The sequence below is a fragment of the Sciurus carolinensis genome, chromosome 1 (genome assembly GCF_902686445.1).
Source record: "Sciurus carolinensis chromosome 1, mSciCar1.2, whole genome shotgun sequence".
Taxonomy (NCBI): Eukaryota; Metazoa; Chordata; class Mammalia; order Rodentia; family Sciuridae; genus Sciurus; species Sciurus carolinensis.
Genome location: NC_062213.1, coordinates 91,370,160 through 91,442,248, shown reverse-complemented (window position 1 = coordinate 91,442,248; position 72,089 = coordinate 91,370,160). Strand labels below are relative to the sequence as shown.

The window sequence follows — 72,089 nt, the reverse complement described above, 5'->3', positions numbered from 1 at the left end:
ATCTTAGGAGGCGTTCCTGTATTTTAGAATCTAAGGTCTCTGGATACAGAATATCATAGAAATTAAGAAACTAAATCCTATACTACAGACATGTGTGGTAATTAAGAAGCTCCAGAAATGGACTTTACACTCAACACCTTGACCAACTTTAATAAAAAGTGGCTCAGATCAGAGTCCAATACTAGTGTGTAGAGAATTTCCTGCAGAATTCTGACTTTTATGAGATTTTAAATTTTCTATTGATTTTATGTATCCTAACTTGCTATTATCCTTTTGGTATATGGATCTCCTGAGTCTCTTTTTATCAGTAGAAATATGGAAGAGTCAAATTATCTTTAAAAATAAATTATAATAGTAATTAGGAGGATAATACTCCTACAGGAAAATAGGTAGCAATGATTGACGGGCCCCATCAGCCACCATCAAACTTCAAATATCAATTTGACAAAAGATAGTATAAAATATACTTGAGTTTGCCACGCTGGACATCACACCCTTTCCTGGGGGTCACCATGGAGGATCCTCATGGAGACTGTTCCTGTGCTGTACCAGGAACTAGAGTTTGTCATTTGAAAGGGACATCATCTTCTGTTGTTCAATGTATAACCTAGTCTACATTGGAATTCTCTTTTCCTCTTACCAATTTCATGAAGTACATGTTATTTCCTGATTTCTATTTTGAAAAACGCTGTAGTAATTTAGCCTCACTTAGGCTTCTTCCTGAGCTCTGACTATTCAGGTGATTAGATGCATATGTCCTCTCCTCTACCAGACTATTAGCATTGTGAGAAGTATTTTATCCTGATCATATGTTGCCTAATTCCATCGTCATCTATGTCCCTGACAGAGATTAGTATACAGTCAATGACTACTAAGTCTCTTCAACTGATGAGTGACTCTTCCACCCACTAAGTGGAACACATGAAAGTAAAACAATATTTATGTCCTCCAGAACTCAGTGGTCTGAGACTGTAATAATCACTTATTTTTGGTCATAAATTTGGGGAAAATTTATAAGGATGACTTAACTCTGGCCCATATAATGTCAACTGAACTGCTTGACTAGTTAAAGGACCTGTTTCTAAGATGTCTCACTAATGTGGCTGGCAATATGTACCACTTACGGCCAGGAGATTGGCTAAGGTTGTAGGCTGAGAGTTTCAATTCCTCTCCATGTAATACTTTTTATGGTGTTCCTTGGATTTTCTCACAGCATAGTGACTGGGCTCAAAGATTAAATGTTCCAAGATATAAGAAATGGAAGCTTCTAGTATCTTAAGGCATATCACCACTGTTATGGTTCGGCTGTGAGGTATCCCCAAAAGTTCATGTGTGAGACAATGCAAAAAGATTTAGAGGAGAAATGATTGGGTTACAAGATCCTTAACCCAATCCATGAATTAATCCTGAGGGATTAACTGAGTGGTAACAGAAGGTGGATAGGGTATGGCTGGGGTAGGTGGGTCTCTGGAGGCATGTCTTTGGAGTTTATATTTTATATCTGGTTAGTGGAATCTCTCTCTGCTTTCTGATCATCATGTGAGCTGCTTCCTTATGCCACACTTCCACCATGATGTTCTGCCTCATCTTAAGCACTGAGCTGGCTCTCTATGGACTGAAACCTCTGAAACTTGTGACTTATCAAATAAATTTTTTCCTCTTTCAAAATTGTTCTTGTCAGGTCTTTTAGTCACAGCACTGAAAAAAAGCTCACAAGTACTGAATTTCCTGTTCCTGGTTCCAAAATACAATTGATAAAAGCATAGGGTAAGTGCAATACACATTCCTTTTTTAAAAAGAAGGAAGGAGGCACATGGCAGTCACATCCACATTTCTCTTTTTTTTCAATTATTGGTAAACTGTGAGGCTGTGATATAGCTATTCTCTTAAATTTTTTAAAAAGACATATTAATTAACCTAAGAGTACCCTTAGGCCCTTAAGATACTTAGAAATCTTACTAGTCATACTCCTTTTCTTGTGGGGGGAGTACCAGGGAGGGGCACTCAGCCACTGAGCCACATTCCCAGCCCTATTTTGTATTTTATTTAGAAATAGGGTCTCACTGAGTTGCTTAGTGTCTTGCTTTTGCTGAGGCTGGTGTTGAATTTGCACTCCTCCTGCCTCAGTCTCCTGAGCAGCTGGGATTGCAGGCATGAGTCACCACGACCGGCACTAGTTATACTCTTAAAATTCTAACAAAGTTATCTTATAGCCATATTTTGAGATCATTATTCTAAGGCAAGAGTTTCCTGATAGTATTGAGAATTTGCTCTTTTCTTTGAAACCATTTCTCACCTGGAGAGTCTTTATTGAGGGAGATTTTATATGAGAAACATGTCCATTTCTAAAGTCAGTAGGTTTTGGATTATTTATGTTTCCTTTCAATTCTTATCAAAAACTAAGCACCTTCTTTAATTCATCCCTTTCTACTCAGATTTCATCATTGGGGTCATTTTCTATTGTCTCACTAGAAATTTCCCTAAGGAAATCTGTGAGTTAATGAAAAGTTCTATTTTCCAGGCTACAGCTTGGGAGAACACTGCCTTCTTTCCCAATAATGTATAATAAGCATTTCCTTTTTAACAAACTCTAATAACATTTTAGTCTTTCATTTTTAACTTTTACCAACTGTTTCCTCAGGGGTCTTCCATCTTTCAAATACAAACTCCTTTAAAACCTTGCAGATTTCCCATAGCATTAGTTCCAAACCCAATATAACCATGCTCTAAGTTTTGACTATAATCACACCTTGTGTTGGATGCCAAATTCTGATCTCATCATTTATTACTGCTTAACAAACTATATGCCACCTTAGTTGCTTAAATTAACAATATTTACTTATTTTTCACACAAATCTGCAATTTTGGCAGGAACTCAGTGGAGTATCTGTTTGTATCTACTCTACATAGGGTCAGCATTGATAGTTAAACTGAGCTAAAAGTTCTAAGATAACTTCTAAGATTACTCATTATGTGGCGTATTGGTTCATGTTGTTATTATTTGTATGTTCATCAGGGGATGTTGGCCAAAGCCTTGGTTTCACACCAGAGATTTGTCAAGGATTGTTAGGGCTTTCTCAGGATATAGCAACTAGGGAGCAAAAGTGGATACTTCAAGAAACAGGAAGTAGATGCTAATAAAATCTATGCAGCAAGGTTTATAAACTGATAAACCATCACTTTGGTCAATGTAGTTACCCAGCTGGCCTAGTTTCAAGGGAACAGGGCATAAATACCATTTCTCTAGGTCAAAAATGTGAAAAAGGTGTATCTTCTGCATACCTAGAAGTGATAGCCCAGGGATGAATCTTCTCAGTAAAGTATTCTCAAAGATATAGCCATTCTCTTAATTTCTGTTTGAACTAAAGAAAAAAAAGAGCCACAAAACGTTCCTTCATTAATAACATGGGCTTTCTTCTAATTTTCCATACAGGCAACATCCCTGACAGCATATGTGAGCCCCTGAGAAAGATATCAATGAGTGTCTAGCATTTGCTCCATATCCAGCTCAAATGTCTGGACATGCTGTCATAAAGAATTAATGTGCAACCTAAAGTATGCAGAGAGCTGCTAAAATCTATACCAGGGTGCTATCACATTTTTCTCTGTGAACTCAAGCTTCTTTTCTCATTTATTGAACAAATATTTACCAAACTCATGTTATATTCCAGACACAAATGAACTTGTTTCCTAAGTGTTGAAAGATTTATATTACCTCTCCGGTTCTAATATTCTGTCCTCTGTTTTGTTTCGTTTTTTGGTTTTATTTTTGTATCTTTTTCCTCCCTCTTCCAGCTTTCAGAAATGGAAACGTGAAATGAAATAAAGATATTTTCCTCTAACATGAGAATGAAAATCTACAGGCACTGGGTAGGGAAAAAAAATCAAAGGAGACAGTTACTTTGAGGTCTGTTTTAACAAATGGAGCCTGGGAAACTTCCACTCTCTAGAATTCTCCCAGAGAATTTCTAAAAGGGAGTCAGTAAATCTCCACCATGTATTAGAAAAGTCCTTCTCTTTGGCCAGCTAATTTTGCACAGTGTATTACTATGGTTCTACTTGCTGATTGGAGAAATTTAGGACAAATATTGAGCACAGTGTGTTAGTTTGTGGAGGAGGAGATCTCACCAATGAAGGTATTGAGGTCATGGCTAATGTGAAAAAGAAAGACCACTGGTAATATTCATTGAGACTAAACTGCCCAAGGAGAAAAGGCCCAGGTGATACTTTTCTGTGGAGTTAGTAGTTTTCTTTTGCAAGTCTGGAGATTTCATGGAAAATGAAGCACGGCTTAGGTGCATCATAACATGGAAGGCAATTTTGGCAAATTTCATCTAGAAACTTGCACAGAAATTTCTTGGAAGTTCCCAAGAATGAAGAAACCTTCTCACCAGAGAACATTAAAACTCTGACTTGAAGGAATGCGATGTTTTAATATTTATTTAGGGACTTTGAATTTCTTAATTGAAAAGAGTAGTGACTGTTGAGTAATTTATATGTGTGTCAAATTTTAAAAGTATTGCTTTCCAATAAGCTAGTTCTCTTTTTCCCTTAGTTAGTGATAATGGAAAGGAGATCAAGAAAGTGGAAACGTAGAGGTGATTTTTCAGGAAGAACAGTTAAATGCATGGTGTGCATGCCTATTTATTTAAAAGTTTAGAATAAGGCAATTGAAACCATGGTTCTAGTCAAATTTCAAAATTTTGTAAAAACTTTGCTAAGAAAAAGAGAAAATAATGGCAGTTTATTTTCAAAGGTCTTCAAACTTGAAAGTAAAATATTTTAAAATTCAAGTAAAACAACTTAGTGAGATACTGGAGAGAACCCCTTGGTAATCAAAAATGATAATGAGATAGCTGAAGGTTTTAATGGATCTTTTGCTTCTGCATTTATAAAATGATGTCAGACAGATTTTTCATCTAAAAATATTAAAACATAAGATTAATATTGCATGCTAGATTAATATTAAGATAATAATTTGGGAAGTTCCTGAAGTCAAATGCCATGTATCTGGGAGTTCTGAAATTATTATGAGAAATTGGTCATCTAATTTTTTAACAACTTTCCAAAAACATGTTATTCACTGGGCACTATTGTATAGTTGAAGATGCAGCTTTGGGTATCTGGCAAATATAATCTACAGAGTCAAAGACAAACTTAAAATACCAGTGGTAAAGCAAATAAGATTCTGATGATTATTAAGGAAACCCAGAGGCAGGGGTAATATATGGTTATCGAGTCACAGGAAAGATTCCATGAGTACAGTCTTTAACTGAAAATTGAAGGAAGGCTACAAAATTTAATGAAAACAACAACAAAAATAAAGCATTGAATATTTCTACATGGTAGAAGTAATATGAAAATTGACATGGTTGTTAAAATTTCTTAAAGTGCTTGTGAAGGAATACATACTGGCAGTAATGAGTAGAAAGGTAGATGATTTGGAAAGAGTATGAAAGACCTAGAATATCTTATAGAATATTGAGGGTCATTTAGTTTTGTTAATATGATACAATTTGTCCTATAGATGGACAATTCTTCCACTATTGTAGAAGATGGTTCAAAATGACAAGAGAGACTCTAGTGAATCCATTTATAATGTTCTTGTAATAGTTCAAGCAAGAGCTAATTTCTTTTTGAAAAAAATTAATGGATTTTAGAAGAATTTTTTAAATAGATTGGACGTGAAGGATGAGAAAATGGTGAGTTTAAACATTTCTTAGAAATTTACAGCTTGAATGACTAAGAGTATTTTGAAGCATTGTATTGAGATATGGGATCTAGGTAAAGAAACACATTTGAGCAGGAGGTTGAAAGAGAAAAAGTATTTTTATTAAAATACATAAAAGCTAATGCCAGCAATGATAACTGTGTCAGAGGCATCAGGGGAGCATCCTATACACTCTATTCAGAAATTCAGAGACAGGTCCTGGGACTGGCAGTCAGTTGGCCCTCCATCTCAGATATATCAAAGGTAAGCCATATAACTAAATGGGCAACAAAGGAATGCTGATGAAACACTAAATTATTCTAGCTCTGTGTTTTTATAAGGAGAAATCAGGCCTAGTAACTGATAAGAGTTTATAGAGCAATCGTAAAGCCAGTTCTAAGACACTAGCAGTGGTTCAAAACCAAATTAATTTTAGGGGATGACTGCATAGAAATAGGGTAGATAATTATTTGTGAACATAAACTGTGCTCTTTTAAAAGTAAGCAATACAAAGATAGATCCATGGCCTATTTCCCTAGATGGGGGATATAGTAAAAGGAGGTGTGTGTGTGTGTGTGTGTGTGTGTGTGTGTGTGTGTGTTGGGATGTGAATGAATCCTGAGATGTCAGTACTATTGCTTATTACCATAAGTACCAGTAATCAGGATAAAGATTTGACTATCTAAAATAATAATATATTTGAAAACTTTTTTATGAGGACTAATTCACTAAAAAAATTGAGTGGAAATTCCATATGTTTCCAAGGAAAGGACCTGACTTCATTTGAACCAATGACTACACATTTTATGTAAACAAATGTCCCAGATGTACGGCTAAAATCATTGGCATAAAAATAACAGCTCAGGTTCATATATTTATATACATACACATATGTATATATGATATATATTTATAGATTATATATAATTTATATATATAAACACACATTATACTATTATCACTCCACTACCTACTATTCAATCCCATGGTATACAGTCTCCAGAACAAAGGTGTATAGCTAGCCATTGGAAAGTGATTGGAAAAGCTGGGTTTTCTCTTAAGAGACAATGTATGTATTTAGAATAATTTCTGGTTTACAATTTCTTCTGCCTCTCCCACATTGTTTCTCGTTCAAATAATACTGCCATAACTACTTTTTGAGGGTAAATTTCTCTCATTCCTCAATTTGAAAGGTTTCTGGACCTCATCATATTGGTTTTATTCCATGAGAGCAACTCTTCATGGCTAACTCCTCCTCTGTCACAGAGTTCCTACTTCTGGGTTTCTCCAGCCTTGGGGAATTGCAGCTTGTCCTCTTTGCAGTCTTCCTCTGTCTCTACCTGATCATTTTGAGTGGAAACATCACCATCATTTCAGTCATCTTCTTGGATCGCAGCCTCCACACACCCATGTATTTCTTTTTAGGCATCCTTTCTACTTCTGAGATCTTCTATACAATTGTTATCCTGCCCAAGATGCTTATCAACCTACTCTCTGTACTTAGGACACTGTCCTTCATGAGTTGTGCCACCCAGATGTTCTTCTTCCTTGGTTTTGCTGTCACCAATTGCCTGCTTCTGGGAGTGATGGGTTATGATCGCTATGCAGCCATCTGCCAGCCCTTGCACTACCCCATTCTCATGAGCTGGAGAGTTTGTGGACAACTGGCCACAACTTGCATTGTTAGTGGATTCCTAATATCTCTGGTGGGAACTTCTTTGGTCTTCATCCTCCCTTTCTGTGGTTCCAACAAGGTCAACCACTACTTTTGTGATATTTCACCAGTTATCAGTCTTGCCTGTACTGAAACCTACATCAATGAACTGGTCATCTTCATCTGTGGAGTCTTGGTGCTGGTTGTACCCTTGATCTTCATCTGCATCTCTTATGGTTTCATTGTTCGCACCATCCTGAAGATTCCATCAACTGAAGGCAAGAGAAAAGCCTTTTCCACCTGTGCTTCCCATCTCATTGTGGTCATTGTCCACTATGGATGTGCCTCCTTTGTCTATTTGAGGCCCTCAGCAAAATATACATCTGGCAAAGACAGGCTGGTGACAGTGACTTACACTATTATCACCCCGCTGTTGAACCCCATGGTATACAGCCTCCGGAACAAAGATGTACAGCTAGCCATTCGGAAAGTGATTAGAAAGACTGGATTTTCTCTTAAGACGCTATGGTAGGAATACTTTTCAACGGTACACACAAATTTGGATCAAATGTGTTACTAATTTTTTAAGTCATGATAGATACTATCATGAATAGCATTGAATGAGTTGTTTGACATCTTGGGCCTTCATGTTTTCCTATGTAAATTAGGAAATTTTTCTTCTCAGCATTATGGTAAAGATCAAAGGAGATACTTTTTCATATGTAACAATAAAGACTGTCATTCTCCATCTCTTTGATTTATAGCTCTCAAAAAGATGTTAATAATCATTATCTTTTTCCCTATAATTGTTGTGTTTATCTAAAAATCTCCAATTGTAGTCTTTGTTTAAGGTTATGTCTAGTTTAAAATGAGATTCCCAGATCTGGAGGTGACTTTGGTCTAATAGTATGGTGTGAAAGGGAGCAACATTACCCTACAGTAATTAAATGAGTTAAGAATCAGCTCATTTAGGTTAGGTCATGATTTAATCTATGATTCTTCTGAATCTGAATTTTAGTACTGGAAAATACAAGAATGTAATTTTTCTTTTCTGTTTCACAAGAGTTTTGTTGGCATCTAATAGGTAATGTGAAAGCATATATAAAACAGAAAACTGCATGGAATGTCAGGCTCATATTAAAGACTTTGCTCATTTCCGTTAGGATTCTATTTCAATCAGATTCTTTAAAAAGTCACTTCAGGCTGCCTTCTCTGACTAGACCTTTGAGCTACTCTGTAACATACAAATGAATGGATAAGAATGATCAACCACCCTGTCCCATCTCAGGCTAAAAATGTCTACATGGCCCACCACACTGAATTTATTAAGAAAAGGGAACTACCCAGTCTCAAATTTATCATCAGACCATGTAACATTAGAAAAAGAAAGATTTTTGTGGTTTTCTGGTCCTACCTCTCTCCTGTATAGAAATTCCTTCATGAGTCTCTCTTTGGGAAACAAACCAGTCTATGCTGACTGAAGATCAGTGACTCCACAAAATGCATATTCCTGTTGTACTCAGCTCCTTTACCCTTCATTTGAGCTGATATTTGCCTCTGTGGTTTTCATAGATTCTGTGTTAAATCACAGAGTGAGTATGATCCAGGTGTGCAGATGTTTGAGATAGTTATGACAATCTGGGCCGTTTATTTTACCCAAGACCTGAATTTCAGACAAGTGACTATCTCGAGTCTAGTCGTCTGGAGATGCTGCAGTTTACCAATATTCTTTTTAAAACACAATGAATGCAACCGAAACACATATTTCACGTGTGACTTCTTTTTCAAGGTTTAATAAAACTGTATCCTCCCCATTAATTGTATTTAGGTTTTCAAATTAAAGTGTATAAAATCACAAGTCGTATTTCTTATGTTTTAAAAATTACTACCACTATTCCTATATTTGTCTCCTTTTCTTCAATTGTTAGGTAAAGTCGTTTTATTTGTTTTCATTCTTTAGTAGTTAAATTAGGTATCCCGGCACTACATGTCTCTATAAGTACAGTGTTGGTCACATCCATTACTTTTTCCCCCCTGTAGGCGTCTTGATTAACCAAATACTTTCTAGGAGTGGAATGTTTATTTATCATGAATATTTTTCTTACTGGTAGTTAAGTAACTTCTGCTATTTATTTCTAGCTTTGTTAGGTGTTAATGATACAATGTGATTGACACAGTTCTATTTTTATAACTTAACAAATTCTATTATTGGTTGTTTTTGAATTATGCCTAGTGAAGAAACTTCACTTAGATTAAAACTTTTGGATGTGTACTAGGGATGTTATTATATTATGGATTAATTTTATTAATTAAATTTAATCAAATTCTTTTAGTTATACTACATCATTATTTATTTTGCATGTATGTAAATGCATGGATTCATAGTGCTGAATTAAACTACTTTCCTTCATTTGTGTTTATTGGTTTTTTCATTATATTTCTAGCACCACTGACTTGTGGATATGTTATGACATTTTATTTTTAAAATGTTAACTAAAACTTTGGTGATCTAACATATATGTTCTACCTTATAAACACACTAGCGTGATAGTAAGGGCACAAAAAACACATCAAGAAGGTCAAGAGGGGAGGACAGTACATGGGAGATAAAAAAATAAATAAATAAAAATTGTAAGAGAAAAAAAATGACGATTGGCAGGGTTCTTAGCAGAAGAGACAGCTGAAAATACATGTGCAAAAAGGGAATACCAAACAAAAGTAGACCAATTTACCACACACAACCTCCGAACAGAACAGTTTCTTCACAGTCGAGTTGCCCAGATGACACTGGGAAGAGTAATATTGGTGTAATACGTGAATAAAGCAGCATGGCTTCCTGATCATGCATCTCACATCGACTTCAGCGAAGGACCAGTTTCCTTTTTCCACATCCTAAAAAGTCAATGTTTCAGTAAAATATAACAAAATAAACAAACAAATTGCTAAAAGCCAAGAGAGCGGATATTAAATGGTCCTGCCACAAAATGATAACTAAGTGATGTAACATGTACACTGGATTTAATCACTCCCCATCCTATATGTACTTGAAAATATTCTGATGTACATGATATATACAGTGTTATCTGTTGATTTTAAAATAAGTGAAAATGAAAACAAATTACCAGTAAAATGAAAAATTTGAACTATTGTGTCCTCTATTCCAAAAGATTTGTCCCCTGATTATATTCCCGTGTATCTCTGTAATATTAAATTCTAAAAAGGTTGCTTCCCATTTGCATTCAACTTCTATACCAATCTCATCTCAGGCCAATAACAGAAAGCTCATCAACTGAGAACAGCAGTTCCACTGGAGTGGCATTATTCTATATCTCATTCATACCCAGTTCAAACTAGAGGTTTAGTTTTATGACATTTAAACCAGAGTAGTCTGGGGCTAGAGACACACAGCAGAACAAAGGCATGAGTGAGAGGCTACACTCAAAGTCAAAGAAAAAGTGTGAGTGCTTTCAGAGCATGGAGCATCGCTAGGCTCTTTCCCCCACACAGGTGGACGATTGGAATGAACACCTCAGTCAGAAAGCTGAAGGACCTGTTTTGGAACAAGCAATGTAGGTTAGGGGTTTACCTATGGGAGATAAGTAGCATTGTTTTGCCCGACTCTTCTACACTGGAGCCTTCCAATCCACAAGCATTTCTCATGTACAAAGAACTTCAAACAAGCTTTTTAAGTGCCAGGGTCTCGAATATATTTGAACATTCACGAGTTACTGGACATTTGAAAAGCCTTGAACATGAAACCCAAAAGCATAAACATGAAAGAAAACAATTCTCAGGAGAAATACAGAAAATTCAGAGTAGAAAACAAGATGATTAATATCCTCATATAATACATATTGAGTCTATAAAAGAAAAGAATTCACATAGACCTTTTTAAAATCCAAACACAAACACACAGAAAGGCATACTGATCATGATTGACACATCAACAGATTATCACAAAGTGAACAATAAATAGGCCAAAAAACAGAACATTACAGACACTTCCTTTATTCACTCTCTTCTCCAACAGAACAACTTTCATGGCATCTGATATCATGCCCTGGTATTTTTATGATGCAAACTGTCACCATACAACTATACAGAATATATTATCTCGTATTAGTTGTAGTTTTTTGTTTTTTTTTTTCACTTTATATCCTGCTTTTTTTTTCTGATTTGGTCTTATCTAGTCTATTTATTCAGTATTCTGCTCCTCCAGGTTTGGACTTTATTTATGAAATTATTCTCTTTTCATTTCTACTTCCTGATCTAGCACCTACTTTCAAAACATTTCTTCCTCCAATCACTCATAACTAAGTTCTTTTAAATTCTGACCTTTGCTATTATTACTTAGTTTATATCACTTTAGTTTGTTTTAGCTCATTTTGAAATGTTTGCTTTAAGTTTTCATCTTTTATTTTATTCACACATCTTCCAGGCACTTGCAGGTTGTATTCCGTGGGAAGCACACTTTAAGGCAGCTTGGCAAGTAGGATGTTAATAAATGCACAGGATTAACACCTGTGGAATGGAGGAGGGCATATTGAGCAGAGAGAGAAGTCAAATTCATTGCACCCTAGGGACTGCCTTGGCTCAGTCAACAGAGAACTGTGTAGCTAGAATGACCAGAGGAGTCCCAAGCTATGCTTTCATAGCTGAAGCTTTATTGATCTCATCGGTCTGTGTTTCAGTGTAGTCCGTTCCAGGAAAAGGGCTCCCTTTGGATAAGGTGTCTTTGGTTTTGATAAAATGTGAAAGTCTTCCTACTGATAACACTACCATCAACGGGGTAACAAGTCCCTTGCCTGAAGGAGAGTCTGGGTTGTACATGAAAGTTTCCACTACACAGGCATGGTTATTTTCTAGAAATACTCTACTGTGATTATGTTATAATAACTTCATAAGGATATGTATGTGACTTTTTTCAGAATTCATGTTTTTATGAGATTGGTTTTCTTCTACTATTAGAAGGGAAGGATGGTCTGTGAAAACAGATCTAGATTTGTAGCTGTGGAGCTCCCTCTTGTGTTGTTATGGGAATGTTGAACTGGAAGTGGAGCCTCTCTACTTGACTCATTTTGAATGTTTTCATATCTGCCAACTGATTGTTCTTTTTAGATATGCATGACAGTAGACTGTATATGGCTGTATTACATATACATAAAATATAACTTATTCTAATTAGGATCCCATTCTTGTCATTGTATGATGTAGAGTTCTGCAAACTAATTTTTAAGTTATCACCCTTGACCATTGATTTTGTTGTTCTTGCTGTGCCCATCATGTTAGGACCATCAAAAGCTGGTCTTTTCTTCCACTTTCCATTTCACAACTTTAATACTATATTTTAAGTTCCTTGAGTATGTTTTCTTGATTTTTTTTTTTTAATATGGTCATGGGGGATTTACAATTTACCTTTTACATACATTTCTCTCCTTATTTTTAAGTTAAGGAATATATAACCAAAATTCAATTATTTTAAATATAATGTTATTTGAAGTTTTACAAATAATTACACCCTCTTAGGCAAGAAATGCAATATTTCTATCATCCCCCAAAATTATTTCATGCTACTTTCCAGTTGACTTCTTATTTAGAAAAACACAAAATAAAATCTTTATCAATGTAGTTGAATTTGCATTCATTTAATTAAATACATATGCCATAATATAGTATGTATTCTGGTGTGTCTAACTTCCTTCACAAATTGTAATTCTTATACAAGTCATCCATCTTACATTGTGTAGATTGTTCTTCCCTTTGCTGCATAGTGCTGCCATGAATGAATATACAAAAATATGTTTATTCATTTACCTGTCAAGGGGCATTTTGTTTGTTGCTACCTATTAGCTAGTATGAACAAACTTGCTACAAACATATTTTTATAACAGAAAGCTCAGTCCTTGTCCCCGAAGCCAATTCAATAACCAGGACACTGTTTTGAGAAAAAAAGGAAAAAGAATATTAATTGTTTTGTAAGCAAAGAAGAAGCACAGGAGACTCCAGTCCCAGAGATTGAGATTCTGCCTATCAGGAGGAACTGGGAGGTTTTAAAGGAGCTCTTCAAAGGTCAGGTTCCAGGTGTGCTCTGACAGGAGCTCCCAGGGAGCCCGGATGTTGTGTTAACATTCACTTGTTAATTTCTGAGATACCCACTTCCTAGATACCCTAGCAGATATCTCCTTCCTGTGGAGCAGATAGTGCAGGGTAATCTTGTTCCTTGCCCCCAGGTTAGGGAGGGGGAAAGGGAGAGTAGGTAAAGGAAAACTTGTCCCTTTTAAAACTAAGCCTCAGAGCTATATTCAAAAGGGCAAGTGGAGCACTGTTACTTTTGTGTGTGTGTGTTAAAATAATTTAATTCTCCCTGTACATCTCTTTCCATGTGAGAAATCAAGGTACAAACTTTACAATATTTACCTGTTTTAAGACATTCAAGTCAATTCAGCTGGCAAAAGTAGAATTCAATCACTAGTGAAATGTTTAAAAAATATATATTAAACAAAAAAAGTGTCTTTACAAGATAAAAATAATCTTCCACAATGCAATAAATTGCAGATCACTGAAATTTTAACTCTTTTTTTGTTTTGTTTTTTTTTGTTTTGTTTTTATTGTAAACAAATGGGATACATGTAATTTTAACTCTTTAGATGATTTCAGTTCAGTCTTTGGTTTCAAAATCTAGAGACAGTTAAAAAACAAAAAGCGTGTTGGCCAAGTTTCCATCTGTTTTTATGTTTCTCTTTCTTGCTTTGACTACTCATTACACTGGTTAAAGATGAAGATGGAGGTGCTCTTGCATGACCTGTTACATTTTTAACAAATCTTTTGTAAACATTTGTTTTCATTCTTATCAGAAGTAGCATTGTGGATCATAAGGTAGCTACGCACTACGTAAACTGTATAATATGCTGCCCAAATGTTTCCCAGTATGGGTGCACCTCATGCACTCCTACAAGTTGCTTTACAGACTCTTCAACTTTCAATACTGGTAGTTTTGTTGTGTATTTTTAGCATGTTAGTCATTATAGAGGGAAATAGCAGCAGTATATCATTTAGTTTTATTTATATTACACTGATATCTAATTACATTGAACAAAAAAAATTTTTTTTTCATTTGCCTGTTAGTTCTTCATATGTTTTCTTAGGAAATTGTCCTGGTTCTGCCCATTTTAATAAATTATTTTTAAATTATTGAACTCAACAATTTATATTTACCAAGTTGAATGCTTGTAAAATATATGTGTTACAAACATTCTCTCCAACTATGTGTCTTTGCAATTCTATTTTCTCAATAGTGTCTTCTTTCTGGTTTTTTTTTTTTTTTAAGGGTTTCTCTGTTTCCCAGGTTTCTCATTAACTTACCATCTTGCCTTAGACTCCTGAGTACCTGGGATCAATATGCCTTGTAATATAAATGCATTTTTAAATATTGATTAAATTTAATTTGTAGTTTTGTTTTACTTAGAATATTTGTAGATATATGTGTATATCTCTATATATGCACATCTATCGAAATCTACGTATATATCTGTATGTATATCTACATATATATATGTATATAACTCAAGTATCTATCTTCCCTAAGAAACATTTTCCTAAACCAAGATTAAAGAAATATTCCTTTATAGTTGCTTCTAGAAGCTTCATAGCATTAGCTCTTATGTATGGTATGTTTATGATTGTTTGTTTCATCTTTTAAGCAAATGTATTGAGACATGATTCATATGTAATAAAAGGCATTCATTTTAAGTATATGGTTTGACATGTTTTGACAAGTATATGCATACATGTAACTATCACTATGATCAAGATACAGAATATTTCTGTCACTCAAATACATACGTCCTCATGCCCCATCCCAATTAGTCTCCAATACCACACTCAGTACCAAGAGACCAGCGATTTGCTTTTAGTCACCAAAACTTAGTTTAACAAAATCACATAGCATATATTTTTTTGTTTTCCAGCTTTCTGGTTGATTTATTTTTTTTTCTTTTACTTTTAGCACTTTGAAAATATACTATCTTACTCCCTCCCAGCAACATGGTTTCTACAGAGAAATCTACTGACATTATTATAATTTATGATTTTTGTAGAGATAAAATTCCTTTATTAAAAGTTCAGAATCCAGAAAAAAAACATAACTGAGTGAGAACTGCAATAATGTGTAAGAAGAGTAATTTCATTTTGCCCATATCAGCCCTTTACTTTAGCTGGTGCAGCTAGCAAGCATATTGTTCTCTGTATAACTGTGAGGTAGGAATTTGGGGATACATGATAAAGTAAGACAGACTGAGTATCCAGAGACGCACCCAGTAACCACTGAAGTGCAGAAAATATCTATGAACCCTTCTAACTCTTGAGCAACCCAGCCCACGCCCTAGGCCCATACCCTTGACCCATGCTGTTGACTGCAAAAACTAACATAATCACAGGGAAAATTCATGCCAAATTGTGTAATTCTTCCCTGCTCCACCTCTAGTCCAGCACCTGGCCATTGTCCCTCTGTAAATATCAACACTTGACACCCAAGGGTTGCTACTCTCCCTCTGGAGATCGCCCACATTCTCCCTTCAGAGTGCATTCCTTGCTTAACCCCCAGGGAATTTCACTCATGAGATAGCACACGTTCCTAGTTACATATGCCTTTGCTTTCCTAAATAAACCTTTGTCTGTGTTTCTGACCAGCACATGCCTACAAACCAAGAACCTCACTCTTTCTTAGTAGAGGCACCCTCTGTGGGATCTCCTTGGACCTCTGATGACGAGTACACATAGTTATCACTGCTGTTTTAAAATCATGGTCTACTATTGTTCATACTGAGTTATATTACATTAATTTAGAATAGGCCATATTTTTCTGGTTACTCATATGTGAAATAATTTGGGACTTTGCCAAGTCCTGTTGAATATTATGTAAAGATTCTGTTATATTAACTTGGCAATTATTAGTCTTTTTTTAGTTTTAGTAGCCAAGGAACTTGGTTGGACTCAAATTGAGATCTAGTTTTCTTGAATGGTATTTATTTCTATTTAACTTTCATACTTCTGGGTTTCTTTGCATATATTCTACACATATATGGTTCACAGTTCAGCCAGATATTTGGCCTAACTGATAAATAGATGTTGAAACTTTCTCTCTCTCTGTCTCTCTCTCTCTCTCTCTGTCTCTCTCTCTCTCTCTCTCTCTCTCTCTCTCTCTCTCTCTCTCTCTCTTTTATCTCCCTCTTCTTCCTTTTTTTCCCTTTCTCTCTGACTCTTTCATTTCCATGATTTTCTCCTCATGGTTCAGCAGCTCTGGATTTCTATGCACTCTGTCCCCTGGTTTTTTATAATAGAAAGTTTGCTGGTTTTCTGCGTTTTAACCTTTTCAAAGAGAGTACGCACTATGACTTTCATTCAAATTAAAACTGTTATCAAATGGATTACCATTCTGCATACTGTACTTAATTGTCTTTCAAATGTTGGTTACATTCCAGAATCTGCCTGCTTTTGTACTAATTCAAGGGCCTGTACAATGTGTTTTTTTTTTTTTTTTTCTTGTGTGTAGTCCTTATCTTCAAAACTTCCACTCAGGAGCTACTAAGCTTTATTCCTGTTCACCTTTAATTCCTGATTTCTTTATTGATGGCTTAACTCCATAATATTAATAAAATATTATTTCATTTAATTTTTCTTAATCCTTCTTAATCATTGATTCAGTTGGAAGTTATTGCAGAAAATATAAATTTTATAAGTATTTTAAAAAGAAAATTAAATTCAAGATATTACATGCCTCCAAATTATTGGAAAGTTTGAAAGACTTGGTGGAGTTATTGATTTCAGGAATGAGCAACAACCAACTGCAATTTATAGGTCAAGGAGACATTGGAACTGTCTTGATGTCACCAGATACCATTGTGTAACTCCTACAATTTAGTGTCAGCAATCAGGTTTCTATTATTTTGCTTCTCTGTAGAGGCAAGATAAAGGAAAAATGACCTTGATTTTGTCCCCCATTATATGCATCAGATAATATCCTAGGACATGGGGCTAAAACATTTAGCAAAATATGGGAGAAAAAATTATCTGTGGAGACAGAAATAGAGATCACTTCAGGAAAATAAGACTAGTGATTGTGTTAAGAAGAAAAATTTGCAAATAGTAAATGAGGATGTTTCTCTGAGGTTGAGCTATGAACCAAGATTGAGCACAGTGATACAAGTCTCTGAGTGGAGACATATCCAGTGCTATCTGTCTTGAATTTACAAACTTTCCAAGAAAATACATTTGCTTTTCCTATGCTAGTGCTAGGTTATATCATACTTTCATGTTTAAAACCAAAGTTACAAATCATATATATATATATATATATATATATCATGTATGATATATATAAAATATATATACACACGAATATGTATATGTATACATGTATACACATGTGTGTGCGTGTGTGTTTTTATATATATATATATATATGTTCACACACACATACCTATATACTAGAGAGGAGAGAGAGATTACAAAGAATTGGCCCACGTAATTATGGGAATTGAGATGTTCCATCTGCAGTCAGTAAGCGTAAGAGCCTGGAAAGCCAATAGTGTGAGTTAAAGTCTCATTTCAAAAACTAGGAGCCCATAATCATAGCCCAAAGACAGGCAGTTGGGGGAATCCTAACAGGGACTTTTTGTTCTATTAAAACTTTCAATAGATTGGATGAGACTCACTTACAATGGGAGGGCAGTCTGTTTTGCTCAGGATGTAGATTCAAATGTTAATTGTTACTACTCACAAACACAGAGTAGTTTAAACAAGTGACTGTGCTCTCTGTAGTTCAGGCAAGTTGGCACATAAAATTAATCATCACAGCAATATTGATGCCTAAGTATCAGTTACTTTTACTATATCAAATCATTTATTTTTAGTGAAAGAATATCTTTCAATATTACTTTTAGAGATAGCTTTTTCTTAATTAACATTTTATGTTTTAAAAGTATTTTAACTCCATCTTTGAAATACACCATCTTTATATTCACCTATTAGATTTTTCTTTTGTCTTTAATACAACGCAATATTTCTGAATTTTTTTTTTCTTCTTCATGCTTTAAGGTAGATAAAGAGAAGCAATGGAATGAAGATTCTTGAGAGCACTTATCTCCTAGAATCCTAAAGAAGGAAACTTATGAAATTAGAATTTATATCCTGTAACAATTGCTAGAAAATACAACTGAAACTTATACTTTTCATATGGCATATTTGGGAGTGGTTCCTGATTACATGGACAAAACAAAACAAAAAACAAAAACAAAAAAAACTGTTTTTACAGTAGTACGAACCTGGTGGCTCAGGGTATGAAGTCAGTGGGGATAATGGATGAACCATATTGGAATTCTTGAGATGGAATATTTTATACCAAATTTATTAGAAACTCAAGTTTATACTCCAGTGTGTGTGTGGGGGGGGGAATGATTGATTTAACTTCCTGGAAAAGTGTCCTCACTTTTGTGTGGGTGTGATAAGAGGTAGTTCCTGGTTTGGAGTCCCACATGTGTCTGTGAATGCAATTAATACATATATATATGTATGTATTTTTTCTTCCAGATTTATCTCTGTTCAAAACCTTAGCATTCTCTGGACAGGTTTCTTTAAAGAGTTATGCAGTACCAGGCTGGAGACTTGGCCAGCATCCTGTGATGACATGTTTGTTAGGAAGATTCCCTGAGTAGACCAGATGTCCAAGAAACCCACAAACTCAGCTATTTTTAGAAAAGACTGTTGAAAGCATTTGAAAATTACAGGAGGCAGCAGTTGCTGTTGTGGGATCTCTGTTGGTGGCTTATGTCAGTGGTTGATATAATTGGAAGTAAAAAGACTCTGAGTTAGGAATCATCTCATTTGGGCAATTTCTGCTGATCTGAGGGCAGCCACTGGGAGTCACTGACATCTGCAGCAAATAGAATCAAGTGGGGAAGAGCTGTGGCTGTGGACCTTCGATTCTCTCTGCCATCCTCTTGTGACTCACTCATGAGATCTTTAGGGAGAGTAGTGAAGGTGAATTTTTTCGTATTCTTTGGCAGAGGAAGAAGATTAACAATTTCTAGAAATTTGAAGATCTAAAAACTGTTTCATGACTCCAGCAATAGCTTAACTTAATTTCAAATTCAGGGCAGGGAAATAGAAGCACAGAACTATAAATAGGCACTTAATTGTTCTTTCTCCAACTTCACAGCCCCTCTCATCTATCTTCAGTCAGACTACCAGAGACCCGCAGAAAAGAATAGGAATAATGGGAAAAAAAATAGTCAAGCTATCTAGGATATTTTATCCACAATTCTTTACTCCTTTCCCTACTCTTGAGATAGACCCTTGAAAGGTAATCTTTCCATTTCAAGAAGGTCAGGAGAAAGCAAAGTGATTTGTATCCAAATATTCCACAACTTCCATAAGCAAACCTAGGCTGTACTGTCCTTCTTCAATATTCCCATTTTGGCAGTAAAAGTCCTCTTTCTCCTATGCCTCATCCTGTGATCCTATTCTCCTCTCAGTGCAGCAGCTGAATTTGCAGGTTTCTAATAAACCTAGAGTATATGGGAGAAATCTGTTTCTTCTCTGGCAATGATAACCAATGGCTTTATTTGTCCTGGTGAAGTCAAAGGAAAAAAAAAGTTTCACCTTTACAAGAAAGACCTGGGGAATGTAAGAAAGGAAGGGGGAATGAAAATAGGAATGATAGAATGAATAGGACAATACTATCCTATGTGTATTTCTGAAGTACAGGACCAACGTAATTCCACATCATGTACAACCAGAAGAATGGGAAGTTATACTCTATATATGTATAATATGTCAAAATACATTCTACTGTCATGTATAACTAATAAGAACAACTTAAAAAAAGAATAACCATGTTTAGCCTGATGCTTTAATTATCTGAATATGAATTTTATACAAACAAAAACCTGAACACTGAATACCTGATATGTACCCAGGGTTCAAAAAATGAGATGTATTTTTAAATATTTTTAAAATAGATTTATTTGTAACACATATGTAATAAATATGTGAAAATAAAGTATATTTAAAAAAAAACTCAGAAAAGACAGCCCTGCATTACTTCCTTTGTAATGCAGCATTTTCAATATTCACTTTCCTTTCTTAATATGAATTAGTCTTCAGTTTCTAATGAGGTAGCAGGAAGTTTGGGAAAGACAACCAACTAATGGCCAATGCCAATTTTTTTTTCTTGTTCCTTTTTCCCCTATTGGACCTGTGAGATTTGGATCCATGATGTTTTCTGCATCTTTTTCACTTATTGTGAGAAAGATGGAACTGTTCCAAAAGTAGTGTTACAATAATGGCTCCCTGGAGTTTTAAAAAGTATAAATACCAACCAGCATATTGAGACCATAGCTAATAAGAGACAAAAGAAGAAAAGTTTTTCAATGATGCTTCAGGGGGTGATTCTCAGAATTCTCAGCAGAGGAGGTAGGAATACAGGTTGAGGCATGCAGATGTCAGCACAGGAAAGAGAGGAATGCAGTCTCTCAGGAACAGAAATGTTTGTCATACTACTGAATTTCATTGGATTTTGCCAGTTAGGAAACATAGAAAACACGCGATGTGGGACTGAGGAGGGATATAAAGTAGAGCTTCATCAATGGAGCTGGATAAGCTCAGGGAGGGATTCAACCAAATGCCACAAAATAAGCTCTCCAGAGCCCATGGTGCTGACTCCCTGTACATCACACATTTCTGAATTCATTAGGAAGTCTTCCCTGGATAATTGAAGAAGAAAAGACCCATAGCTCTCCGTTAACAATGGACTCTCAACATTTAGTACATTGATCTTCCATTCTTAAATGTCACATGAAAATATTATCTTTTGATAAAGGAGTATTATAAAAATCTATTAGCAATGAAGGAGTAAAAGAACTGAGTGTCTAACAGAGCTGCTTTTCTTTACAGACGTCTTGGTTTCCTTGAACCTCAATATTCTAGAATTCTGTGGACAAATAATCTACTGCATAAATCTCAGAAATGGGAGCTGAGGAGGTAAATAAATTACATTCCTCAAGGAAGATCCCAGTGGTGTTGGTTTTGTTATACATTGTTTGATGTATGAAGTATTGTGAACAAAAGGAATTGGGGAGAGAGCAATGGTAGAGGGATTCATGAGCAGAGGATCTGGCTCATGTTTACAACTCATTGGTTGTGTGACAGATTATGATGTGGTGGTACAATCATAACTATGCAAAGTGATCTAATAGGCTGCAGACCCAATCTCAGGTCTCGTATATCTCCTTCCAAGATTAAAAATAAACACCATTTCTTTTGAGAGGTTGAATAATATCATTTAAAGATGCTGTTTTTAAAATAATTAATATTTAATTAAATATTAATCAAATATTTAATAATCAGTTGATTAGACAAATAGCTTTTATGTGGCAATTTGTTTTTCCATTGTTCTGGGGAATATAAACTTACCCCCAAATCATTTACATTCTAGTACATAAGAGAGTAAAGGCAACTATACTTCATAATATATTTCAGAATATAATAGCAAGTTGTTAAATAGTTCAAAGGAGAGATATCAGTCTTATCTTTGCAGAACAGAGTAGCCACAGGTCGCAATTTTCACCTGGGTGATTAGGAATGGATAGAAAGTAAATAAAGTTTTTTCAGGTCAAGGGAAAATGAGGATCAAAAGCAGAGGAGAGAAGCTCTTAGATTTAAAAAAAACAAAAAGAAAACAAAACATAGTCTTACTGCAGAAAAACCACTGTTTTTTGTTTTTTTTTTTTTAATTGGTGAACTTGGGAAAAGGAGTTTGTAAAGAAGATAAATTGATTTAGTATCATTTCTGCCAAGAATGTTGGGTAGTTTAAGAAGTTTTTGTAATATAGGCAATAAATGTTTATTAAATGTGTATATGTATTAATTTAATTTAATGAACAGAGTAATTAAATGAATATAGTAATAATAAATTTATAGAAGTGGTGACTTTACTCAGGAAACACATTAATTCTACATGTTAGCCTACTGGTCACTATAATTCACTTGAATAGAAAAGCAACTGATATTTCTGTTCCAAACCCTTTCTTTTCTTGGCAGGGAAGGGTGGTACCAGGGTTTGAACTCAAGGGCACTTAACCACTGAGTCACATTTCCAGCCCTATTTTGCATTTTATTTAGAGACAGGGTCTCACTGAGTTGCTTAGGTCTCACCATTGCTGAGGCTGGCTTTGAAGATTTCTTATTAATTTATTAAATTCAATTTGATTTTAGTTGAGCCCAGCATGGGTGTGCACAACTGTAATCCCAGCGCCTCAGAGGCTGAGACAGGAGGATCACAAGTTGGAGGAGAACATGCGCAAGTTAGTAAGGCCCTGTTTCAAAATAAAAAATAAAGGATTAGGATGTATGTCTGTGGTAGAGTGTGCTTGGGTTCAAACCCCTCTACCAAAAACAAATCAATCCAACACAACAACAACAACAACAAACTTATTTATTTATTTATTTATTTTAGTTGAATCAAGGGGAAAAGAATTTTACTACCCTTTAGCAAGGTGAAATTGGAGGAGTTGAAACCCTTCAAGGTCAGATATGATCAAGGCAATGGTGAGTTCTTTTGGAAATCCAGGAAAAATGTGAAGAAGTATAATGGCTCACATTGAGGAGAGGCTTGATAGTTTGGATTTATTCCTTTTTAAGTTAAAACTATAATTCTATCAGAACTTTAAATCAGGTCCATCTTCTTAACAGAATGACACTCCATGTCTGACTGAGTGACCATGAGAGCTTTGTTTCTCCAGAACTATTTAAATATGACGAAAGCCTCACTATGCCAAAGTCCTTTCGACTCTCCTCTATCAAGAGGGTCAAGTAGATTGTGTGATTAGAGGAAAGGATAATGTGATATCAGTCCAATATTATTACCACTAAAAATGTACCCAAATAGGAATTGGGTTTGGATGTTGGTCCAGTAGTTTGGTTAAAATAAAGTAAAAGGATTTAAAAAATACAAAATAAAACCTCTAGGTAAATATACATTTAAATAACACACAAAATAAAACAAGAAAAACTAGCAGTCACGTCTTTAAAATTAAACAACATACATAGCAGAAACTTATTAAAATCTTAGAAGATGCACAAGTCCCATTAAGTGCTTGAATATTTGTGAAAATTCTAGGAGAGCTATTATTAACATTTTTATATTATAAGTGAGGAAACTGAGGCACAGAGGACTAAGCAGATACTAAATGGATGGCAAACCTAGGGTCATTATACAGAGTATTTCTATTTCGATTCCTCAGTTGCTATTTGAATTAGGCAATGTGAGAAAAAATACCTAAACTTACAATAAAAGATGTAGAAATGTCACTGAGATCAGATGTAATCAGAATGTTTTGAAACAATACTATGAAGTGATGTGACCAAGATAGCATTTATCATCTTGAATCCTTATCCCTTCTCTGATTTATTGCTACTCCATTCATAGTGGAGCTAACTCTCTGTAACATTTAGGGTATACAATCTGTTCTATTTCTGTCCTCTGTAGGTTAATCTCTGGGACCATGTCAAACAAGCTAATTTCTCCTCTGTCACAGAGTTCCTGTTGTTGGGATTCTCCAGTCTTGGAAAAATCCAACTTATCCTCTTTGCTATTTTCCTGTGCCTTTATATGCTTATCCTAAGTGGAAACATCACCATTGTTTCTGTCATCCGCCAGGATCGCAGTCTCCACATACCTATGTACTTCTTCCTGGGGATCCTCTCCATCTCTGAGACGTGCTACACCTTAGTCATTCTGCCCAAGATGCTCATAAATTTGCTGTCTCTGCTTAGAACAATCTCATTTATTAACTGTGCTGTCCAGATGTTCTTCTTCCTTGGTTTTGCTGTCACTAATTGCATGCTCCTGGGGGTGATGGGTTACGATCGCTATGTTGCTATCTGCCATCCGCTTCACTACCCCATTCTTATGTGCTGGCAGGTATGTAGACAACTGGCGGCAGCTTGTGCTGGGATTGGTTTTCTATTCTCACTCACAGGTTCCCTCCTAGTCTTTGAACTCCCTTTCTGTGGCCCAAACAAGATCGACCACTACTTCTGCGACATCTCACCAGTTATCCAACTTGCCTGTACTGATACCTCCATCAATGAACTCATAATCTTCACTGGGGGAGTTCTAGCTCTTATGGGTCCCCTGACATTCATCTGCATCTCCTATGGCTTCATTGTTCGCATCATCCTGAGGATCCCATCAACTGAAGGCAAGAGAAAAGCCTTCTCCACCTGTGCTTCCCACCTCACTGTGGTCATTGTCCACTATGGGTGTGCCTCCTTTGTGTATCTGCGACCATCAGCTAAGGACTCATCTAGCAAAGACAGGCTAGTGACAGTGACCTACACGGTTGTGACTCCATTGTTGAACCCCATGGTGTATAGCTTTAGGAACAAAGATGTTCAGATGGCCATTCGGAAAGTGATTGGCAGAGTGAGATTTTATCCTAAAGCTCTATAATAATATTTCACACCTATAGAAACGTCCTTTCTGAGGACACAGAAATAATTATAATACTGATGATACTCTTGCCTTTCACTTATTTAGAACTTTACTTTCCTCCCATGGTATTATTTTGATGAACTTTGAGGGGTATGAGATTAAATTTGGGTTTCTTGAAAATCAGTTCCAAACCTCAACCCTTTTCAAATTTACACCAGTAAGTATTTTGCTTTCTCAGAACACTTAGGGGATGATTTTAGCCTGTTTATTAAAGGATATGTAAAACATTGTTAATGGCAATTTGTATAGAAGGTCCAACTATCACAGCTTCTATACAGTTTAGAAAGATTTTAGTTAGTATTATATGATCCATGTAATAAAAAATGATTAACTATGACCTACTCTGGAAAGAACCCAAGGGTATCACTTCCACTGCTCTGTCCTTGTACGAGTCTCATGTGAAGCAATCCAGTCTGGGTTCATTGCTAAGTAGGGAGACTTTCACTTTTAAATATCTCTAAATGATGTAAAGTTCTACTTTTATATACCTTCCTTCTTTTACTCCTATTATCTATAGAGATGTATAGATGTATCTAATATTTCACTGACACAAAAACAATTAAAATATTTGAAGATGTATAATGTGTCTCCATTATAATAGGATTAACCTAGCTAAGGTTTTTTTTTTGGGGGGGGGAGGGGCGTACAGTTGTTAACTTAATGATGAATTAGAGTTCACAGAACTCTTCCTCTGGTTTCTTTTAGATTCTTTCTATTTTGTTAGGAGTGTTCTCAAAATGTGTCACCAAGTGACTTAGAATGATCACCTTCCTTGTTTGGGAATTGGTTTTATCTCAATACAACCTAAGTTTCATCACTTCTCTGTCAGATCTGCCAGGCATGGTTACTTAGACTAGGGGTTTGATCTTATATATCTACATTATAATTACAAAACATTGTTCCTAGTTTAGTTTAATTTTATTATTTAAAATAATTTTGGATTTGGCATTTGTTCCCTTAAATTTCTTTCTTTGATATTAGGCTCATAATTCTAGAATATTCAGGGTTTTTCTTATCCCATTTAAAATGTCCAATTTGATAATAGTTTTTCTTATTCCTTCTCTCTGACAATTCTTCTAGGCTTAAATAGTAAACAGTATTCTATTGCATGAAAGCATAGTTTATAGTGGCTGCATGAATTTCAATACTCATTTATACTCAATGGCAAAGTGTTTAAATACTGACTGATGTGAAGGTGATGGTAAGATGGTCAGATGCTTCTGACCTTTGTCTTAGTTAAAAAAAAATACATAACCTATAAGTGAATCTCTAGAAACTCCATTTGGAAAGACTTTATGCTTGACTTCTGCTCTATCACATCATGGCAGTCATTGGAAATATGTTCTTCTTCAAATAGTTACATAAAAAAGCAGTAAGTAACCCCTTTGAAAAGCACATTCTTAGGATGGTGTGCACCTCTAATCCCAGGAATTTAGGAGGCTGAGGCAGGAGAATAAAAAGTTTGAGGTCAGCCTGGGTAACTTAGCAAGACCCTGTCTTAAAATAAAAATAAATAAATAAAAATAAAAAGGTCTGGGGAGGTAACTCAGAGATAAAACTCCCTGGGTTTGATCCCCAGTACCGTCCCCCTCACCAAATAAGCACATTCTTGGGAAGAACATAAGCTTGGTAGATAAAGTAGAACAGATTATTTTATGATGCCATACAAATTCCTTGTGCTGCAAGAGCACCTAAGCAACTTCATGGTAATCAGAGGGGTAGAAGCAGGAAGCTGGGGGAAGGTAGGACACATTCTCATGAAACGGAATTGAAAAATATCTTGAGGTGCTCGGAAAAGTCCCTTTTGTTGTCACAGAGACAAAGGCTATGATTTTGTTCTCAAGTATCTCCTGTCTCTTATCATACCCGTACCTTGTAGTAGCCATACCCTGCAGCAATTAGGCCAGTTATAACTATTCTTGATGCTTATGTTATATGTTTCATTGGTCAACACTTTCTCTTCTCCACTTTAACTAAAATTTGTTCTAAGGAAATACAAGTAGACAGGAAAATACATGGGGCAATGTTTCTCAGATCCTAAGTTCATCCAGGGAATTGGTATTATTCTTAAGAGTTATACCTTGATGTGGATATAAATAATTTCACAAAACACCAATAAAAGACATCACTGTGTGGACATCATGGAAGAAAAAATAAGTTAAATTTTAAAGTATTAAAGTTGGACATTTAGAGTTTGTTTGTTTGTATTTATTTATTCACAGACAGGGGACCCAAAACTTATTAGGCAGTGTCACTGAGTTGAGAAGATAGAGACTCGAGTATTGGGAGGGCAAAGGGATTGTTTTCAAGATAGAAGACTAGAAAGAAGGAGTTATCATAAACAGAGGGAACTCCAAATATCTGCAACAGGGTACCCTCAAGTCTTTGAAAGAGTAATAATCTGCACATCCGTCAGGAGATGGGGAAGGAACTGCAGGAAAACAAGGTCAAATGGTTCCTAGAACTCCCACAAGAAAGTTTATGTTCCCAGTAGCCTACAAGTATTATTCGTGGAAATGAAAAATAATGTACTCTCTGAAGTGAAAAACACACTAGATAGCACTAACAGCGAATATTTTTGAAGAGTTCAATTAATGTTAAGTACCTAGCAGTAGAAATTACCCACAACATAGCCCATACAGATCGGTGGACCCTGAGACAGACTCTCATTCCAGTGCCAAGCTATAGCACTGAGGTCCTGAGGGTAGATAAGTTTGCTGAAGGACCAGACTGAGTCAACACCCATTAGAGGTCATGATAACTTGTTTACAAAACACAGATTTCATTGCAGACCAAAAAATAGCCATGTGACTAATCTTCAACCCCATGCAACCAGGATCCCAAGGTTAATTTCATCAGCCTATAGATCAAAGAGGATAAAATATTCTATATATATTTGTTAGGCCCATTTGGCCAACATTATTATTCTAGTCTTCTATTTTCTGACTGATTTTCTCTGTGGATGATCTATTAGTTACTGAAAGTGGGATATTGAAGTTCACTACTATTACTGTATTCCATTTTTCCCTTTGACTCTGAAACTATTTATTTTCTATGTAAAGGTGCTCCAATGTTCAATATATACATATAGTTATTGGTGTTATATGTCCAAGATGATTTGATACTTTTATTATTGTGACCTTCTTTGTCTCATGTGACAGATTTTGAATAAAATCTTATTTTTGTCCAAGTATAGCTAGCTTTGGTATGTTTGCATGAAATATCTATTCCATCACTTCACTTTCAATCTGTGTATATCCTTAAGGCTAAATTAAGTCTCTTATAGGCAGCAAACTATTAAATTTTTCATTAACTATGCATCTACCCAGTGCCCTTTGATTGGAGAATTTAATCCTCTTATATTTTAAATGGTGATAGGTGAAGATTTACTACTGCCATTTTAAGTGTTTAGTTGTAATTCCAACAATAGCCCCAGTTTCTTTTTTCCATTCTTGTGTTTTTCCTTTGTGATTCGTTGACTTTTTCAAGTGGTATTCTTCAATTCTCTTTTTCTTAATCTTTTGTTATTAGACTAGAGGTTTTTTTTTTTTTTATTTGTCATTTCCATGGCTTTTCACATAAAACATCTTTTACTTACAACATTCTAATCTAAGGTAATAATGACTTAAATTTTATCACATGCAAAAACTATGCAATATTACCTCTCTTATACATTTTATGAAGTTAGTCATAACTACATCTTACTATATTGTTCATGTATTAACATGTATTCTTGCTTTAGTTATTTTTAGTTCATCTGTCTTTTGACTTTGATACTAGAATTAAAAGTGATTTACACAGCACCATAGCAGTGTAGAGTATTCGGGTCTCATGAAATCAATTGGACAGTACTCCCTTCTCTTTTGTTTTTTGAAAATTTTGGGAAGTTTGATGCTAATTCTTCTTCAAATGCTTGTTAAATCTTTCCCATGAGGTCATTTGGGCTTGGGTTATTTTTTTGTGGGTAGTTTGTTGGTTTTTATTTCAATATTTTTCTGGTTGTATACATATTCATATTTTATATTTCTTCTTGAATCAATTTCATTTTTGTCTTTTTAAGAATTTGTCTATTTTCCTATGTTATCCAGATTTTCTTTTAACATATTACTCTTTTTAAATTAAAAATTTTTTGTGTGTTTACAGACTGCATTTTGATTCATTATACACAAATAAGGTACAAATTTTTGTTTCTGTGATTGTACATGATGTAGATTCATACCATTCATGTAATTATACATGTACATAGGGTAATGATGTCTGTCTCATTTCCACCATTTTTCATATCCTCTCCCTCTCATTTCCCTCTATATAATCTAAAGTTCCTCCATTCTTCTCTATCCCCTACGCCCCCCACCCCCATTATATATCATCATCCACTTATCAGGGAAAACATTCAGCCTCTGGTTTTTAGGGGTTGGCTTATTTCACTTAGCATGATATTCTCCAATTCCATCCATTTATTTGCAAATGCTGTAATATTATTCTTCTTTATGGCTGAATAATTTTCCAGTGTGTATATCTACCACAGTTTCTTTATCCATGCATCTGTTGAAGGGCATCTAGGTTGGTTCCATAATCTAGCTATTGTGAATTGAACTGTTATAAAGATTGATGTGACTGCATTACTGTAGTACGCTAATTTTAAGTTCTTTGGGTATAAACCAAGGAATGGGATAACTGGATCAAAAGATGGGTCCATTCCAAGTTTTCTGATGATTCTCCACACTGCTTTCCAGAGTGGCTTCACCAATTTGCAACTCCACCAGCAATGTAAAAGTGTGCCTTTCTCCCCACATCCACGCCTAGACCTCAAATAGCCAAAACAATCCTGAGCAGGAAAAGTGAAGCGGAATGTATCACAATACCAGACCTTAAACTATACTACAGAGAAATAGTAAGAAAAATGGCATGGTATTGGCACTAAAATAGACAGGCAGACCAAAGGTACAGAATAGAAGACACAGAGACAAACCCACATAAATATAATTACCTCATACTAGACAAAGGTGCCAAAAACTTACAATACAGAAAAGATAGCCTGTTCAACAAATGGTGCTGGGAAAACTGAAAATTCATATGCAGTAAAATGAAATTAAACCTCTATCTTTCACCCTCCACAAAACTCAACTCAAAATGGACCAAGGACCTAGGAACTAGACCAGAGATCCTACACCAAACAGAAGAAAAAGTAGGCCCAAATCTTCATCTAGTTAGCTGAGAATTGAACTTCCTTAACAAGACTCCCAAAGCACAAGAAATCAAAACAAGAATCCATAAATAGGATTTATTCAAACTAAAAAGCTTTTTCTCAGTAAAGAATGCAATCAATGTGAAAAGAGAGCCTACAGAGTGCGAGAAAATCTTTTCCACACGCACTTCAGATAGAGCAATTATCTCCAAAATTTATAAAGAACTTACAAAATTTTACACCAAAAATACAAAGAAACCAATCAATAAATGAGCCAAGGAATTGAACAGATACTTTACAGAAGATATACAGGTGATTAATAAATATATGAAAAAGTGTTCAACATCTCTAGTAATTAGAGAAATGCAAATTAAAGCAACTCTAAGATTTCATCATACTCTAATTAGAATGGCTATTATCAAGAACACAAACAATAATAGATGTATCCAGTTTTGACACAAATTATTTATAATATGCCATTATGATCCCTTTTATTTCTGTACATGAAGAGTAATGTCTCCTCTTTCTTTTTTTAAAATAAGAACTTTTTTTGTTAAAATTTTTAGTTTTGTGATTTGTTCTAATTAGTTATACATGGCAGTGGGGTGCATTTATACACATTGTACATAAATGGAGTACAACTTCTTCCTCTGACTGAACATGGTGTAGTTATACCAGTAAGTGTATTCATTCATGTATATAGGGTAATAATGTCCATCTCATTCTATCGTCCTTCCCATCCCCCCACCTCCACACCTTGCCTCACTCCTGTCTGCACAGTCCAAAGTTCCTTCATTCCTCCATTATGGATCAGCATCCGCTTATCGGAGAAAACATTCAGCTTTTGGTTTTTTGGGATTGACTTATTTCACTTAGCATGATATTCTCCAGCTCCATCTGTTTACCTGCAAATACCATAATTTCATTCTTCTTCAAGACCGAGGAATATTATGTTGTGTGTATGTATGGTATTTTTTTTATCCATTCAGCTGATGAAGAACATCTAGGTTGGTTCCATAGTTTAGCTATTTGAATTGAGTTGCTATAAACATTGATGTGGCTGCATCACTGTAGTATGCTGATTTTAAGTTCTTTGAGTATAAAGAAATTCCAAGGAGTGGAATAACTGGGTCAAAAGGTGGTTCCACTCCAAGTTTTCTGAGGAACCTGTATACTGCTTTCCAGAGTCATCGCACCAATCTGCAGTCCTACCAACAATGTATGAGTGCACCCTTTCCCCCACATGCTCGCCAACATTTACTGTTGCTTATATTCTTGGTAATTGCCATTCTTGCTGGAGTGAGATGAAATCTTAAGAGTAGTTTTGATTTGTATTTCTGTAATTGCTAGAGATGTGGAACATTTTTCATATATTTGTTGATGGATTGTATTTCTTCTTCCGTGAATTGTCTGTTCAGTTTCTTAGCCCATTTATTGATTGGTTTTTTTTTTTTGGTGTTAAGTTTTTTGAGTTCTTTATATATTCTGGAGATTAGTGCTCTATCTGAGGTGCATGTGGTAAAGATTTTCTCCCATTCTGTATGCTCTCTTTTCATGATATTGATTATTTCCTTTGCTGAGAAGAAACGATTTTTTAAGAAGAGTAAGTAGAGATCTCTTTCCTTTTTTAATGTGGATCTTTACCACCACAAATTTGCCCCAACATTCATTCTATCTATTGATTGGTTTTACTTCTTGAACTTCAGGAGTCTGGTTAAGGAAATCATTTTCTAAGTTGACGTGGTGGAGATTTGGTCTCACTCTTTCTTCTGTTAAGCACAGGGTTTCTGTGCCTAGGTCTTTGATCCACTTTGAGTTGATTTTTTTGCAGGGTGAGAGATAGGGGTTCAGTTTCATTTTGCTACATATGAATTTCCAGTTTTCCTAGCACCATCTGTTGAATAAGCTATCTTTTCTCCAATGTATATTTTTGGCACCTTTGTCTAGTATGAGATAACTGTATTTATGTTGGTTTGTCTTGGTGTGTTCTATTCTGTACCATTGGTCTACATGTCTATTTTGATGCCAATACCAGCTGTTTTTGTTACTATTGCTCTGTAGTATAGTTTAAGATCTGGTATTGTGATGCCTCATGATTCATTCTTCTTGCTAAGGATTGTTTTGGTAATTCTGGGTCTCTTGTTTTTCCAAATGAATTTTGCTTTGTCTAGTTCCATGAAGAATGTCATTGGGATTTTAATGAGAATTGCATTAAATCTGTATAATAGCTTTGGTAGTATGGCCATTTTGTCAATATTATTTTCTCCATCCAAGAGCACAGGAGATATTTCCATATTCTAAGTTCTTCTTCAATTTCCTTCTTTACTGTTTTGTAGTTTTTCTTGTAGAGGTCTTTCACCTCTTTTGTTATGTTGATTCCCAAGGGTTTTTTTTTTTTTTTTTTTTTTTTGAGACTATTGTGAAAAATTTGAGTTTCTCTTTTTTTTCTTATTTAGTCTAGCTAAAGACTTGTCCATTTTGAAGATTCTCTCAAATAACCAATTTTTGGGTTTGTCAATATTCTCTACATTTTTATTCTTTATTTCATTAGTCTCCTCTCTAATCTTCATTATTTTCTTCCTTCTGCTTGCTTTGGGTTTAATTTATTCTTCTTTTTGTAATGTCATAATTTAAGAAGAGTAAGTAGAGATCTCTTTCCTTTTTTAATGTGAATTTTTATCACCACAAATTTGCCCCAACATCTCCATTAATTGCATGTCATGTTTTTTTTTTTTCATTTTCATTCATATCCAAGTATTTTTAAATTTTGTTTTATTTCTTTTTTGATCCATTAGTTATTTAGTAGCATATAGTTTAATTACTGCATTTTCTGTGCAGAATCTACAATGATACTTAATAATTTTATTTTTGTGTGGGTCAGAAAACATACCTTGCATGATTTCTATCCTTTTTAACTTATTGAGACTTAATTTATGTCCTAATAAATAGTTTATCTTTAAGAATGTTTTATGTACATTTAAGAAAAATGTGTTTTCTGATTATCAGAGTAGTCTATATATATATATATATGGTTAATTTATTTAACAATATTGTTTAAGTTTTATGTGTCCTTGCTGGGCTTCAATTTGCTTATTCTATCAATTATTGAAAGTGAGATACTGAAGACTTTGACTACTGATGAATTATTTATTTCCCTCTCCAATTCATCAATTTTTGATGCACATGTTTTAGGGCTGTATTGTTTGGTGAATATGTTCACATTTGCTATGTCTTCATGATGAATCATTTCTTTTTTTAAGATTTATTTATTTTGATTCATTGTAAACAAATGGGGTAAAACTTATTTCTCTGGAAGTAGAGTCATACCATTTCCATAATCATACATGTACGTAGAGTAATGATGTTTGTCTCAATTTGTTATTTTTTCCTTCCCCCCACCCCTCCCACCTCTCTTTCTTCTATATAATCCATCCTTCCTCCATTCTTGCCTCCCTCCCATCCTCTATTATGTATCATCATCCACTTATTAGAGAGATCATTCGGCCTTTGGTTTTGGGGGATTGGCTTATCTCACTTAGCATGATATTCTCCAACCTCATCCATTTGCCTGCAAATGCCATAATTTTATTCTTCTTTATGGCTGAGTAATATTCCATTGTGTATATATACCACAGTTTCTTTATCCATTCATCAATTGAAGGGCATGGAGGTTGGTTCCACAATCTAGTTATTGTGAATTGAGAGGCTATGGACACTGATGTGGCTGCATCACTGTAGTATGCTAATTTTAAGTCATTTGGGTATAGGCCAAATCAGACAGAGAGACATCGAGGAAAGAAAATTTCAGACCAATATCCCTAATGAATATAGATACAAAAATTCTTAACAAAATTTTAGTAAATTGCATACAAAAACATATTAAAAAGATAGAGCACCATGATCAAATGTGTTTATCCCAGGGATGCAAGGTTGGTTCAACATCCAGAAATCAATAAATGTAATTCACCAAATCAACAGACTTAAAGTCAAAAATCACATGATTATTTTAATAGATGCAGAAAAAGCATTTGATAAAATACAGCACCCTTTCATGCTCAAAACTCTAGAAAAAAAATAGAGATAGTAGGACTATTCTTCAACATTGTAAAGGCTATCTATGCTAAGCCCATGGCCAATATCATTCTAAGCGGAGAAAAACTGAAAGCATCCCCCTAAAAATTGAAACAAGGCAGGGATGCCCTCTTTCACCACTTCTTTTCAACATTGTCCTTGAAATTCTAGCCAGAGCAATTAGACAGACCAAAGAAATTAAAGGGACAAGAATAGGAAAAGAAGAACTCAAACTATCCCTATTTGCAGATGAGGTGGTTCTATATTTAGAGAAGCTGAAAAAATTCCACCAGAAAACTTCTAGAACTCATAAATGAATTCAGTAAAGTAGCAGGATATAAAATCAATGCTCATAAATCTAATTCATTTTTATTCATAAGTGAATCCACTGAAAGAGAATTTAGGAAAACTACCCCATTCATCGTAGCCTCAAAAAAAAAAAAAATACTTGGGAATTAATCTAACAAAAAAGGTGAAAGACGTCTATAATGAAAACTACAGAACACTAAAGAAAGAAATTGAAGAAAATCTTAGAAGATGGAAAGATCTCCCATGTTCTTGTATCGGAAAAATTAGTATTGTCAAAATGGCCATACTACCAAAAGTGCTATACAGATTCAATGCAATTCCAATTAAAATCCCAATGACATACCTCATAGAAATAGAGCAAGGAATTATGTCTTTTTTAAAGTGTCCTATCTCATCTCTAGTAGTCAACATTGTTTTAAAGTCAGTTTTGTCTGATACTGACATAGAAAATTAGACTCTTTTGGTTACCATTTTGTATAGTGTAACTTTTCCCTTTTTTTTACTGCTGACTTAAATCTTTGAGTCTAAATACATCTCTTACAGAAGGATAAAGTTGAATTTTTGTACCATTCTTACTTACGTCTTGTGGAGGGGTTGTTACCACCAAAGGATTATGGAGATGATTGAGAACACAACACCAACTATATTCTGCTAATTTCTGCCTTCATACTCTAATACTTTATATATGACATCTTTCCACTTTTTTATGTCTTATGACTTTTTTGTTTTTCAATTCATATGCTACTACTTTCTGCATTAAATAGTTATTTTACTGTATACACTTTAATTTCTTGTTATTTCTTTTACTGCAAATATTTTTAGTTATTCTCATAGTGGTTGCCCTCTCCTAACTTATACTATCTTGTTTGGAATAAGACTAATGTAATTTCATTAGTATATAAAACCTTTTCTCTTATATATTTCTTTTTTATTCTCTCTATATTACTATAGTCAGACAAGTTATATATTTATTCATCATAGGGTTATCAACACAGTTTCATATTTATTCCTTTCACACTGCAAGTATTACTGTGGATTATGCACAGAGAAAGTACTTCTCTCCAGTTTCTCAGATTTACACAACACAAGATTTTCCCACACACTCTGTCCTCTTGCCTCATCAAGGAAGATGGGCACATACACATTTCCATTCTTTTTCCTTCTGCTTAGGAACTAGCAAGTCATAGGACACTAAAACATTAGTGGGAAGACCTGAACATGTCTGACCACTCTGGTTGATTGAGTGCAGAAGTTTGTATAATTGGAGGATTCAGTAATACTTTATACTGAATTATTTTATACTCCTATGCCACTTCTTCCAACCTAGTCAGAATTAGTAAAAGATGATATTTTGATTCCTATTTGCGTATTATTTTTCTTATTTCACAATTGGGTTAAAAACTAGATAAGAGATAAACATGGAGAATTTTGCATAACCCCTCAATATGTTATTAATAATAATCAAGAATTACAACCCACTTAGTCTTTAATATTAAAGCTATTTAAATGATAAGATTGCATTCAAAGGGAACATCAATGCCAGGGAAAATTTTTCCCTATGTAGTTAATATTTTATATGGTATAGTGATTATAAAACTAATATGTTGTTATTATAGAACTTTGAGGAAAATATGAGTAATTTTAAAATAAACCATAAACTTGAAAAACATAAATTTAAAGTAACATTAAATGGTGCTGGGAAACTGGAAATCCATATGTGGCAAAATGAAATTGATCCCCTATATCTTACCCTGCAAAACAATCAACTCAAAGTGGATCAAAGATGTAGGCACTAAACAGAGACCCTGTGCCTAATGAAAAAGTAGGCCCAAATCATGTTGGCTTAGGATCTGACTTAATTATACAGACTCTAAAGCACAAGAAGTAAAATAAAAAATCAATATATGGGATGAATTCAAACTAAAAAGCTTCTTCTCAGCAAAGGAAACAATCAATATCATGAAAAGAGAACCTACAGAATAGGAGAAAATCTTTACCACCTGCACTTCAGATAGAGCACTAATCTCCAGGATATATAAAGAACTCAAGAAACTAACACTGAAAAAACAAATAACCCAATCGATAAATGAGCTAAGGAACTGAACAGACACTTCACAGAATAAGAAATGCAATCGATTGGCAAATATAATAAAAAATGTTCAACATATCTAGCAATTACAGAAATACAAATCAAAACTACTATAAGATTTCATCTCACTCCAGTAAGAATAGCAATTATCAAGAATATAAGCAACACTAAGTGTTGGCGAGCATGTGGGGGAAAGGGTGCACTCATACATTGTTGGTGGGACTGCAGATTGGTGCGATGACTCTGGAAAGCAGTGTACAGGTTCCTCAGAAATCTTGGAGTGAAACAATCATTTGACCCAGTTATCTCACTCCTTCGTTTATACCCAAAGGACGTAAAATCAGCATACTACAGTGATGCAGCCACATCAATGTTTATAGCAGTTCAATTCACAATAGCTAGATTGTGGAACCAACATAGATGCTCTTCATCAGATGAATGGATAAAGAAAATGTGGTACATATGCACAATATAATGTTACTCAGTCTTGAAGAAGAATGAAATTATGGCATTTGCAGGTAAATAGATGGAGCTGGAGGATATCATGCTAAGTGAAATAAGCCAACCCCAAAAAATCAAAAGCTGAATGTTTTCTCTGAGTAGCAGATGCTGATCCATAATGGGGGAGAGTGTCAGGAGCCAAGAAGAAGTTCTCATTCTGAGAACGTTCTGACCTTTACGATAAGCAGCAGCCCAGGGAGCATTTTGCGTTTGCCTCCCCTGAGCAAACACCCTGCAGCTGATGGCTGACGGATTCCCAGAGCGCGCCCCTCCCCACTCCCAGCTGATAGTTCTGCCTATGGCCCGCCCCCGCTTCTCTTCCTTCCGGGATTTCACCTTCCCGCCGGTGTGAACTTGCAACTTATCAGGAGCCCAAAAGAAAAACACAGCCAACCAGCCTGTGTCTCATCATACCCCTCATTCCCTCAGCATAAATACCCGTGAGAACAATAAAGATTTGCAGCTTGATCAGAATTCCTGTCTTGCTGTCACTCCCTGTATCTCTTGTCTCTTCATTCCTTCTCTCTTAGGTTCCCTGTCCTGCTATGATGTCCCTCCGGTCGAGACAGGAGAGGGATGTAGGGACTTTGGACTGTGCAGAGGGGCGTGAGGGGAGATGTTTGGGTGGGGCATGGAAATGAGGGGTGGAATGAAATGGACATTATTACCCTATATACCTGTATGAATGTATTACTGGTGTGACTGCACCATGTTCATCCAGAGGAAGGAGAAGTTGTACTGCATTTGTGTACAATGTGTCTAAATGCACTCTACTGTCACATATAATTAGAACAAATTACAAAAATAAATAAATAAAAAATAAGTAATAAAAATAAAATTTCACCAGGAATTTTTTTCCACATACACACATATGTATACCCATCAATAATTGTCTTTATCCATTTTTTAATTTCTTATAAAATTATAGTTTATACAATAAAATTTTATATTCTGCTTTTTCATTTAATATTGCAATTATTGAATGTCATTTTTTTCTTTGAAAATATGACTTCTAATATTCTCCGATACATAAATCACAATTAGTCTAAATATTTTTCTGTTTTAGGATTTTTAAATGCTTTTAATATTTTAGTTAAAGTGATGAATTCGATATTTTCATATATATATATTTTCCCTAAATTATGCCCACAATATGAAAGCCTAAATTTGAAATTATAAGACCAATGGGTTTGAATGTTTTCATTTAAATTTAAAAGAGTTCAAAATAATTTGTCTAAGTATAAGTAGTTACTCTGGTAGTGGTTGACCTGGGGATGAAAATTAATCTCTTAATTTATACAATCTAGTATAAATTCAAAATATGTGTTTCTACTATTATGCACAATAGGTAATATGTTTATATAAATAACCAGTTGAAAATGTTGGGGTATTTCAATATTTTTAAAATTTTTATTTTTGATATTAAATATTACTGAATTTTAATGGTTTCTATGTTAGTTTTCTAGGACTGCTGTTACAAAGCACTAAAACATGGGTGCTTTAGAATAACAAAAATTTGTAGTCTCTGTTCTAGGATAGAAATCAGAAACCAAGGTGCTGGTGGGGCCACGTTGTCCCTCACTGCTCTGAGGGAATCCTTTCTTGGCTCTTCTATCTTCTGGTGTTTACCAGAAGATCCTCTCATTCCTTGGCTTGCAGATATTTCACCCAGTATCCTGGTTGTCATCTCCACATGTGTCTTCCCTCTGTGGTCATTTGTGCTGTGTCCAAATTTCCTCCTTTTATAATGACTCCAGTCATATGGCGGTAGGCCCAACCCAGTGAGTTCATTTGAGTTTGAGCATCACTTCCAAAATCTTATTTCCAAATAAGATCATGTCTTTAGGTACTAAGGACTAAAACCTGAATATATTTCTTTTTGTAGGACACAATTTAACCCATACCATTTACTTAATTTTTATTACACTTATATTCTTAATCTATTTTTCCACTGAGCATTCAATTTTTAGAGATTTACCTGAAAGGATTTTTAATATTTAAGAATTCTATATATAGGTTGGAAATATCATCTACTCTGTTACTCTAAATTTTTTCTATTATTTATTATTTGCAGAAAATTAACAACTAGGAATTAAATTGATTTCATCTTTATCTTTTATTTCTCCAAGATAAGGAGTGTACTAACACTCTTTTCCTACCCTGAAAACAGAAAGATAGTTTTATTCTTTATATTAGTTTATCCTGTCTGGAATTTATTTGGTAAGTTCTATGAAGAAAGTGTCTCCCTCCTTCCCCTCTCCTTTTATCCCAACCCTCCTTCTACCTTCAGCCCCTGTCCATATTTTATATAGATTTTTTTAAATGCCTGAAATTTGTCTTTTGACTTATTGTTATAGAGGTTACTTCTTTGGAATATGGTTCTCTTATCATGAGTATGCATATATGAACGTACATATATATATGCAAATACACATATACACAGATGAATGGTGTTTAAGTACTGGAGGTTGATGGTTAAATAAAGGTGAGACTGAGTTAAAAATGTGTTGTAATCCTCTCCCTATTCAGGCCTGAAAATATCCTATACATTTTTTAACTACTGCAATCCCCCTCTTCCCTTGACCCACTTCCTTTGCAAAGTATGGTCTTTTTGAGGGCTGCCTTTACTTCACGGTTCCTCAGACAGTAAATGATGGGGTTTAAAAGTGGAACAATGACAGTGTAGAGAACAGATACCACCTTGTTGGAATTGTAGGCATACATGAGCTTGGGACGTGCATAGGTGAAAAGCGTTGTGGAATAGAAGAGAGTGACAACTGTCAGGTGAGAGGCACAGGTGGAAAAAGCCTTTTGGCGACCCTGAGAGGAAGGGATCTTGAGGATGGTGGTGAGGATGGTGGCATAAGATGCCACCACTACACAAAGGGGAACAGCGATGACCATGAGTGCCAAGAAGAAGTCCACCAGTTCAGCCTGGGAGGAGTCTTCACAGGAGACATTGAGGAGTGGAGAGATATCACAAAAGTAGTGATTGATGTGAGGTGTGCCACAGTAGTGGAGTCGGGCTATGAAAACCATCTTAATCATGGCAGTCATGAGTCCACACAGCCAGCATCCTCCAGCCAGTGCACCACAAAGTTGGTTGGTCATGATGACCTGGTAACGTAGTGGATTACAAATGGCTACGTAGCGGTCAAAGGCCATGACAGCAAGGAGTATGTACTCAGTGCAGACAAAAGTCACAAAGAAGTAAAGTTGAGTCATGCAGCCATTGAAGGAAATGCTCTTGTCATGGCTGAGGAAGTCTACCAGCATCTTGGGACTGATGACTGTTACATACCACATCTCCAGGAAGGAGAGGTGGCTCAGAAAGAAGTACATGGGCTTGTGCAGCTGCCCATCACAGCGAATGGCTAAGATGATAAGAAAGTTCTCCAGCAGAGTCAACAGATAAGTTGCCAGGAAAACAGAGAACAGGAGAAGGTGGAAAGCTGGTCGAGTTGGAAATCCCAGAAGAATGAAATATGTTGTCACGGTACGATTATCTACTTCCAGAACTTGGGTGATCATGACTGGCTGTGGACATAGACAAAGTCAGTTTCTTCTGTGTCCTAACCACCAGCCTATGGTTAATTACACTGGAGCCCACCACCAGCAAATTTATCACAATAGGAGCTTTCCTCCCTTTATTTATTTCTTCACAAATAGTGATGGGAAACAATACTTTTAAGCAATGATTAACCACAGAAAGTTTATATTTTAATTTTTTTCCAAATTAGTTCAAGAGGAGACACTTGATCACAGTCACACAGAAGCGAAATTAGAATCTCTGATTCTCAGTTCTGTGCTTTGTCCATCTATCACTGTTGGGCATAGGAAAATGGCGTCTCTACCACACTTACTACAAGCAAAACGTTGAAGTCCACTGTAGGTGTAAAGAAAGCAGAAGACCCAATTTCTCATTTTCTCTGTATCATTTATGTGAGTCTGGAGTGGTTACATGACCCACTAATCTGTAAAACGTAGATAATCCTCTTGTTTTTCTCTGTCAAGGTTGCAAAGTTTGAATGAAGCAAATAGTTGAGCACACCCACAGGATTTAGGGCAAAAACAAATTTAATATGAATATTCACCAACTTCTCAGAGAAGAAAATTGAATGAATAATTTGAAGGGTATTGTTTTATTTGATCCAATCCATTGTATAGAATGCTTGATGAGGCATTTGAAACAAGTACATTCAAATTCCACTCTTGTCTCTAAGCGAATATATTACATAAGCCTTCAGCATTAGTTAATTATTTTTAAGGTGAGTCTGATAGGGTAATGCTCACATCTGGTAAACACCAAATGAGTTTTCGAGTTTAATTCAGTTCCTCAGGGAATGTGCTGTCACCTTTCCAGGCCACCGTATCTACCCACACACAGCACCTCCTCCCTTAAAAGCATACATACTCTGCCTTACACAGGCCCCTCCCTAGGGTCTCAGTGAACCCCAAACAACGAGGAACTGAGTGATGCAACAGACAGTTACTATTAAAGAGAAAGGTGGAGGTGACTTTTTTCAAGGGTGTTAGATGAGAGAACTCATAAAATGTTTGAAGGTAATATAAAAAAAAAAAATAAAAACAAAAAGCAATACTTCTTATGAGTGATCTTTCTGAATTCCTGTCCAAGAATTCATCAAAATCTCTGGTCTCTTTATTGAGCAGCCTGAAAATCATTCCAGAACCTACTGGGCACTAAACACTTTACCACTTCCAGCCTTTCCCTGTGTCTTACTGCTTGATACCTCTTCTACTTTTCTCCAGAGCTCAAATCATTCTTGTCCTGTTTCTCAACAGCCTTACTTTTGTGGCATAACTATGGGAGAGGGCTATTTTCTTCCTTAAGGAAGTGGTCATGGGGAGAACAGTTGGAAAATTACTGCCTGCCCCATCCATTTCTCTCTTCCCACTTAGATCTCAGCTTTATGATCCTGAAGAAAAGCACAAAAATTAACTCCTAATTTTCCATGTTTAGAAAAACAGATGAATCACCAAAAAAGACAACAAAAATTACAGTAGAGAAAATTCAACAAATCGCTTTGTTTCCTGTTGGAATACAGTTTTTTAAACACACATGCACGTGCGTGCTCACATACAAACACACACACACAACTTGACCTTGTTGATTATAGCCCGGCATTTGCTAGTGTAGCATTTAGGTTATAAACAAGGAAAGGTTTAAGAATCCTCTCTATTTTTTCTTTCATTCTTTCTCATTATGTCCCAAGTTTTCAATTCTACAAATATTTTGATGAAACTGACACAGGTGCATTAAAATTGATCATAATATACAGCCTATTCATTGTTATATTAATTAATATTATTTTATTACGATGAAATAATAATCATCATATTATATGCTATATTTAAGTTTTTATAGGTGCTCAGTATTTGAGACAATGGGACAAAGTTTAATCTGTGAGTCCAGGAGTTAAAATAAACTCAATATTTATTTATGATTACTTTAGGCGAGTCTACATTCTGGTTTACTCTCACCATGTCTCCATCCAAATTACAAGCTTCTTTCTACCAAGGAGTAGTACTACTTACTGTTAGAGATCCGCTTTCTTGGTCTATGCTAATGATAAAAGTCTCTCCAGCCATGTTCTTGGGCTCAGTCCCTGAGTATATTATATTCTAAAAAATGACAGGCAAATGATTATACTCAATGTTTCTTCTTTCTGAAACTACCCCCATTTGCCCCTAAAAATTATAGCCTGAAAATATAGTTCCAAGAATGACTTTAGGAAATAGTGCAATATGCTCTCAATACCTTACAAAGTCAGGTATATGCCTCAAACTTGAAGTTGGAAACAAAAACATCTCATTTATTTCTAACTCTAAGAATCAGTAAATAAAGTGGGGATATTGTCACAGAAACATCCATTCATATTTCCTCCACTTCCAACAGAAATTTTTAAATTCCAGGTGCAGAACCACAAATAAAGCGACATGAAATGAAAGTATTAAAAAATACAAGGAAAAGGGAGTATACCATATTTTATCCAGAACATCTTACTGAGGAGCTGTATTATTTGAACCTGGAACTTAGCTTTGAGCCTCCTAGAGTACAAGTAAAACAGGTGAACAATCAGAAATGCAGAATGATCACATTTAATTCTCTAAATTCTATTAAATATACATATGTATATATGTATATATATGTACGTATATTATAAATTCATATCTTGTGATAAAGGGGGAAATGAATGTATAAGCAGATAAAGTACTTCACCAAAAGGTGCACACAATGTAGATATATTAAGGGTTCTAGTTTCCTAGTCTGAGTCATGTTCTAGTAGCTTCTGAGACTGTTTACACAGTCCTTCTGGCAGATGTGTGTGGAAGAAAGCCAGGCCCAAATAGTGAGCAGCCTTCCTTTCATTGGATGCTCTTCACAACCTGGTCCAGAGGAAGTTGTGCTGAATGCACAGCAGCAGGATCACAGCACAGTGATGCCACAGGTTCACCCATCTGCAAGCACATCCATTCTTTCATCTGGTTCTCACAATCAGGAGCTTAGGATGAATGTCATCATGCTCGTTTGGTACAAACATATGACATACTTAGCTCAAGGTTATACAGCTAGTTGCTTTATGACAGAATTGAAATTAATTATTGAATTTCTGTTTTATAACCCACTCCTGTTTATGTACGAGAAGGTAGAAGATGATCTATGAGTTGAATGTGTGTTTTTTGTATTTTATTTTGGGCCTTAAGATGTACCTTTGGAAACGATTTTAAGAACCCTCTATATAAAGAGGAATATAAGTTCAAAGAGTGAGGAATCAAAGTGCTAGAATGAGAGACAAGAGACAAGGGAAGATTCCAGTATAATAGTATTTGGGGGGTGGGTACTGGGAATTGAACTCAGGGGCACTTAACCATTGAGTCACATCCCCAGTCTTATATTCTTGTACTTTATTTAGAGATAGGGTCTCAGTGAGTTGCTTAGTGCCTTACTTTTGCTGAGGTTAACTTTGAACTCACAACCCTCCTGTCTCAGCCTCCTGACAGTATAACAGCATTTTGAAACAGTAATATTTTTGTTCAAACTTCTTTATTTTCCCCCCAGATAAGAGAACACCAGAAGTTTAAATGATTTTCCTAAAGTTACAACAGTTATCTAATAATAGAATAACCATTTATTAATGATCATGTGTTGGCCAGTTTTAATCCCTGGATAGCTACCATACTCCATTCATTTTAATATTCCTTCTATGGCCTAAATAATATTAGCTCAAGAAAGACAGCTTGATTTTTATTTGATTTTGATATGATCACAAAAGTTACAATCATTTTTTTCTTGAAGAAGTATATTCTACTAGCTTTCAGAATTGATAGTCCATTATATTAATTGCAAACACACACACACACACACACACACACACAGCTAAAGAAGTAGAAAGGAAATGTTCAGCTCTAGGAACAGGATATCATGGAGCTGCAAGGAACAAGATAGTCATTAGATATAACTCCTTTGCAAATTTATGGTTCTCTGATGCATGGACCAAAGTAGTCACCTAATCTTTTCTGGACCCAAGCACAGAAAACTCAATATATACAAAGACACTTAGAAAAAGATAAACCTGTGACCAATAGAGTCTCTTCTAGAACCCATGCTACTATATATCTTGAGTCCTGGTTCTGTTTCCTGGAGTTGCACAGAGTAACTCATTGCTTTGTCAAAGGATGACATTTTACTACTTGAAATCAGTGATCAGATTCATTTAACCTCTAACCTACCCATCACCCATGCCTCATCATCTCATTCCTTCTTGAGACTAAATCTCTCTACTTCCATATGATTATATAATTAGATTGTTAGTTCCCTAAGGTTTATGATCATTGTTAAATAATTCCAGTTTAACTGGAACATTGAGTGGGAAGCAAGATTACAAAGCTCTGAAAACACACATGGGATCTAAGACTTGCTTTCATTCTGAAAACTGAGGAACAAAATAGCTTTATGCCCTTAAGCTTTCCACTAGAGAGAAGCAAGGGGCTCTCCCTCTCACTCTCTAGGAGGGTGGTGCTGGTCTTCCCCACAGGAAAGGAGCAAAGAGTCCTGGACCAAGATCAGCTTGGGAGGGGATTTGCTTTATTGTTTGGGGAGAAATGAAGATCATTTCAAAGAATCTCTATGTGGATGTAAACATTTGTGGCACTGCAAACATTTAAAAAATCGCTCTGTGAGCTCTATGGAGGATGATCTTGTCAAACACAGGGTCTCAGAAGTCTCCAAACTGGGACATAGGCAGAGAAAGATGCGAAAGAACAATCAATTGTGGCCAATCTAGTCTTCTCTCAATTTCTGCAGGGAAGTGAGAGGAAGGTCTAGGTTGGGTACAGCTGGGTATATTTCAGTCTAGGATCGTCAATGGCAAAGCATGTTTTTAGAAGAAAGCAATGCATTCTTACTCCTTTAAATAAGCTTTATTATTTATATATTTTATTAGTGCATTTAATTATTATAATTATACATAATAGTGGGATTCATTATGCCATATTCATACATACACATAACATAATTTGATCAATCTCATTTCCCAGTCTCTTTCCTTTCCCTTCCCTTCTCCCTCTCCCTGATTCCCTTACTCTACTCTACTGGTCTCCCTTCTATTATTATTTTTTAGATTAGTGCATTATATTTATATATAATGTGAGATTCTTTGTTGTCTATTCATTTGCACATGGACATAGCACAATTTGGTTGACTTTGTTCACTTTTACAGGGATATAATTCTAGTCCATCCTCCTTTTCCCAGACCTCTTAGGAACGATTATGCTTCAGGATGAAATTCATAGCAGTTCCTACATTGAGCCACTAAACTCTTCTGTACTTCTTGGTTTCTATGTTGAGTTGGATTTGAGGACTTTGGGCAAAAAAAAAGTCTATATTCAATATTCCTGATCCTCTACACCTTTTATAACTATCCAAAACCATCTATTTTTCAATTATTTGTCCTTCCATCTAGAGGAAAGTGGATTAAATTCTACTGATTTCATTTTGAGCATGATCAATCTTTCAATGTATCTCACACTCTAGTTGAGGATAAAAACAACCACACAATGAATATTTTTAATTCATTTCACAGTGGAAAACTGGTCTTACCTTGTTCCTCGTTGAAATCATCCTTTATCTTCTGAGACGTTTTAAGTCACTAAAACCTCTGCAATTGCCACTGTATTTGCTTGTGACTACCCTTAACACAAAAACACATATGCATACTCACATACCTGCATTGTACTGTGCTCCTTACAAACACATATTCATTATGGGATGTCACACATTGATTCTATTCTCTCTCTCTGCCACTTTTTCTATCTCTTAAGTCAGAGTAGACTTGGGCTCTGCATCTTGCAAGACAGGGAGTTGAGTTGACACATTAAATCCAGACATCTTCAGGAGAACAGGCCTTCCTAGGTAATTTTCAGATTCAGGTTCGTATCATCTAGAGTGAGCTCTTATAGTAAAATCTTAAAATGGCATGAGAATTAATATCACACCATATATTTGAATGCCTCACATTCTTCATGTGGTTTTATATATATATATATAAGTGAGAAAGAAATTTCCACTGCAATTGAAATTAACCAGATAGCTGTGTCCCCTCACTCCCTATACCGCATTGTGACACTGCTTATCATATGCTCATAGAAGACAAACTATTTTTAAAAATCTATGAAATGAAAATTCTGATGCATCAGTTATAAATAAAAATGATTTTCAATTCCTCCTTGCTTCCCTTCAAAATAATAAATAATTAAAAATTGGCCAAATCTCCTTTTAGAAATATCTGAGGTTTTTATATATATTTTTTTTCAACTCACCATTTTCTTAGTGATAAAACTTTTCCCTGCCTTGTCAGGGATAGCTTCCTTGCACTGGGAAAGGAGAAGAAATCATACAGACTGGGAAGAAGAGGACATTGTCCCTCAGCCTAAGAGAGTTGCTGGTCAAGTCTGGTGTCTGTCTCTGCTGAACTTGAAGGAGACCTAAATGGAGCCATTTGTGCTTCTACCTGCCTTGGAGCTTCTGGAAAGAGCAGGAACCAACTCCTTTCCACCCAAAGGAAACCCCCCAGGGGACACATCCTTCAGGAAAGTATTTGGCCTTTTCAGGGCTCAAGGGCATCCTAGGGGGAATACGGGAGGAAGAGAAGCAAGCCAAGTTGAATCTCAAGGCAAGAGGGACTTTAGACTGAAAATACACTGCTCCTCCTTTCCCAGGAGACTCTAGGGAAGAGGAAAGTGGTGGGGGGGAGTGTGTGTGTGTGTGTGTGTGTGTGTGTGTGTGTGTGTGTGCGCGCGTGCACGTGTGTGTCTCTTTCTCTTGCTGAGTAAAAAGACTCAAAAATAATAAGGTCCTCTGAGAGAAAAAAATATTACTATAACCCAAGTCATTCAGAAAAGAGAAATGGTATTTAGCCATCTTTCTTTGGAGATTCAAGTACATGAGCACACAGGTACACAAACTTCCAACACTCAGATATTGTGCCTACCAGCATCAACTCTACATACATAGCTAGCTAACTCATGAATCAGTAACTCAGTAGATGTGAAAAATAAATATGCGTTCAAATGATATCTGTATATTCATAAAAGAAGTAAGAACATGTATATTCTATTATCTACAAATAGTACACATTCAGAAGCATACAAAGGTATTCAGAGGAACTACAAGGTGGTAAGACTTGGGAGTGGACAATCTTATATGTGTTGCACACATGGGTTAGAATGCCTGCACACCCAGGAATCTTAGTTGTAGAACCACACATTCAAGACTACAGTAGACAGTGAAGAAGATATGTAGGAACTTGATATTAATGCCCAAGTTGACCAATGTCAAAACATGCAGTTTTCTGGAGTTCATAAAGATGTGGTGCAGACAAGAAAGCATGACCTCCCCAGATATAAAATTAAACTCTATTAAATTTCAGAATTCCTTTAAGGGAGACTAGCAAAATTCTTAGGCTACACAGGCCCTAGTTCATGTTTATAGGTGGAACCTCCAATTATTCCTCATTATTTTCCAACTTGATTAACAATTCCAAAAGGAAGTTTCACTCACAGAGAACTGGGATAATCTTCCTTCTTTTTTAAGTAGACTCCTAGTTCATTATTCTTTAGTGTTATTCTGTAGGGGCCTGGCCATTCATTCCATAAACATTTACTGAGTGTCTTCTAAATATTGGGAACTGTTCCATTCATTTGTCACTAATCCTTTCACACAGTAGTGTAGGTATTTGATGATACATTGCTAGGGAAGAACAGAGTTACTTTATATTAGGTAGAGGGGAGTGAAGGGAGGGGAAGGGATTTGAGGGTAGGAATGATAGTAGAGTGAAACAGACATCATTACCTCATGTACTTATATGACTGCATGATTGATGTAATCCTACAATATGTACAATCAGAAAAATGAGAAATTATACTCCATTTATATATGATTTATCAAAATGCATAAATGCATTTTACTGTCATGTATAACTAATTAGAATAAATAAAAAATGTTAAAAGAACCACAACCTCATCTGTTATTAAAATACAAATAAATAGGAAGCAAGGGTTAATACATTGAAATTTAATCTATTTTCCTAACATAGAGAAGGAAAGTGTGATACATATCACTCAAAGAGGTAAAATGCAAAAAGGACATGAATTTGAAGAAAAATGTGGATTTTTATTGCTTGTTGTCTAGATCTGGAATTCTCAAATTGCTTCTTCAAGTATGATATTCTTCATCTTTGAAAGAATATACTAACATTAACACAAAAGTTAGTATTTAGTAAATAGCTCAGAGAATGGACTATGACACTACAGTCCTAGGTTAGAATTTCTGGCTCAGAAATGACCTACCTGTACTACTTTAGGCAAGATACCCTGCTCTCTTTTTATTAATTGAAAAAATATAATAAGAGTAATTTTTTTTTTTAGAATTCTTGTGATGAACATATGGGTTAATGTATATAAGGTGTTTAGAACAGCACCTTCTATGTGAATAAAAGCTCTTATTTATAAATAGTATGTCTAGCTAATAGAAGATCATCAGGGAAAAGTTAATTTCCAATTTCCTCTGACATATACTTTCATATGAACATAAGAATCCCTGGCATTTGGAAAATTTCTCATATATTTGAATAAAATAATGAAGCTATTTTCCATTAAGTGACCTGTGTTAGCAGGCTTCTCTTCTCCATCAAGAGAAGTTCTCATCTTTTCAGTCTTTATTTAAACTAAACATGGAGCTCACAGTATGCAAATTCCTAAATGAAAGTTCTGTTTATTTAATTTGGAAAATTTGGTGAAACATAGGAAGATTGAATCCCTTAAAATTAATTTAAAAACTCTTGGACTAAGAGTTCTCAGTACCCAATTCTTTGTTTTCTAATACAGTATATAGTACTTAGCAGGCAAGAAGGGTATCTATTCAAAGAAGAAATATTATTTTATTTATATGATATAATAAAATATATCTTTAATGTAGAATAATATATGGAATAGCAGAAGAACCTGATGGATTAAATACTATCATGGGAAGATTTATGGACAAAACTAATTGGTAGCTCAGATTTTGTCTTTTAAAAGTCTTCGAAACTGCTATTATGAACTAAGAACTAATGCCAACGGAATGTGGTCTTTTCTTGTTATAACTTTTTAACTTGGCACAGAAAGTAGCTAGAAAGGTGAGTACTTAAAGTGAAAGGGAATTTTGTTTGTTCTTTATTGTTTCCTCACACAAAAGAAAATAATTGTTAATAAAGGACTATACTGGGGAAAAAAAACTTATATACTACACCTTTGAGTTGAGTCTGAAAAAGTACAATGCATAAATACCATAAAAAGCATGACTCTAGGTAAATATTCTGTATGAATATACACGTACCTTTGGTGAAGAAAAAATGGAGCAATTTTTAATTGAATAAATTGAAGTTTAGTGCAGAGACTCATTTTTTCCTTTGTGTTAGTATTTTATAATTATTTCTGAAAGTCATGTATTATCTATTTCCTCTCTTAAGTCATAAAATTTTGGGACTGATAACCATGTCTATGATTTCTATAAAGTGTTTTGTGAGTAAAATACTCACATAATTTGTTTCCTTTTTAAATGCAAGTACATTCTTTGTCAAATGTGATGGACAGTGTTACTATTTTAAGTTTAATTTTATTTAAAAAGCCATGCTGAGCTGGACTGCATGCTACCCTCCCTTATCGCTCTCTGGTTAAAAGCTGGCTGCACTGAGTATACATTCAAAACTGAACCAGAGCCAGGTCAGGTGGCCCACGCGTGTGACTCCAGTGACTCTGGAGCCTGAGGCAGAAGGATAGCAAGTTTGAGACCAATTTAGCAAGGCCCTAAGCAACTTAGGGAGATCCTGTCTCAAAAAAAAAATATATATATATATATTAAAAGGGCTGGGGATGTTGCTCAGTGAGTAAGCACCCCCTGGGTTCAATCCCTGGTACCAAAAACAAAACAAAACAAAACAAACAAACAAAAAAAAACCGAAGAGACCATGACATGACTAGAGTGGTACATTTGTAGAGGATGGCTACAAATGTCCAGCTCTTCCTTCTGTAATATGTAGGCGAATATCTATAAGAAGAATAAGAAGCATGAAAACTAGGCTAAAATGGCTAAAGCAAGCATGAAGACCATTATTTGACATTCTAGCAAAGATTTGTGATATAGTCTGATCCTTGTTAAGAGGTAAAGAGGAAGGATTTCACTGACTCAACCCAATGGCACCTCAGTACAATATCAGATCATGTAATTGAGAATGCTAACTTTCTAACCAGCTTGTTATCCTCTCCAAATAGTTACAGGGATGCTTGACACAGAAAGCACATGATACTACAATGACAAAATGACAGTAATGATGGGGCTTTAAATTCACTGAATGCTAAATGTATTATATCCCAGAAGGTCTTCCTAAGCTTCACTGGACAAACACACATATTTGATGCCTGGCATTCAAATCAACTTAGAGAAACATAGGGTAGGAAGCACAGTATCCCCTCAGGGCAGCAATTAGCAGTTTCTCTTAAGGGGAAAGAGGCCTAAAAACAGACAATTGGCAAGATTCTGTCTTTCAAGATCACAGCTGAGCTGTGAAAATGTGAAATTTGCACAAAGGAGGGTGGTAGAATCCACCTTATCTTGGAATCCTCAAGCCCCATAAAAGCCAGTATCTCTTGCAACAGTTTCAAGGGCATCCATAGCTTCTAGAATTCCCTGCAAAAAAGGCCAAGTTATAAAAATAGTTGAGTTATTACTTCTCATTGGACTTTTTTATAATGTAAGTGTGTATTCTCTTCCCAGTCCACAGGACATGTACAAGTCACAGATAATTTGTATCATAAGCAATGTTGCTTAGCAACATTTCTAAGGAATCAGAAGTGGGAAGTTAAACCTAGTTCAAATTTATTCACAGAGAAAGAGAAAAGAGTTTCATAACCTTTTGCTCACACCCATATTATTTATTTAATATTCTAGTAGATGAGGTAGATATTATTTTCATTATAAGAAGAAGAAATGAAGAGCAGAGAAGTAAAGTTCTTTGCCTCTGACGGTATAACTTTTTTATGGTAAAGCCAGGAACAAACTGAAATTGGTTGCTTCTAGGATCTGAACTCATATTGATAAACTCCATCAAAACTCCATGAAGGAAAACGAGAATATGATGTAAACTGAGTCATACGCAGAGAAGTTTCTAAGACTAGAAGTTTATGAAAATAAAGCAACTTACATTGTTTGAGTGACAGATTATTTTGGTTATTTTATTTTAGATACTACAAAATCTAAAATTATTATTGATCAAGTGGTTTTCTATTCCTTCCAAAGCCTGGCTCAAAATAGGTAACAGTGCACTGACTAATAATCTGCATTTATTGGAATTTGCTCAATTGCATATTTATTTCATTTTTTTAAGTATCCCATATCCTAGTAACCATTGAATTTGTTTCAGTATGTTGAAATTTGGGTAAATGAATCTAGGGTCTGGATATAATATCTCTGAATGATTCAAACAATTTTGCAGAACTCAAGGGAACTTGGTAGAATATCTACAATTTAGGCTATGAACCTGATTCATCTCATTCATCACAGAGATATCTGCATTTCTCTATGGTTCCCAAATATTCTCTCTTATTGAGACACTCTCTGTTCATATCTTTTGTCCAGGGACAAATTTTAAACATTTGACAACAGTATGACCCAGACACCAATTAGTTAAAACAGATGCAACCTATAAGGCTGGAGAAGAATCTTTTTGAAAGCTTTCTAACACACTTTAGCGATTACCTATTTGATATCCAATCAGTCAACCTGTTTCATATTCCCTCAGATTCAAAGAGATGAAGAGGGTATTTAGCCGTATTCATTGGTACACAAATGACTAATACCAAGCAGTGCTATGCTGACTTTCAGTGGGATATCAGGTCTATAGAGATAAAAGTATTTATCAGATGACCTGAAATTTTTCTTGGGGATGATTGTATAATTTTGCATTTTCTCATGAAAGTTGGATTTAATAATATGAATTTTCAAAAATGTCTTTTTTCATATTAGATGTTCTCATGTACAAAGTAATGAACTTGGTTTGAAGTAGGAAAAATGAAACCATTTATTAAATAGGATTTCCTAGGAAGTTGAAAAAAACTATTATTGGTGGGGTTACAATTCAGATATACTCTATTAGACTCTCCATAGGTATTCTGGAATTCTTTATTTTAACCAGAAGCTACACCGAACTTAATTTGGAAACTCCTGTACAAAATCAATAGCTTATTAGATGATTCCTAGACAGTATTTAGAGAAACTGTAGACTATTGATACTTATATTCCCTTTTAGCCCACTCTGTGACTCCTTGATGAGATCCTATTAACACTCTGTCACTTTCTGCCTTCCTGGATCTGCCACACGTCAGTCTGGAGCATCCCTAGGATAGTGACATCTGCCCAGGACTGACTTTTGGAAGGCATCCTTGACCTCCTTGTTTCTCAGGCAGTAGATGGCTGGGTTGAGGAATGGCACGATGACAGTGTAGAGCACAGAGATGATTTTGTTGTGGTTGAAGGTGTACATAGCTCGGGGCCGCGCATAGGTGAAGAGAGTGGAGGAGTAGTAGATGACAACCACTGCCAGGTGAGAGGCACAAGTGGAGAAAGCTTTGTGACGTCCTTGGGCGGTTGGGATCCTCAGGATGGCAGCAATGATGGCAGCATAAGATGAGATCACAGCCACCAGAGGGAGCAGAATCATCACCAACGCCAGCAAGAAGTCCACCAGCTCTGCTTGCTCCCTGTCAGAGCAGGTGAGGTTAAGCAGTGGGGAGATATCACAGAAAAAGTGATTGATGATGTTAGGTCCACAGTAGTACAGTCGGGAAATGAACAGAAGCTTCATCATGGAGCTGAAGAATCCGCTTCCCCAAGAGGCAGCAGCAAGACGAGTGGCAAGGCTGGAAGGCATGAGACTAGGGTAGCGGAGAGGATCACAGATGGCCAGGTAGCGGTCATAGGCCATCACGGCCAGCAGGACACATTCTGTGCAGGCTAAAGCAATGAAGAAGTAGAGTTGAGTCATGCAACCCATGTAGGAGACTCTACCTTCCTGGGTAAGAAAGGCTCCCAGGAGGCGAGGAATGGTAACATTGACATACCAAAGCTCCAGGAAGGAGAGGTGGCCAAGAAAGAAGTACATGGGGCGATGAAGGCTAGGAGTGAGCCAGATGGTAGAAATGATGAGCACATTCTCCAACAATGTCAACAGATAGATTGCAAAAAAGAAGACAAAGAGCAACAGCTGGAGGGCTGGAGATGTAGGGAAACCCACCAAGACAAACTCTTCCACGTGGCCTCCACTCAAATTTCTCATGATTTCTGTCCACTTGAGTGCCTGAAAAGGTAACAGAGAGAGAAGAAGGTCGAAAGACAGGTGGCTCAAACCTCTAACATCTCCTCACAGACTGTAACCACTGAAGAAGGTCTGTGGTATAAAATACTATCAATTATTATTTTATCATTTTTTTCTTCATTTTGCTGTTTCATCTTTCATTTCCAGGCAAAGGTCCTCAGGGTTGGTGACTGAACTTAAGTAGCAATCTTAACTACAGTGTTTTGATTCTTGTTGTTGTTGTTGTTTTAATCCATGACATGCTCTTCTCTCACTCCCTCGGTAATACCAACACACTCCTCAGTCCCATAGCATCTTCACTCATATTTGTTGAAAGAACCAGTGTATCAAAGAAAGTGACAGCAAACTGGAGTTTGAGGGCTTATCTCTCACAGAAAATTTACAAAGAAGTTGTAGCTCAAAGAGATTTTTTGAGCTGTAGAGAAAGCAACATAGCAGAAAGAAGGTTTGAAAAGTGTTCATTCACAACTAGAGAAACAATTCAGAATAGAGATTAGGAAACTCTTTTTCAGAAAAGAGTACATTTTCCCCATTCATTAACATCTATTTTTTCAGTACGTCCTTTGTGCCAGAGTTAGACTGTATAATTTCTGGGCCGGTGTGTTGGGTTAAAAAAATATCCTGCACACTGTGTACTGTAGTGGTTCCTGTAGTTTCAGCTACTCAGGTGGCTGAGGCAGGAGAATTGCTTGAGCCCAGGAATTTGGGATAAGGGTGGGCAACATAGTGAGACCATGGATAAAAAATGAAAAACCAAAATCAAAACAAAAAGGTATGAGTGTTCTAAGTTCTGGAATTCATAGATGGTATAAAGACTTTTTGGATGTGATTGAATTAAGACTTTTGGGATGGGAAGATTATTATGGATTATCTAGATGGTCCTTAAAAGAAACCAAAGGGCCCTTAAAAAAGAGAGAAATTTGAAATAGACATACAGAGGAAAAGCAAAGTGAACATGGAGCAGAGATTTGAAGAAGAGATTACAGGCCCTAGAAGTTGGAATGACTTGATCACGAGGTAAGAATGCCAAGAGCCACAAGAAGCTAGATGAGACAAAGCAGGAATCCACCCACGGAACTTCCAGAAGAAGCACAACCCTGCCAACAGCTTGAATTCAGTCAAGTGATACAGATTTCTGACTTCTGGTCTGCAGGACTGTAAGAGAGTAAAGTTCTGTTGTTTTAAGCCATCAAACTTGTGTCAATTTGTTACAGCAGCCACAGGAAATTGTCAAGACTGCAAAAGAAAAGAGGTGATCATCTTTCCCCTAATCACTCTGCTATGCCTTTCCCATCTCCTATCAATTTTGCCAGTGACCTGATATCTCCAGAGGACCCCTAGTAAAACTGCAAATTTGACTTGTCCTAGGGTCATATGTGAGATATCATCAGTCATTTCTAGTTTTGTCAGAACTTAAGCCCTTTACATTTATTCCCTTCAAGAAAAATTTAAAAGGGCTGGGCCCTGTGGCATATGCCTGTAATCCCAAACTACTCAGGAGACTGAGGCAGGAGGATGGCAGGTTCAAGGCCAGCCTCAGCAATTCAGGGAGGTACCAGGCAACTCAGCAAGACCCTATGTTAAAATAAGAAAATAAAAGGACTGGGGATATAGCTCAGTAGCTGAGTTCAATTCCTAGCACCATAAATAAATAAATAAATAAATAAAATTTAAAATAATATGCCAGCTTGATAACTTCTTTTAATCAAACATTTATATAGTTAAAGGGACTCTAACTCCACTGCATCAGTAATATTGACCTTTCTAAATGAAACTACTATATCACTTCTCTATAGGTTCAATGGAATCTAAATATCAAGGCCATGATACCCATAATACATATTTCAAAAATTATGTAAATAAGTGTCTTTAAAATAGGAGGAATTTTTTATTATTTATCTCATCACAGTCACAATTTATAGTAATATAATGTCTTTGTATAATTGCAAGTCTTTTATGGATTTCTCTATAACTATCTATGTTTTTTGTTTTCTGTACTCTTGAGATTATAAATGCTTTATAAAATATTTTTCTCTAGATATTATGTAATTAGCATACATTTAGCCAAAACAACATAAGTATATGATAAATTTTGAAAAACTATGTTAGACACAATATTAAAAATTTATGGGAAAACCATCTTCTAATAATGTGGATTGATCTTTTTTTTCAATTCTTATGTGCATTCATGACTATTTATTACCACAAATGAGAAAGGTTTCAGCATCAATTTCATTTTAACTTTTCATTTTGGATATATAAACTCTGAGAAAACTAGTTCATATAAGTAAGTGACATTGATGTACCATCACTCTGGGAATGAAAGTTCCTCCATTATAGAAATAAGATAAAATTATATGAACTTTTTGTTAGTTATGTGCAGAAATTTTACAGCAATCAATCATCAAAATTATTTTTGTTGATCTATTAGCTGACAACTCACTTAGCCAATTCAATTGTGTTGAAAGAAACAGATTGGAAACTGCTGCCTTGCGTTATGTGTTATCCATTTATCTGTCCTTCACTTTTTCAGTACTGACATTGACGCTGATACTAACTTACTATTCTCAGTAAAAAGAACAGTTGGTAGCATGAATTTTACTTCCATTTTATAGAATCTTAAATAATTTCCTTTATTGGGGTACTTATATGGTAAATTCAGATATTTGAACTAAACACAAACTGGGGTTCTATACTAATTGTAATGCAGCATGAAATACAGTTAAAATTCCAATTTCACCAGGGTCAATCCTAAAGGTCAAGAGAAGCAAGTTCCTGGAAAATGGAGTGGAAAGTGGGAAGCAGGTTAGGAAACTCACTGTCTGCTTCACAAGTTTGTTTAAAGCCGACCTTCCTCTGCAGCCACTTTAAAGGCCAGCCTGTAAACGGAGCCCTTGTATCCAACGGTACCTGTAACCTGAGTTTCCTGTCCACTCCTCTGTAACTTTCCACATTATCATTGTCATTGGTTTTTAACTCAGTTGTTGAAAATGGAATCCTGTTTATGATTCAGATTGGCTTGCTATTGCCAAAACTTTTCTCCACCCAAGACGACTTTGGTCTCTAATTTCTTTAAGGTACCATCTCTTTTCTGTACCCTGCTTCAAACCTGCCTTCCCTTTTGGAAGCGGTGAAATAAATAGATCATTATTTTAGAAAACATTGGTGATTCCGTAGGTGGGTGGCCCTGAAACCTTGCAAACATCTTTTGGATCACTTAATTGGCTACTTACACCAGCAAAATGCCCTGAAGTTCTGAATGTTATATAAACGAAGCTTTAACACTCCACTGTCTGGCCTCCTGTGGTGTCCCCCAGAAAGCAGCACAGACCTTCATCAGAAACACATTGGCAGAGCTCTGTACATTATCACATCCCCGTTTTGAAGGAAACTTTTGTTTTTATTTTTTTTTCTCTTGATTTTTCCTGTGATCACTACAAATTGAAGAGCTCAATGCCCTAGCTAAGAATTCAGTGAATCGATTACTGAGAATGGTCTGGAATTCTGATTGCCATCTTAGTCTGTGTCCACAAGGCATTAAAGAAGGTAAAATGGAATGCATTATGGTGCACCAGTCACTGAGTGCTTTCCATATGCTGACTTAATCCTCACAGCAGCCTAATGAGTCTAAGCACCTTTATTTGTAATTGAAACAAAGATGAGTGGTTTTTCTCCTCAAGGTCACACATTTAGGAAATGGTCAAACTTGGGTAAGTGCAGATTATCCATGGAGTTATGACTGCAATCTTAACCTCTACCCTATATGTTCTATGGAAGGAAGTATATGTCCCTGGGTATAGCCAGATGTGCTTATGTAAAACTAAGTTTCCTTGTTTGACTTCTGTATGTATGGCAGTTAAAGTCTATCCACAGTTATTTAAAATCACATGTGAATTCAGTCTGTGTTAATACAGACATTATTAGGTATGACTTTGGGCTTGGTCTTAGGGCAAAGGGAACACCATCCCCAAAAGATTTTGAGATTGTCTTCTGCTTCTCTTACTACTGTTCTTTGCTTTCTGGGTTTCCCTTTCCCATAAATAATTTCCTGCCTTGTTCAACATCATTATAGATCTCCAAAATGTTACCATAGTCTCACTTAAAAATATCTCTTATGAAATGCAAATCAAAACCTTAAGGAGCTATCGTCTGGGACCAGTCATATGGCTTTTATCAAAAAAGCACAAAACAATAAATGTCAGCAAGGATACAGAGAAAAGGGAACTCTTAACCCTGTTGGTGGGCATGTAAATTAGCACAGCCATTATAAACAGCAGTATGGGTCCCCTCTGAAAACAAACAAACAAAAACATCAAAATTGTCTACTATATGATCCAGCTACTTCACTTCTGAGTAAATAGTCAAAGGAAATGAAATCAGTGTATCAAAGATACCTGCACACCCATGTTTATTATAGCCCTAGTCACAATCCACCAAGATTTGAAATCAATTGAGGTGTCCATCAAACCATGAAAGGATAAAGAAAACATGCATACAGAATGGGATATCATTTAGCTATTTAAAAAAAGAATGAAATTCTCTCATTTGCAGCAAGATGCATGTTTCTGAAGGACATTGTGTTAAGCAAAATAAACCAGACCCAGAATGACAAATACCTTATGTTTTCTCTCATATGTAGAAGCTAAAAGTTGATCTCAAAGTGGGAAAGGAGGGAAAAAAAAAATGAATCAAACATCATTGCCCTATGTAAACGTATGATTACACAAATGGTATGCCTTGACTCCATGTACAAATAGAGAAACAACATGTATCCCATTTGTATACAATTAAAAAAAAAAAAAAAATTGGGAAAGAGTAGAAGAGAGACAGCTAGAGACCAGGAAGTGTATAGGAAAGGAAAGACAGAGGAGGGTTGGATAATGGGTACCTAGACACAGTTAGACAGAAATAATGTTCCAATGTTTGACAGAATGGTGAGAGACTATAGTTTACAAGAATCTATTGTCCATTGTGAAGAAGTATAAGAGAGAAACTTAAAGACCCCAAACACATATAATGAGATGGAAATATGAGTTACCTTACTTTCATCATTACACATTATAAACATGTATTGAAATATTACACTGTATCCAATAAATATCAGGACATGTTCATTAAAAAGAACAAAAATGAAAACATCCCTTATACCTGTGAACATTTCAAATGTATTTTAAGGGTACAGTATCCATAATCATAATTTATGCTTACAACATTTAAATAGCAGGTACTCACTATGAGATGTTTATATCATTACAATTTTTTCATATTTGAACATTGAACATCTGGGGAAATTTAAAGTTCTCCAAGATTATGAGGGATCTGAAAACCACGGGGAATGCTGGAGGATCAGAGGACGTCCATCCTGTGTTAGGGCAACTCTTCCCACAGAGCCTTCCCAAGTTCCCTGCTTGCCTGCCCTCCCCTTTCACTCTCCCCCAACCTGGGACATTTGTCAATGGCTGGTTACCTGTTCCTTCTGGGCAGGCATGGTCTGCCTCAGGCACGTTTCAAGAAAGCTGATACCTCATGATGGTCTCTGAGTCATTTGTGGCATGAGAGGACAGAGGTTGAGCAGATGGGTCCTGAAGCCAACAGGGGCAGCTGCAAGCAGCCTTTATCATCAGGACTGTCCCTCATCAGGGACATAGCCCTTTAGGACCCATTGTCACGGAGAGCTGCCTCCCCCAACAGGACTGTGTCCAAGTCACCTCAGGGACAATTTGTCCTAGGCACAGGTGATACACTGAACGTGGAGGTTGGGTACACTGACTCCTCTGAAGTAGAATAAAAACCTTGCATTCACTGCTTGAATGCCAACCATGTAGTGGTTCCCAAAACCTTTTTTCAGAGGTGCCAAAGAGGTGGATAGAAATGATAACTCGAGACTAATATTCCACTGAGGAAATAAAACAATGACGTTAGAGAGTGGTAGACAAATGTTATCTGACACTGTTAAATTTGGGGGGAAGGTGTTTGTCAAACCCTGTCTATCTTTGCATCAAATCACGTGTCTGTGTCTACGTGTGAGGGTGAGATACTTTATCCCCCTTCCAATGTCTACGAGCTCCACCATGGAAGCATCTTTTCCTGTTCATCCTGTTCACCTGTTTTTTTTCATCCCTTCATAAATAAAACAAGACTAGGAAAGCGCACAGGGAAGACCCCAGATATTTGGAATGGGAATGGGCAGAAATGTAATTATAGCTTGCCAATCCCTGGCTCAGATTTGAGTCTATTTCTGAAATTGATGAGTTTTTTTTTTTCTCTCACAATTTTAATTTTCCTGACTGCCTTCACAGGTTACTGCTCTGTTTCTTGTTCAACTGAAGCTGTCACAAATGAAGTGGCTCCTGGCAGGGTTACACGCTAAGCTCCCCACTGCTGGAAATGTTCCCGCAGAGACTGGAGGACCTAAGATACAATATTAAGGAAGGAGTGCATTCAAAGTCCTTGCTGTCTCCTCTCTGCAATAATGAAAATTCATTGTTAGAGCAGAATAATAGAGTTACAAATACAGCTGTGTGTCACAGAAGGACATTTCTATCAGCAACAGACTGCATAAACTACAGCAGTCCCATAAGATTATAATAAAGTTGAAAAATTCCTATCACCTAGTGAGTATGTACCACAATACATCACTCCAGTGATGCCAGTGTGAAAAACTTACTGCATGGCCAGTTCTATAAAGGTATAGTGCATAAGAAAATGTACAGTATATAATGCTTGATAATTATACTAATTGACTTTTTAATTATACTATACTTTTTTCATTATTTTAGATTGAGATTCTACATATTTTTGAAAATTTTGCAATAATGATATTGAATGACTATGCTAATGGTTTATGTATTTACCATATTATATTTTTTCTTTTATTTTTATGTTTGCATTAGTGCATTGCAATTACAGACAATAGTGGGATTCACTGTGATGCATGCATAGGTACACATAATTGGGTCAATATAATTCCCCAGTACCTACTTTTTCCTTTTGCCCAATCTCCTTCCTCTACTTCGCCAGCCTCCCTTTTATTTTTGTAAATTATAGATATAAGTAGGATTCATTGTGATATAGTCACACAGGCACATGTTATAATTTGGTCAATTTAATTCACCAGTACCTCTCCTTTCCTTCTCCTCTATTCCCTTCAATTTCCTTCCTCTACTCTACTGGTCTTCTTTTCTGTTTTCTTTCTTTTTTGTTGTTTTTGTTTTGTTTGCTTTTTTATTTTTTTTTAACCAGAGATTGAACCCAGAGTTGCCTAACCACTTAGCCATAACATTAGCTATAATTATTATTATTAGTAGTAGTAGTAGTAGTAGTAGTAGTAGTATTTTGAGTCATGTTTTCACCAAGTTGCTTAGGGTCTTACTAAGTTGCTGTGGCTGACCTGGAACTTGCAATCCTCTTGCCTCAGCCTCCTGAGTTGTTGGGATTATAGGCATGTGCCACCACACCCAGGCTCTTTTCTGCTTTCTTAAGATAACTTTTGTTTGTTTGGTTTTGTTGTTGGTGGTGGTGGTATTGAGAATTAAAATCAGGGTGCTCTACTACTGAGCTATGTGCTCAGTCCTTTCTTTTTATCTGAGACAGGGTCTGTCTGAGTTGCCCAGGCTGGCCTCAAACTCTCACTCCTCCTGCCTTGGCCTCCCAAGTTATTGTCATTAAAGGTTTGTACCAACTCACCTGGAAAGATCCTTTTTTATTTGTTTTTATTTATTTTTTCCTCTCTGGCTTCTACATGTGAAAGACAACATTGAACTTTTTACTTTCTGGGACTGGCTTATTTCACTTAACATGATGTTTTCCAGTTCCATCCATTTTCCTGCAAATGACATTCATTTCATTCTTCTTAATAGCTGAGTAAAACTCCATTGTGTATATGCAGCACATTTTCTTTATCCATTCATCTGTTGGTCACCTAAACTGGTTTCATGAAATCAGCATATTACAGTATCCTAAAGTTTGTAGCAGTGTAATTCTCTATACTTTCAGGGTTTTTTGTTTGTTTGTTTGTTTGTTTTTCCAGTGCTGGTGATAACTCCAGCACCTCATCCAGGGTAAGCATGTGCTCTACCACTGAGCTACATCCTCAGCCTCCACTTTTTGGTACCTTAGAATGAATTCCTATGTGTAAAAAAGAAAGAAAGTAGTTTACTGTAAACAGTTGGCTATGTTATGCAGGCAGCAAACTCACACATCTCATGTTTTACCAAGTCTCTTAATTGTATCACGAGGCCAGGTTGAGGGATTAACCCATATCAACTATGTTTGTGTAAGCAAATACACTCCATGATGTTCCCACACATCAAATAGCCTAAGGATGCATCCATCAGAGCTCATCCCCATTGTTAAGCAATGTAGGACTGTAAGTACTTTTCAAAAGATTAGTTAGCTGGTACCATAAAGAGTTGGAGAATTGCAGTTATATCTGAGATTTTAACCTAAAGTGATGAGAAGATGGTAATTCTCAGAAAACATAAGAGAAACAACATGTGTACACCACAGATGAGATACCAAGCTGAAGGAAGAGGCAGATTTATGCAGCAATAACTTAGAAATGTTGGCTGAACGGCAGATCTGTCTTTAGATTCTGAACTTGGGAGCAAAAATTAAATGTGATGGGAGTATGTTTGATTAATTTAGCCAGAGGAACAGATTCTAGAAAGTCCTTTGGCATAAAAAGGAAAGAAAAGGACCAAAAGTTGATTGAGAAAGGAATCCTAAGAAAACAGTGTTCTAAAGGTTAAGGTACTAGATAGTTGCAGGAAGGTGAGGGTGGTGAGGAAAGTTTTTTAAAGTCTTTTTATTAGTGAAATGAAACAAAAAGAGCTGCTTTCACACTTTCTCCTATGGGTGCAGAGAAAAACCAAAATGCACAATTGCCAGTTACAGAGCATTTCCTCCATGGACCCATGAAATCCCTGGGGGATTCATTCCAGGGCCCCAGAGATATCGAAAATCTATGGATACTCAAATCCCTTATATAAAATGGTATATTATTCACGTGTAAACTACACACATACTCTTGTATACTTTACATCGTCTCTAGATTACTATAATACTAATACAATGTAAATGCTATGTAAATAGGTGTCACACTGTATTTTTTTTATTTATATTATTTTAATTCTTATTGTATTTGTTATTTTTATTGTTTTTTTGTCTATTTCCTTTTAATTTACGTGTATTTTTAAACTGATACACAAAAACATAACAATTGCACCTCTTGCTAGGGTATCATGTGATTCTTTGATTCATGCATACATTGTGTAATGATTAGATCAATTAGAACATTTCTGTCTCCTCAAGCATATCATTTCTTTGAACTGAAAATCATTACTTCTAGCCTTTTGAACTATATGGTGAATTATCACCCACTGCAACTGCATACCATCTTCTTACTCCTATATATGAGTTAGTATCCATTGATCAACCTTTCCCCATCCCTCCTTACCCTGGTCTCTAGTAACTACCATTCTACTCTCAACTTCTAAGGAATTAGTGTTTTTAGATTCAACAGACAAGTGAGATCATGTGGTATTTGTCTTTCTGTGCCTGACTTATTTTACTTAACATGATGATCTTCCAGTTCCATCTATTGTCACGAAAAATAAGATTTCATTCTTTTTAGGAGTGAATAATATTCCATTGTGTATATGTACCACATTTTCTTTATTCATTCATCAGTGGATGGTCACTTAAACTCCCATTTCTTGACTATTGTGAATAATGATTCCATAAGCATGGAGGGCAGATGTCTCTTTGACATACTGATTTCATTTCCTTTGGATATATACCCAATAGTAGGATTGTTGGATAAAGTAGTTTTAGTTTTCTGAGAGATCTCCACATTATTTTCCATAAAGGCTATTCTAATTCATATTACTATCAATAGTGTTCAAAGATTCCCTTTCCTTCACATACTCACCAGCAATTGCTATCTTTGTCTTTCTGATATTTTTATGAACATTTTCAATCCATGATTGATTGAATCCATGGACACAGAACCTATAGATCTGGAGGGCCCAATGAGTTATACTGGAAAATTTCCTAAGAACTGTATAAACATCTCATTTAATTATGTTAGCAATACACCTACAATCTGAACTATCAAGACTCCAAAAACTTAGTGGCTTAAGTATGATAGAGTTTTATTTCTCTTTAATGAAGTGCAGTGCTGAGCAGCCCACAGTTGGCAGGGATCACCAGTGCCATGCTATTAGGACTTCAGGATTATGCTGGGCACTTTATAAAGAACAGAGGTTTATGTAGCCCACTGTTTTGTCTGAGATGGGATGTTTCCAAATGTTTGACCTTTGATGAGGGCCTCTGGCTACATTACAGCCTGGTGTAGACATCAGGGTGGTTGTATGAGAAAGAGGTCACGTGGCAAGACAAGAAGCAATCTCAGGTTTACTGTTTCTTTATTCTGCTAGTTCAGATCTATTATTGTCTGTGGTGCATTTTTTTATTTTAGTGATTGTACATGCAACTCTGGAGTTTTCCATTTGATTCTAATTTATAATTTTATTTCTTATTTATAACTTCTTATTTATAATTTATTAGTATCTTAAGTCAGATGTGACATTGTCATGATACCTTTATTTCTGTAATCATGGTTTTCTTCAGATATTTGAAGGTATTTGGAATATATTCATAATGACTACTTTGAAGTTCTTTTCATTTTGAACTTAACTTCCGGCCAGTGTCACAATTTCTGTCTCCTGGATTTTTCTGGAAATGAGTTAGTCATACTTTCTCTAGTACGACATAATTATTTTCTTAGTAACTGGACATTTTTATATTGTAGATACTCTTCCCAGTCCCACTACAAGAAACCCCAGGTCTTGATTTTATCACTTGCTTGTTTACTTGTTTAGTGACTGGCTGCATTGCCTTAGCAAAATTTGTCTTTTTCCAAATTTATGAAGTGTTAAGTTTCTAATGCTGTTTCTCAGGGGACAGAGACTTGAGTATACCCACAGACACACGAGAAGGATGACACTTTCAGCAGTATTCACATTAGCTGTCCTATTCTTGATGTACCTAACTTTTAAGCACACCCCCACACCCCCCCCACACCCACACACCCACACACACACACACACACACACACACACAGCCTGTTAATTGCTTCATTGTGTAAAAAATGCCCTAGAGCATAAACTTCTGTATAGAATAGTACCATCAAATTCAGGTTTCTTTAAAGGGATTGTTACTGAAGTCAGTAGCTGGGATTTGTTCTAACCCCAGCAAGTCTCTGCCTGGTTATCTTTAGAAGGCTTCTTAAATGCTCCTGAGGCACACAGGTTGAATAATCTGATCTGGGGGTGGTGACCAACAACCTGGCTGAGCTCTGTAAGGATCTCATGTGTTTCCTGTACTTCTCCCATGTTCCCTTAAATCTTGGGACAAACCTTATTCCATACTACATCATGATATCCTGACTTCTCTAGAAGTAGAATGTTAAGTTTCTTGAGAGTAGAAGTCATATATTTTGATTTAGTTTTCTCCATGGCTAGTGTAATGTCTTGAATTGAAAAAATTATTCATACATATGTGTGTATATATATATATATACATATATGTATATATGATAGATAAATGGATACTTTTCACATTAAGTTGGTGAATATAGGCCATTTATCTTCTCTTTTGTTCCTTCATTAATGTCTTATCATATAGCTTATTTACACGAAGGAATATTTTCTTTCTTTGCTTCCCATTAAGGAAACTTCCTGGAAAAAAAATAGAAAATTCTAATGAGAGATTAGGTCAAACACAAAGTCCTCCAACTCTGCTCTGTCAGATTATTGAAGAAAAACATGATTAGGGAAAAAAGGAGTTTCATGTGCATCTTGAAGATATAGCCATAATTTATCCACTTTTATTACTGTATGATGATACATATAGATATGCCTTAATTCCTATGTTCTGTGAATGAGTAGTTGAATAATTCCCAGTTTTGGCCATTTTGTAGATAGTACTTCTGTGAACAGAAGTACAATATGAGTTATGGTTCACATATTCACACGACTCTTTAGGACCTTACCAGAAGAAAAACTTGACCACAGGGTATTAGTATCTCCAGAATCAGTTTATAATACCAAATGATTTTCTTAAATGATTGAACAAATATACACTTTTTAGTGAGCATCAGAGATATTTGTTTTTCCAGAGTTTCAAGCTAATCCAGCCTTCAAGTTTTAGCCCTTCAAGTGGGTGTGTGATGGTACCAAATTGTGATTTTATTGTTTATGCTTAGTAATGAGATTGAGCTCATTTTCAGATATTTATTGAACTTTTGGATATTCTTTTTTATGAACAATCTATCCATAGCTCTAGAGTCTTTTTAGCCATTTTGGTGGTATATACATTATCTTTCATTCTATGGAATGCTTTGTTAAATCTTCATATTATAAAATAAAACATAAATATGTAAAGTCATCCAAGCAAATACTTAGCTTGGTGATTCTCTCACGAAGCAAAAAACATTCCAATCACTACCTAGATCCTAAAGAAGAAGAAGTTTTTAGCCACAAGTTTGTTCATGTGTTCTGCCATCAACTGGCCCTTGTTCAAAGTCTTCACTATCCTGAAATTTATACTAATTAATTCCTTCAGTATCTTCATGGTTTTTTTTATGTGGCTTGTCCATCTACTCCCTCAGTCATGCTTTTTTGATGAATAAAGTTTTTCAATTTTGATTTATAACCTTTCAATTTTAGCTAAGGTTTTTAATGAAAGTTTAAGCACTATTTCCTGCTTGAAGGTGGTGAAGACATCTTCTTACATTGTCTTTTACTTATTTTTTTTTCCAGTACAGAAATTGAACCCAGGACCTCACACATGCTAAGCAGGTGCTCTAACTCTGGACTACAAACACAGTCATTTTTATTTTACTTTGTATTTTGATATAGCATCTCACTAAACTGCCCAGGCTGACCTCTAACTTACAACCCTCCTGACTCACCTTCCAGAGGAGCTGAGATTACAGGTGTGCATCACCACACACCAGGTAGACTGTTTTTTTTATAAAGTTGTTGTTTGGACTTTTGAGTTAAGTTTTTAATACTCAGATATTGTTTTTTTTTGTGGACATTTTTCCCCCTGTGTATATGATATTTTATTAGCACCTCTTACTAAAAGTCTCACTTTTCTAACTGTTTTGTAATTCTATCCCCATACATGAATAACTCTTTCAGTATTTCCAGTATCTGTGTAACTATTTATTTCTAGCTTATCAATGTATTAATAAACATTAGGTAATTAGAGATCCCTGCCACACACCAGGCAAAACCAGATTAATTTACCTAAATTCAGGTTCAGAAATCTAAGTCTAGACTTTATTTATTTATTTATGTATTATAATTTTAATGATACATTTTATGGGTGCAATGTGATAATTCAACACATGTATACAATATATCAAACCAAGAGACTTAACATTTCCATTTCCTTAAACATTTTTTAAAAATGTAATTAACATGAAATAATTTTACATATTTAGGGGGTATTTATCTTAGTACATGTGTACAGTGTATCTTGATAAAAACAGTTAATGCTTTGATCTATTTATGATTATTATATGTTGGGAAACTTTGAGCTCTTCTCTTACATAACTATATAACATAAAATATATAACATTCATAAAATATATAACAGGTTGTTGTGTAGTTACCCCACAGTTCTGTAGAACACTAGGACATCTTCCCTTCCCTCTGAGTTTTATTTTTGTTCTATTTTAGTTTTTGATGTGCTGGAGGTCAAATCTAGGGCCCTGTGCATGCTAGGGAGGTGCTGTCCCACTAAGCTACAGTACCAGCCCTTCCAATTGGTTTGAGTACCCCTCACCAACCTCCCTCTATTCCTCCTCCCCTCCCCCATTCCCAGATTCTAGTAATCACAATTTTGAGATAAATATTGTTAGCTTTCATTTTTGATACAGAAAATGCAATATTTTGTCTTTTTATGTCTGGCTTATGTCACTTACAATAACATCCTTCAGTTTTGAATCTAGACTTAACTTTCTTTGCCCCCACTATGAGAAAGTGAATTGTTATTATTTGTTTTCAAGATTATATCTTTGCTAGATAGAATAACACATTGTCAGGAGTGGAGCCAAAGGAAAAGAAACATTCCTGATCCTGAAGGCAGTGACCACAGATTGAAAATAGCAGAGATTCTGGCTGCACCTGTCTCCCAGGTAAGGAGAGTCACAGCAGGAGTAACCTTAATCCATTAATATGCATAGCTATTTTCATCCATTATCTCATTGATCTTCATAACAGTCCCATCATATAGTTGAGTTAAAAATTACTCCAATATCTTTCATATAAATTTTATATATACCAAGCCCCGGTACAAAATTTATGACTTTCATAAAAACTAGAGTTGGTTAACAGCATATCTGAGAAAGGATTTGGTAAATTCACTAGTCATTTATGTCTGAATTTTCAGTACAATAACTCACTCTTCTACTGTGACTTAAACTTCACAGTGTTTCTGGTTTTTTTCTGGTAACATGAAAAATTGATTCTATAATCTTCTGGTTTCCCCTTTTCTTATACTCTGATAAGATTATTCCCAAATACTTTGTACAATAACTCAATATCCTGACGAAGTTCATTAACATTTGCTTTTGAGTATCTGTGGACAAAATGAAGACACATTTCTCACATCCCTGGTTCCCTAATTCATTGAATCTGTAGGCATTGTGTCTTGCTGGCTCAGATGAAACTTGCTTCAGGATTTTTCATACACCTAGAAGTTACCATTTGGCAAACATTGGAAGACCACAGTCATGAAGAGAGTCTTATTAAAAATATTTAGTAAGTAGTATAGCATGAACACTCAACAAATGTGTATATGTGTGTGTGTGCATGTGTATGTATTTGATGTCTGTGTGTGCATGCCACTATCCAGATTTGTACAAGTAGCCAGTTGATGGATTTTATACATCTCTTGACAGAAATGGTTTACCTTCTGAGAAGTGCAACCCAGTGCATCACAATTTCCCCCAGAAAAATCCAACATTTATATTTTCAGATATTGAGGATGCCTCTCAGTGCAGTAGTCATGTTTTTCTTTTTGCATCCTTTCCTTTTCTCACTTGTGAATGACGCAGGACACTCAAAAGTTGACTGGCAGATCCTCTTATCAGCAGATGCGTTTTTCCTCTGATAGTGGAAAGTAGAAGGGGTGGATAATTCCCTTTATAACTAAGTGCCCATGATGGTGTCAGTCCCATTCTCAATCATTGGTTTCCCAAATCCCACGGGCTGAAAAAGGGCAAACGGTATAGGACCCTCTGGCACTTGGTATAGAGGTCACACAGAAAATGTCCCAGTGCTTTTGGGGACATTAGCCATACTTTAAATCAGCAGTAATGACCCAAGATTACTTTGTCAAGGCATCTGTCTTTTTCATGATCTTTCTGAAAGCATGCTTCATGTCCTTGTTCCGGAGGCTGAATATGATGGGGCTGAGGAAAGGAGTAATGATAGTGTAAGGGACAGCGATGAGCGTGTCATCTCCCCCTGAGGCTTCTGGCTTCAGGTAAACAATAGATGCAAAACCAAAGTGGATGATGACCACTGTGAGGTGAGAGGCACAGGTAGAAAAGGCTTTCTGCTTGCCCTCTGCTGAGGGAATTCTGAGGACGGTGGAAAGGATGAGCACATAGGTCAAGATGATAAGTAGGAAGGTACCCAGCAAGCCTGACACTGAGATCATGGTTACGATGAACTCTGTGAGGTCACTGTCTCTACAGGTCAGCCTCACCACTGCCCGCATATGGCAGAAGAAGTGTTTGACGAGGTTTGGTAAGCAGAAAGGACCCCTGAATATCAGTCCAGTCTCTATCAGGGAGACAAAGAAGCCTCCAGCCCAAGCGGAGGCCACGAGTCGGGCACATGAACCATTGGTCATGAGGAGGGGATATCTGAGAGGGTTGCAGATGGCCAGGAAGCGGTCGTACCCCATCAAAGTGAGAATGATACAGTTTGTACCACCAAGTCCCAAAAAGAAGCACATTTGCAATCCACAGCCTGGAACTGAAATGCCTCTGCTCTTGGACAGTAGATCGACCATCATCTTGGGGATGATAGCCAATGTGTAGCAGGTCTCAGAGAAGGAGAGGGCACTTAGGAAGAGGTACATAGGGGTGTGGAGAAGTTTATCCACCCAAGTTAGTCCCATGATGGCCAGATTACCTGCCAGGGTGAGAAGGTAGAGGCAAAAGATCATCACAAAGAGGAAGGACTGTACATGTGGGTAAGCAGAAAAGCCAACCAGAATGAATTCCTTCAGGACTGTTTGATTGATCCTCATTGTCTGAAATTGGAAAAAAAAAAAAAAAGTAGGCATTTTAATTCTCCATTCTTCTTTGATATCAGCAGATGAAAACTGTAATGTGAATCAAGCAAATCATCAGAGCTACAGTTACCAATTGCTTTTTTATTTAGCAAAAACGTGCATATGTAGGTGATGTGTTTTCCTCATTCTGCATTTGTTCTTTTATGAAACAAATTGTTTAGAACTTTTTATGGGTCAAAGGCATACGGACTTATTTTAAGAGAATTTTACTTGTTGGTCATATAGTAAGGGAGAAAATACTCCAAATGATGTTCATTAGGAGAGCTGCATTTGGATAAGATTTTGAACACTGCAAAAAACATTGAGTGGTTAATAGAGTCAAGCTCCAACACAGCAACTTCCACATCATACATGGTCTGTTCATATCTACTGAGGAAAGATTAATAATTGATTTTCTAGTCATTTTAGGACTAAATTTGCATGATGGTTTATAATTGTTGGAGAAATCGAAAGTCATCAATACCTCTTTGAAGATATTTAAATCCTAAAATATTAAAGGAAATTAAAGAACATGCTTCCATACTGCTACTCTAAGGAGAGAGAAGGAAAGAAGATAGGATACATCATAACTCTAAGGATTAATAGCGATTAATTAGAGTACGTGATGGTGTTACTAATCAGACTCATTATGCAAGTGTGGTACAGATGGCAAATGAGATTGTGTCCATTTCCTTAATGCCAAGATCAGCATCCAAACATGATAAAGGCTATTTTCAACTGTATGAACTCTTCAATAACTCCACCTATGATTTAGTCTCATCCTCTTGTGACTTCTGCAACAAGTTGTCTATATACACATCCATTGAGCTATTGTTTTTCCTGCCCCTCTTGACAACATATTTAAAAACTAGCACTTATAGAGTTTTTATTTTTCCAAATTCTTTCAAATGTTTATTGATTTTGCTTTTCACAGAGTAAGTATGAAGTGCATAGACAGTTATGAAATATGTAGGGCAGCTGCAATTATTTTTCTTTGTTATGTTTGTAACTAGAATCAGACTGCTTGTCTTTAATTGAATATTCTTTTCCATTCATTGGTGTTTTTTCCTTGAGAAAAGAGGCCAAACTCTATGTTTCTGTTTTTTTCAAGGTGATAAGACATCCTAAGGAGATAATAATTCTCAGTAAATGTTGGATGGATGGAGTAATAATTTTTAAAAGTGCTTCATCTGTGAACCATGCCTGCTTTTCTTTGTTATTCAGCATGTAATTTTTGAGTATGTGGATGAACACTTTCCATTTCAATGAGATTTGGTTTGGGCTAAGATGAAGCATTCTCATGGTGAATCTAGCTGACCACTGACAGCCAGAGCAGTGTAGGAAAATGGTGTGAATTATAAATGATTCCAGGAATGACCCCCAACCCCATTAACTGTATCTTATAGGTTCCTTTAATTCTTTTGTTCTCTCTGACCTGTCTAAACACTGTCATAGACACCCATGAATCATATGACCTAACTTTTCCTTATCTCCTATCAACAATTTCTCCTTCCAGTTTCCCTTTCTTATATTGTATCCCCACCCTCTTGTCTGTGAGTATCCGTGTAATCATCTCTGAGGGGTCAGAGTATTTTTCTCTTCTTTTGCCTAAGGATATATTATAGAACCTTGGGCTTCCTCATGAGGACTTCTAGTATAAGCCTCCTTAGTATCTAAATTTAAACTAAGTCTTCCTGGTTTCCAGATCCCCTTGCAGATTATTTTTGCA

At 35.8% G+C, this 72,089-nt stretch overlaps 5 protein-coding genes across 5 annotated transcripts; 2 read left to right on the top strand and 3 right to left on the bottom strand.

The window, feature by feature from the left end:
* Positions 1–6,951: 6,951 nt before the first annotated feature.
* LOC124986808 (olfactory receptor 10R2-like) lies at positions 6,952–7,896 on the top strand. The gene has a single exon (XM_047555608.1). The coding sequence runs from the start codon at positions 6,952–6,954 to the stop codon at positions 7,894–7,896; it is 945 nt and encodes a 314-aa protein (XP_047411564.1).
* A 9,995-nt stretch (positions 7,897–17,891) lies between these two features.
* LOC124986754 (olfactory receptor 10R2-like) lies at positions 17,892–24,873 on the top strand. The gene is made up of 2 exons (XM_047555483.1): positions 17,892–17,927; positions 23,908–24,873. The coding sequence occupies exons 1-2, from the start codon at positions 17,892–17,894 to the stop codon at positions 24,871–24,873; spliced, it is 1,002 nt and encodes a 333-aa protein (XP_047411439.1).
* A 14,753-nt stretch (positions 24,874–39,626) lies between these two features.
* Positions 39,627–40,604, bottom strand: LOC124965324 (olfactory receptor 6Y1). Its single transcript, XM_047526213.1, has one exon. It carries the CDS (start codon positions 40,602–40,604, stop codon positions 39,627–39,629), a length of 978 nt encoding a protein of 325 aa, XP_047382169.1.
* Positions 40,605–53,008: 12,404 nt separating this feature from the next.
* On the bottom strand, positions 53,009–53,962 carry LOC124961997 (olfactory receptor 6P1). Its single transcript, XM_047521072.1, has one exon. It carries the CDS (start codon positions 53,960–53,962, stop codon positions 53,009–53,011), a length of 954 nt encoding a protein of 317 aa, XP_047377028.1.
* A 15,441-nt stretch (positions 53,963–69,403) lies between these two features.
* On the bottom strand, positions 69,404–70,336 carry LOC124970167 (olfactory receptor 10X1). The gene has a single exon (XM_047533348.1). It carries the CDS (start codon positions 70,334–70,336, stop codon positions 69,404–69,406), a length of 933 nt encoding a protein of 310 aa, XP_047389304.1.
* Between the last annotated feature and the right edge of the window lie 1,753 nt (positions 70,337–72,089).

Excerpts from the sequence above, each read along its gene's own strand:
- LOC124961997 (XM_047521072.1), bottom strand. The coding sequence starts at position 53,962 with ATGAGAAATTTGAGTGGAGGCCACGTGGAAGAGTTTGTCTTGGTGGGT.
- LOC124970167 (XM_047533348.1), bottom strand. The coding sequence starts at position 70,336 with ATGAGGATCAATCAAACAGTCCTGAAGGAATTCATTCTGGTTGGCTTT.
- LOC124986754 (XM_047555483.1), top strand. The coding sequence starts at position 17,892 with ATGGGAATTGAGATGTTCCATCTGCAGTCAGTAAGC. Across the intron at positions 17,928-23,907 it reads TCCATCTGCAGTCAGTAAGC|GTTAATCTCTGGGACCATGT; the intron begins GTAAGAGCCTGG and ends TGTCCTCTGTAG.
- LOC124986808 (XM_047555608.1), top strand. The coding sequence starts at position 6,952 with ATGGCTAACTCCTCCTCTGTCACAGAGTTCCTACTTCTGGGTTTCTCC.
- LOC124965324 (XM_047526213.1), bottom strand. The coding sequence starts at position 40,604 with ATGATCACCCAAGTTCTGGAAGTAGATAATCGTACCGTGACAACATAT.